General features: G+C 43.3%; 5 protein-coding genes across 8 annotated transcripts in view; 3 read left to right on the top strand and 2 right to left on the bottom strand.

The window, feature by feature from the left end:
* LOC139388314 (sodium/hydrogen exchanger 6-like) overlaps nucleotides 1-5845 on the bottom strand; it is a 10604-nt gene extending 4759 nt beyond the window's left edge. For 2 of the 3 annotated variants that reach the window (XM_071134917.1, XM_071134918.1), the window contains exons 1-6: nucleotides 5506-5845; nucleotides 5036-5235; nucleotides 4578-4655; nucleotides 4390-4466; nucleotides 3490-3602; nucleotides 2472-2577 (exon numbers count right to left, since the gene is read on the bottom strand). In XM_071134917.1, the coding sequence (XP_070991018.1) occupies nucleotides 2472-2577; nucleotides 3490-3602; nucleotides 4390-4466; nucleotides 4578-4655; nucleotides 5036-5235; nucleotides 5506-5776 (845 nt within the window). In that variant the 5' untranslated portion in view covers nucleotides 5777-5845. Of the gene's footprint in view, nucleotides 1-2220; nucleotides 2314-2471; nucleotides 2578-3489; nucleotides 3603-4389; nucleotides 4467-4577; nucleotides 4656-5035; nucleotides 5236-5505 lie in introns of all 3 variants that reach the window. The other variant, XM_071134916.1, reaches the window with a different exon arrangement.
* A 7379-nt stretch (nucleotides 5846-13224) lies between these two features.
* LOC139388402 (cytokine receptor common subunit gamma-like) lies at nucleotides 13225-19943 on the top strand. Its single transcript, XM_071135041.1, has 8 exons — nucleotides 13225-13334; nucleotides 16427-16520; nucleotides 16757-16923; nucleotides 17083-17219; nucleotides 17357-17528; nucleotides 17627-17726; nucleotides 17883-17967; nucleotides 18094-19943. Exons 1-8 carry the CDS (start codon nucleotides 13265-13267, stop codon nucleotides 18313-18315), a joined length of 1047 nt encoding a protein of 348 aa, XP_070991142.1. The 5' UTR covers nucleotides 13225-13264; the 3' UTR covers nucleotides 18316-19943.
* A 17605-nt stretch (nucleotides 19944-37548) lies between these two features.
* LOC139388706 (dipeptidyl-peptidase 3) lies at nucleotides 37549-52901 on the top strand. Its single transcript, XM_071135557.1, has 18 exons — nucleotides 37549-37635; nucleotides 42565-42895; nucleotides 43241-43330; nucleotides 43420-43557; nucleotides 43706-43780; nucleotides 44025-44118; nucleotides 44238-44368; nucleotides 47553-47683; nucleotides 47785-47843; nucleotides 47953-48147; nucleotides 48710-48822; nucleotides 49052-49144; nucleotides 49402-49464; nucleotides 50829-50953; nucleotides 51077-51197; nucleotides 51425-51604; nucleotides 51738-51900; nucleotides 52085-52901. The coding sequence occupies exons 2-18, from the start codon at nucleotides 42626-42628 to the stop codon at nucleotides 52225-52227; spliced, it is 2184 nt and encodes a 727-aa protein (XP_070991658.1). The 5' UTR covers nucleotides 37549-37635; nucleotides 42565-42625; the 3' UTR covers nucleotides 52228-52901.
* A 905-nt stretch (nucleotides 52902-53806) lies between these two features.
* Nucleotides 53807-60633, bottom strand: LOC139388705 (ras and Rab interactor 2-like). The gene is made up of 10 exons (XM_071135556.1): nucleotides 60539-60633; nucleotides 58843-59037; nucleotides 58496-58610; nucleotides 58310-58382; nucleotides 58128-58219; nucleotides 56747-57811; nucleotides 56321-56629; nucleotides 56063-56194; nucleotides 55801-55967; nucleotides 53807-54233 (listed from the first exon to the last, which is right to left on the bottom strand). The coding sequence occupies exons 1-10, from the start codon at nucleotides 60602-60604 to the stop codon at nucleotides 53928-53930; spliced, it is 2520 nt and encodes an 839-aa protein (XP_070991657.1). The 5' UTR covers nucleotides 60605-60633; the 3' UTR covers nucleotides 53807-53927.
* Nucleotides 60634-61666: 1033 nt separating this feature from the next.
* Nucleotides 61667-69787, top strand: LOC139388276 (RNA-binding protein 4-like). 2 transcript variants are annotated; one of them, XM_071134846.1, is made up of 4 exons: nucleotides 61667-61690; nucleotides 62329-62698; nucleotides 63460-64357; nucleotides 64443-69787. In XM_071134846.1, exons 2-4 carry the CDS (start codon nucleotides 62341-62343, stop codon nucleotides 64726-64728), a joined length of 1542 nt encoding a protein of 513 aa, XP_070990947.1. In that variant the 5' UTR covers nucleotides 61667-61690; nucleotides 62329-62340; the 3' UTR covers nucleotides 64729-69787. The 2 variants fall into 2 exon arrangements, with proteins under 2 accessions (XP_070990947.1, XP_070990948.1); XM_071134847.1 differs by lacking the exon at nucleotides 61667-61690 and adding an exon at nucleotides 61712-61721.
* The last annotated feature ends 770 nt before the right edge of the window (nucleotides 69788-70557 follow it).

Raw genomic sequence — 70557 nt, 5'->3', positions numbered from 1 at the left:
CTCTGCAACATCTGTACATGGGTCATTCCACAAAATAAGTCCCTTTTGTGTCCCTTTTATATTTTAAGTAGAAATTGTGCACCAATATTGAAGTCTGCATTTTATATTAAATGAAATGCCCTTTAATATATGGAATTTCCAATAAATCTGAATAAAGACTTGCTAAAGTGCCAAAATTCTGCATTTTGATATGTCTCTCTGTGCCTCCTCTGACTTCTAGGAAGATTTTAGACCACTTAACCCAAACATTCTCCAAGTTTCCACCATCATCGTAAAGCCCTAGTTATTTTGTTGCTTTAACAAAGTAATTTCATGAAATTATTTATTTAATGTGATAAACTGGTCTCTCTTCCTGTTCATGTAGAAGCGCAAAACAAGCGCAAGACACAAGCAGTGGAATCACTGTTCCTTCATGGGGAAAAACAGTGGTAGGCACAAAAAAGGGTTTAGGTTGAAGTAACCTTGGATAATCCCAGGGCAAGGTACAGGCACGAGTGGTGAAACTGACAGAGCGTGCGGCTCACTCACCCGCTTTGTGGATGTAATGACTAAGGAAATGTCCTCGCTTTACAGAGGCTCCCAACGGTGACTGTAAAAGTACCTAAAGTACAGCAGAAAGTTCCCAGGGTGGGACTAGCTGTTTGGGTACTGGGCGTAGGCGACGTGCGCCCTTCATACGGCAGGCAGAGATGGCAGCCAAATACACCTGTATAGTGGAAAAATATTTTCCCTTGTCCTGTAGAAGCAGAGAGCCTCTGGAACAGAGCAAAGAAAGGGAATGATCCCCCCAAAAAAGTAGCTGAATTCCTACGCTCGGCAGTGAATCCTCACGGGTTCGCCTATGAACAGTTTAGCAGGAAAGCAGTAGTCCAAAGTCGATGCTAAGGACAGTATAAAGAAGTATTACGACCTCATAAGGAAGAACTGAAGTGAGATGAGGGAGCGACACCGCCTTAAAGGTGCGGGGTCCCCCCTATTGGCTGTCGCTCCAGTCTGTCTATGACAGGCATTGTGTGATAGGAGTTCCTTAATGATCACGCCCAATGAAGGCGTTACCCATACTGAGTGACTCAGCGATTATTTGAAATAGAACTCTCGTTTTGATGTGGTGAAACATTGAAATAATAGTCAAATCATAGTGTAAAAGCAGGTGAGCTGGTTATAATCTTTTTGGACATTTTCTAGTGTTTTGTCGTGAAAAACTGAGTGAGTCGAGCATAACACGTCAACAGTGTTACCCATAGATACCGTAGTCAGTGTTACCCATAGATACCGTAGTCAGGTAAGACATTTTTTTAGCAATGTAATTGCTCTCTCCTGTAGCACACAAGCTTCCATTCCCCTGTAACAAGGGGATTTATGGACAATGGAAGATGAAATCATCAACCCTGTTACTTTATTTGGCACTTACTAAAATGTTTATTTTCTCTCAACCAAGTCACACTACCCAAAAGGGACTCATTTCGTGGAACGACCCACAACTTTTGTATTTACAGCACAAAAGTCTGGGGAGGTGCTTACCATGTCTACATAGCTAGCAGCTATGCCTACAACACAGTTATAAGAGCCTCTCCTTCCAAAACTGAGGGGGAAATTATCATTTGTCAAACAAATCCCAACCTATAGGAACCCAACTCCACTCCACACAGGTCTTTTGATCGATGAATGATTGATTAAAAGGTCTGACTTGGCATAGGCTAATTAAATTGCTAATCTAGATGCTAATTAAGAAAGATGCTGATTGTAAACCCTACAGGGACTGCAGTTGGGTTCCACACACTCTTAATGACCACAACAGCGAATAACCTGCACAGCAAACAAGAGCAATATAGAGAAACTTAACAGAGAATTACACACACTGAAAAAAGGTCATCAACCAACAAGTAGGCTATACCCGTTCTACCTGAACAGCAAATCACCAGCACATACTCCCTTTCAAGAGGAATTATGTTTTCCACAACGCCCACTTTTAAACCTGGTATTTACTATCAATATGTACACAAGGTACCAAAAACAATGCCATCTGCGGTGCGGTGCTGAGCTGAGCAGGTCTTCAGTAGGGGTCACAACATAAGAACAGTCCGTTGTTGTAACCACTTAGGCCTTACTCAAGGACCTGTTTTCATTAGCTGGTAATTTGCTGAGCCTACAGTAACCTAAAGTAGCAGGGGGGGTGTGGTATAGTAAAGCTGGGTGAGGCAGACTATAACCATAGCCCACCTAGGGGGGATCCCCTGTTCCTCTACCAATGCTGTGGTCTCTCCATGGCCATGCCGGGCCTGCCTGCTCTGCTTTTCGTAATGCAGAAGAACTCTGTATACAGGTGGCCAGTAAAATGTGAGGGGGTGCGGTTAGTGTCTGCACAAAGTCAACACATCTCCAAACACCAATGAAAGTGACAGGATTGGACAACATAGACAAGAAGATGAGGAGAGGTGCTCAATGTGATGTTGAAAAGGATGGAGACTTACGAAGATAGAACTATGGCCACAGCGTCGTTGAGTACACTCTCTCCAAACATCAGGGCGTACAGGTCCACATCCACCTTCAGCTCGTTGAATATGGCAAGTACTGTCACTGTGGGAGCAACAGCAGGAACGTCACATACATACTCATACTCCATATGATTGCAATGTAGGCTAATCCGAACGCTTAAAATCGCTAACACAAATGCTAAAGTAGTTAATAAGACTGTTCAATGGAGTTTACAGCTAAAGCATATTGTAGCACTGTGTACAGAATAGGCCCCTCAAACTCAACTCTAGACCTCGAAGCCAGTTCCACTGCTTTTTTTCCCATTGTTCCCCTCTAAAGGATTCAGCATGCTTCGATTTGGCAAGGCGAACATGTGCTCGCATACCACTTTAAAAAGACATTCGCTTGAAAAATTTGAAAAAGTGGCATTAGTACCGTTTGTCCTTCTTGAGATGCCGTAGTCAGTATACACTTCCTCAAGAGTCAGAATTAATCTAAAATAACTCAAGAAAGCTGTCATTAATTTTGACGTTTGTGCCGAGGAGATCGTAGTCGCGCAATTTTGCATATAACTGAGATGTCTGGTGCAGTAATTCTCAAGTGAAAAAATGTGCATGAAAATTAGTCTCTCATTAAATGACAACAAACACTTGAATAATTCCTACTGTTGACCAATCACAAACGAAGGGGCATAGACTTCGGCTACCAACTTCGGCTACAAACTTCGGCTTGCCTCAAGAAAAAATGTTGTGCGCACGAACAGCTGGAAAAACCCTTGTCGAAGACCAAAAACTTCACAAAATGTCATCACAATATACGCACAAACTGTTCCGAACTGATTTGGATGGGAAGCATGCGGATGTCTTTAAAACCAGGCACTGATTTAGACCTGGGACACCAGGTGGGCATAATTATTTATTCGGTAGAACAGAAAACCATCAGGCTCCAGACCTCGTAGGGTAAGAGTTGAATAGCCCTGGTATAGGCTATGCTAGTCAGGGTGAGGATGATTACCTGGGTCTGTGGCTGAGACAATGGCACCAAAAAAGAGGCAGTCAGTAAAGAAAAAGTCCCCTCCCAACTGCCCAACCGCCTTCATTAATGTCACACAGCCATACATAACCAGCCTGTAAGAGAAAAGAGAGTGATTAATCACGTAAACAGAACAAAACAAGACCACAATTAGGGGGAATTTCGCCAATTTGAAATGTGTATCTAAAAGCATAATTAAGAAATTAATTATTTATCAAAGTTTACCAGGCCTCCTTTAAGACTCCATAATGTTTCACCCAAGACCGTTATTAGTTCATCATTTCAACAGGTTTGAATCTTTTAGTTGATGGCAAATATTTTAGTTGATGGCAAATCACCCACAAATGTGTGTCTACTTTCGTCTGCTACAACAGAGGTTCCCAAAATGCACGAGAGGGTACTTCAGGGGAATTCTAGTCAGAGCAAAAGTCAGTAACCAAAAAAGGTTGGGAACCACTGTACTATAACACAAAGCTGAAACCACTCCAAAATAACCTGTGTTTCCCCTATATTTACTTAGCAGTGGCAACGGAGTTAGAAAGGACGCCTGTATCATTGTAGTGACTGGGTGTATTGATACACCATCCAAAGTGTAATTAATAACTACACCATGCTCATAGGAATATTCAATGTCTGCTTTTTTTCTTTTTTACCCATCTACCAATAGGTGCCCTTCTTTGCGCGGCATTGAAAACATCCCTGGTCTTTGTGGTTGAATCCGTGTTTGAAATTCACTGCTTAACTGAGGGAACTTACAGATAATTGTATGTGTGGGGTACAGAGATGAGGTAGTCATTCAAAAACCATGTTAAAACACTATTATTGCACACAGAGTGAGCACATGCTCACACCATTTTGATCGTTTTAAAGAAATGGGCTCACCCAATGACAAAAGATGATATGACTGTCCCCATGAAAGCATAGGCAAGGATGGACCCCAAATTCCTGAAGAAGTGTCGCTGAAACACAATGGAGGTGTAGGGGAGACAACAAAATAGTATTCCAGTTAAGTACACAGAAGACTTTTCTATGGTGCCGGCACACAGTCTTCAAGCCATGAATTATCTTACCCGCTTCAAACTGTAGCCAGCATGGAAGATGATTGGAGGCAGCAAAATGTTGAAAAATACTTCAGGGTCAAAGGTCACCTTGCAGAAAATAATGAAAAGTTAGAAAACTAATCAACCCATACTGTAACAATCTAAACACAATCTATGCCGAATCGCTCCTCTGCAGGCAGCTCAAAGCTTATCAGACAACATCCAGCCCGTGTTAATGATTGTAGACTTTGTCACACAACTATTAAATAGCTCCCTTTCCTACTCCACATTCATTACACCACTGATCTGGAAAAATGGAAATGGGAAAAAGCAATATGATGGCTATCAAGTATTTTCAGCCATCAGTGGTCATGATTGGGAGACAGTGAAAGGAGACCATTTCAGAGTAGACTACCATCTAGGTCTAGGACCATCCAGTCTGCTGGTAATGTGTGTGTAAATTGACAGTGAGTGAAAGAGTACTGTACCTTCCTGAGCATCTCATCATCCTGCACGTCATGCCCCTTGACGGTGCTGACTTCACCCTTCAGTGTGTACTCATAAAAGCGCCCGCTGACGTTGACCAGAAGAGTTGCTGGGCTGGCATTCACACTGCAGTTCATAGTCACATTGTTCATATTTCGTGGCACATGAACCCCAAAACGAAGGATCACCCCCACCAGCAGACCTGAGGAGTGGACAGCGATAGAGGCCAGTCAGATACAGGTCAGGCAGACATACATACATACAGATGAAAAGGGGTGTCAAATACATCTTATCAAGAAATAGCAAGTACAAGTTAATATGGGCATTATGCATGTAAGCCAAGGCATGCTATTTCATTGCCATCTTGCAACGATGTGGCATGAACTGTAGGATGTAGCTCACTCAGTGTTGTCATTCTGCATTATATAGCTAACGTTAGCTAGCTAGCTACAGAGTTCACGAAGGTCCTCACCATAGATCATTGCCAGTCCTGTTTCGTGTAGAAACCTGAAGCGACGGTGTTTAAACAGCCAAATGGTTAAAATAGTGAGAGTTAAGAGCATTATGAAAATAAGAAGGTTGGCACTGTCTTGTCTATGGCTTTCCTCAGCCCTCCTCTCAGTAGCAACATTGTCCATAGCAGTATTCTCGCCTTGACTACCCACTAAAAGAAATGTAAACAGAGAAGGTAAAACAAACAATGTCTTCGACGCCTTTAGAGCAGAATTTGGTTTTAGTCCCATGATTAGACAGTGATGACTATCAGACACCAGATAGCTGAGTTGGTAGCTAGCTGGCTGGACTAGTAGTCGGACAGCAGAAAAAAAAATATGACGTCACTGTCGTATGGTAATGATGAAACCTTCAAAATAAATGCCCACATTTCAAAACATTACAATGTGAACAACTCATTTAAAAGATATTCAATTTTAATCAAAGTCCATTTTTATGGTGCCTATAAGCATATGCAAAAAGGAATTTATGAAAATAATTAAAAATATATACAGTATCTTCCCAGCTCTGCAGATTCTGCTGTGAGGAGGCAGAGTCATTAGATCATTTATTTTGGTATTGTCCATATGTAGCTCGTTTTTGGTCACAGGTCCAGGAATGGCTGAAGAATTGCAACATTTGCCTAGAACTAACGCTGCAGACAGCAATACTGGGTGATTTGAAAAGCCATTGTCAATCAATCAATAATATAATAATTATTTTAGCAAAAAAAAAATTTTTTAATTTACAATCTGTAGAAGCTATGAGAATAGAAAGGCTCAAGTCGTTTTTGTGAAGCATCACAGCACAGTTAAAAAATATATGGCAAATAGAAATTCAAAATGGATGATGTTGTGAGATAGATGGGAGAGGTTGAATGGAGCTGAAGGGTCTAATGGCAAGATAAAACATGTAGAACATACGGGGTCTGTAAAATGTATATATGTTCAGAACTTTTGTGAAATAGCATAGTTACAAATAGAAATCAAACTGGATGGACATCAGAAATAGAGGAAGGACTAAAAACAAACAAAAAATAACTATTGTAAAATAGACTGTGAATGTAAAATGTGTATTAAGATGTATAATTGAAGGTAAAAGTCTAAATGTTTATTTGTTTACTCCAATTGGGGGATCTGTGGTAGGGTTTGCGGGAAATAATAATAAAGGTATATTCTTTAAAAAAGTATGTATGTCTATATAGGTATGTGTATGTATATATGTGTATATGTATGCATGTGTGTATGGATAAATATATTTACCCCAAAAATATATGGGGGATTGGAAATGATGCAGACAATTACATTGATGGAACATACTGTATCTTCTTTCCGCAATATTTAGCTGATCCACCCCTTTAAAAATAAAAAAATAAAAAATATACAGTACCAGTCAAATGTTTGGACACACCTACTCATTCAAGGGTTTTTATTTATTTTTACTATTTCCTACATTGTAGATTAATAGTGAAGAAATACATCAAAACTATGAAATAACACATGTGGAATCATGTAGTAACTAAAAAAGTGTTAAACAAATCAAAATATATTTTATAATTTAAATTCTTCAAAGTAGCCACCCTTTGCCTTGATGGCAGGGGCTCCTGAGTAGCGCAGCGGTCTACGGCACAACATCTCGGTGCTTGAGGTCTCACTACAGACACCCTGGTTTGAATCCAGGCTGTATCACAACTGACTGTGATTGGGAGTCCCATAGGGTGGCATGCAGTTGGCCCAGCGTCATATGGGTTTGGCCGGTGTAGGCCGTCATTGTAAATAAGAATTTGTTCTTAACTGACTTACCTAGTTAAATAAAGGTTACACATGGCAGCTTTGCACACTCTTGGCATTCTGTCAACCAGCTTCACCAGCAATGCTTTTCCAACAGTCTTGAAGGAGTTCCCACATATGCTGAGCACATGTTGGCTGATTTTCCTTCACTCTGCGGTCCAACTCATCCCAAACGATCTCAATTGTGTTGAGATCAGGTGATTGTAGAGGCCAGGTCATCTGATGCAGCACTCCATCACTCTCCTTCTTGGTCAAATAGCCCTTACACAGCCTGGAGGTGTGTTGGGTCATTGTCCTGTTGAAAAACAAATGATAGTCCCATTAACCGCAAACCAGATGGGATAGCGTATCGCTGCAGAATGCTGTAAGTGTGGGCCTCCCGGGTGGCGCAGTGGTTAAGGGCGCTGTACTGCTGTACTTATTCTACAATGTAGAAAATAGTGAAACATTAAGAAAAACATTGGAATGAGTAGGTGTGTCCAAACCTTTGACTAGTACCATATATACCTGTAGAATCTATTTATGGTATTGTTTCATGGGGGACTGAGGTCTAAATACTGAGCAGCAGGATATTATGTTGGCAGCACAATCTAGGATTTGTATTCTTCACAGTAAGTGTGCCCCTACAAAGACGCTAAGCTTGGGAATATCGATTGTTTAACACTCTAGTGCAGTAAAACTGTTTTTCACAGCATTGCAAACACCTAATTTGACGTATATACAGTGGGGCAAAAAAGTATTTAGTCAGCCACCAATTGTGCAAGTTCTCCCACTTAAAAAGATGAGAGAGGTCTGTCATTTTCATCATAGGTACACTTAAACTATGACAGACAAAATGAGGAAAAAAAATCCAGAAAATCACATTGTAGGATTTTTTATGAATTTATTTGCAAATTATGGTGGAAAATAAGTATTTGGTCAATAACAAAAGTTTATCTCAACACTTTGTTATATACCCTTTGTTGGCAATGACAGAGGTCAAACGTTTTCACACACTGTTGCTGGTATTTTGGCCCATTCCTCCATGCAGATCTCCTCTAGAGCAGTGATGTTTTGGGGCTGTTGCTGGGCAACATGGACTTTCAACTCCCTCCAAAGATGTTATATGGGGTTGAGATCTGGAGACTGGCTAGGCCACTCCAGGACCTTGAAATGCTTCTTACGAAGCCACTCCTTCATTGCCCGGGCGGTGTGTTTGGGATCATTGTCATGCTGAAAGACCCAGCCACGTTTCATCTTCAATGCCCTTGCTGATGGAAGGAGGTTTTCACTCAAAATCTCACGATACATGGCCCCATTCATTCTTTCCTTTACACAGATCAGTCATCCTGGTCCCTTTGCAGAAAAACAGCCCCAAAGCATGATGTTTCCACCCCCATGCTTCACAGTAGGTATGGTGTTCTTTGGATGCAACTCAGCATTCTTTGTCCTCCAAACATGACGAGTTGAGTTTTTAACAAAAAGTTATATTTTGGTTTCATCTGACCATATGACATTCTCCCAATCTTCTTCTGGATCATCCAAATGCTCTCTAGCAAACTTCAGACGGGCCTGGACATGTACTGGCTTAAGCAGGGGGACACGTCTGGCACTGCAGGATTTGAGTCCCTGGTGGCGTAGTGTGTTACTAATGGTAGGCTTTGTTACTTTGGACCCAGCTCTCTGCAAGTCATTCACTAGGTCCCCCCGTGTGGTTCTGGGATTTTTGCTCACCGTTCTTGTGATCATTTTGACCCCACGGGGTGAGATCTTGCGTGGAGCCCCAGATCGAGGGAGATTATCAGTGGTCTTGTATGTCTTCCATTTCCTAATAATTGCTCCCACAGTTGATTTCTTCAAACCAAGCTGCTTACCTATTGCAGATTCAGTCTTCCCAGCCTGGTGCAGGTCTACAATTTTGTTTCTGGTGTCCTTTGACAGCTCTTTAGTCTTGGCCATAGTGGAGTTTGGAGTGTGACTGTTTGAGGTTGTGGACAGGTGTCTTTTATACTGATAACAAGTTCAAACAGGTGCCATTAATACAGGTAACGAGTGGAGGACAGAGGAGCCTCTTAAAGAAGAAGTTACAGGTCTGTGAGAGCCAGAAATCTTGCTTGTTTGTAGGTGACCAAATACTTATTTTCCACCATAATTTGCAAATAAATTCATTAAAAATCCTACAATGTGATTTTCAGGATTTTTTTTCTCATTTTGTCTGTCATGGTTGAAGTGTACCTATGATGAAAATTACAGGCCTCTCTCATCTTTTTAAGTGGGAGAACTTGCACAATTGGTGGCTGACTAAATTATTTTTTGCCCCACTGTAATAGCCAGCAGCACATTCTACTCCACCCATTCCATTGGTCCCAATGCATTACACAGTAGGCCTATAGAATTATTGGGGTAGAAATTGCTGCTGGATATTAAGACAGTCTAAATACAGACCCTACTGAGTAATCCCAACCACACTTTTAACCTTGGCACAAAATAGTTTTTTCTCTATTAGCCAATATGTGATTTATGGGCCTCCAGTGTATGCCATTTGGACCAATGGAATGGGTGGAATATGAAGTGCTACTGGGTTTTATACACATCACATAAAGTGGTTGCAATGCTGTGAAAAACAGTTGTACTGCACTAGAGTGCTAGAACAAATCGAGATTCCCAAAATGTAGCATGTCTTTGCAGGGTGACTTTTATTTTGAAGAATATAAATTCTCAATCGTGCTGCCAGCATAATATCCTTCTACTAAAAGACCAGTAATCTTGTCCCCAGGCTTAGTATCACTGGCTTCTCGGCTATTGCGCATTTGGGCGGAAGTGTAATGCCGTAGAGCTTGTTCGACATTGGAGCTGACAGTGCAAGCCACAGCCGGACTGATCTTCAAATCAAACCTTGCATCACAAATAACTAGTACTAGTAAATCAGTCACTATTTACTCACAATGCATCATGTATTTGATGCTCTTGAACGTTCGTATTATACATGAGTGTTTCGAACATGGCCACAGTGGTTTCACTGCCCTTTTCTCAGTAATTTGGATAAAATCGAGAAGTCCGTTCTCCGTGACCAGATACGTGGTCGAAGAGAGTGTCAATTTGTTAGTAGGTAAACCGGAGAGTCCTCCCCTCCTCAATAGTCACCTTTCATCGAGGATAGTTATGTTTATCCTTCTGCCTGAGTCCTTCGCAGAATAGTTTTTTATATTTATATACTGTCCACAACCTCGAACAGTCACACTCCATATATATATATATATATATATATATATATATATATATATATATATATATATATATATATATATATGCCACACCCCCTTTGAAGTGGTTGTTGTTTTATCGACGGGGAAATGCAAGCAAACATTTAAAATTATATACTAATTATCATTTTATCTATAAAAGGTCTTGCACAAGCTAAATGTGTTTTGTCACTTTACAAATGTATTTTGTGATTCCACTGTAAACTTTATTTGCCTGATAATGCGGGAGAGGAGAGAGGAGCCTCATTTCATAAAAGCGCATTTTCGTCCACATTCCTTCTCCTCACAACTTATTCTTGAAACCTTTGACATTTTTTCAAAAGGAGGCGAGAGAGGATGCAGGAGTTGAGCAAAGTTAATTGAGAAAAGGCAACTGTCTTTTGTAACGCTAGTTGGCTATTAGCTTGCAAGTTCGTGTCTTTCTGCCAGTAAAACAAACTTGATAACAGAATCTTTGAATTCTTCTAAATAAAAGTTCCATGATGTGCCCATCTAATTATTGAACGCAAAAATATGTTTTGCTCGTCATAAATACAATTTAAAAAATAAAAAATTACTTAAAGGACTATGAAAATAGCCTAGCATGCTTCCAGATCTCTCTCTCTCCCAATGGCTTTTTATTGGCATGGGAAACATGTGTTAGGTAGATAATAAACAAAAGTGAAATAAACTATAAAAATTGCACTCACAGAAGTTCCAAAATAATAAATACATTTCAAATGTCATATTATGTATATATCCAGTATACAGTGTTGTAACGATGTGCAAATGGTTAAAGTACAAAAGGGAAATGAAATAAACATAAATATGGGTTGTAGTTACAATGGTGTTTGTTCTTCACTGGTTGCCCCTTTCTTGTGGCAACAGGTCACAAATCTTGCTGCTGTGATGGCACACTGGTATTTCACCCAGTAGATAAGGGAGTTTGGTTTTGAATTATTTGTGGATATGTGTAATCCCTTGGGAAATATGTGTCTCTAATATGGTCATACATTTGGCAGGAGGTTAGGAAGTGCAGCTCAATTTCCACCTCATTTTGTGGGCAGTGTGCACATACAGTGGGGCAAAAAAGTATTTAGTCAGCCACCAATTGTGCAAGTTCTCCCACTTAAAAAGATGAGACAGGCCTGTAATTTTCATCATAGGTACACTTCAACTACGACAGACAAAATGAGAAAAAAAAATCCAGAAAATCACATTGTAGGATTTTTAATGAATTTATTTGCAAATTATGGTGGAAAATAAGTATTTGTTCACCTACAAACAAGCAAGATTTCTGTCTCTCACAGACCTGTAACTTCTTCTTTAAGAGGCTCCTCTGTCCTCCACTTGTTACCTGTATTAATGGCACCTGTTTGAATTTGTTATCAGTATAAAAGACACCTGTCCACAACCTCAAACAGTCACACTCCAAACTCCACTATGGCCAAGACCAAAGAGCTGTCAAAGGACATCAGAAACAAAATTGTAGACCTGCACCAGGCTGGGAAGACTGAATCTGCAATAGGTAAGCAGCTTGGTTTGAAGAAATCAACTGTGGGAGCAATTATTAGGAAATGGAAGACATACAAGACCACTGATAATCTCCCTCAATCTGGGGCTCCACGCAAGATCTCACCCCGTGGGGTCGAAATGATCACAAGAACGGTGAGCAAAAATCCCAGAACCACACGGGGGGACCTAGTGAATGACCTGCAGAGAGCTGGGACCAAAGCAACAAAGCCTACCATCAGCTCAGTACATAGTTTTCACTGCGGAAATGTTCAAATCTGCTGTTAATGATGCAGTGGATTTTCCCAAGGTTGCTCTTGACGCATATCCCATTGTAGTTATTGTGGTCAAATTTGTCTCCACTTTTGCAGATTGGAGTGATCAGTCCTTTGTTTCAAATATTGGGGAAGATGCCAGAGCTAAGGATGATATTACATAGTTTAAGTATAGTCAATTGAAATGTGTTATCTGTATATTTTATCATTTCATTGAGGATACCTTCAACACCACAGGCCTTTTTGGGTTGGAGGGTTTTTATTTTGTCCTGTAGCTCATTCAAGGTAATTGGAGAATCCAGTGGGTTCTGGAAGTCTTTAATAGTTGATTCTAAGATTTGCATTTGATCATGTATATGTTTTTGCTGTTTGTTCTTTGTTATAGAGCCAAAAAGATTGGAGAAGTGATTTAACCATACATCTCCATTTTGGATAGATAACTCTTCGTGTCGTTGTTTGTTTAGGTTTTTGAATTCTTCATCAAACCATTTGTAATTGTTGTTAATTTTATTTGGTTTTCTGGGGGTTTTTTTTGATCGGGAAGCTAAAAGTGAAATACTCTCTCTCTTTCTTTCTCTCTCTCAATATTCACAATGGATGTCATAAATTGCTTTATGGAATAATGCATACCCCATCCAGAATGCAAGGTGTTCCACTCATTCTTTAAAACTATCTGAAACAATTATGGGTAACCCTTTAAAGCACTTTAATTGAAGGATCAGATTATATATGTTTATATATCAGTTTGTAGATAGTTAATATATGTGTTATAACATTGTTTGCTTGTTATTTAGCTGCTTTGATTGTCAGACATTTCCTGTATTTTTTATAGAGTAGATGATGTGGCCACTGCCACAGGAAATGTAGCACACATGTAGGCCTACCGTAGCTGTATAAAAGAGAGGAAGTGAAGGGGAGTGAAGAGGAAGACACATTTTGACATGAAGATGGTTGGAAGCTGGTTGTTTCTCCTCATCTCTCTCCAAGGATATGAGGCTCCCTCCACCCCCAGTAAGATTGTCCTGTTGGATGCTACACCTGTGATATTAAATATTTATGAATAATGTTAGTTTATTAAACATGTTTAAGACCTGGTGCAATGAAAACACATCTGGCCAATGTGCCCTCAACTTTTGATACTGTTTTTGACCTTGTCATGGGAGGATTTATTATAATTTATTGTGTTAATCAGGGAATGAGTTTTAGTTTGTCCCTTGATTTGGTGTAGGCCTACTCTCATTGTGAGTTGGTGGTTTCATGCTCTCAGTTGACAATTATTTGTTGTTATTGTATTTGTAATTTTTTGTCATGTTTTTGGTTCAACTTTATATGTTTTTAGTTTATTACTATTTACCTACTATTAACTTCTTAATTACATAGTAAAATTGCAACATATATAAGTTATAGTAATTATAGGCCTACTCTTTTATAGGCCAATGCCATTTCATACCAGGTACTCTATTAACTAATGTGATCAAACTATTACATAACCTATATATGGAAACATACGTTTTTTTCCAATGATGGCCTCTTCTTGGAAACACAAAATACTAAGAAACGGGAACTAAAGAATGTTTCATGTGCCATTTCTATTGCTGCTGTGACACCAAAAGTCCCCTGCTAGTCTGAGATTGACGTCAACTACTTTGTGGTTTCCCTAACCCTAACCCTAACCCAGGGTTGACATGGCCATCCATCTCGTCTCATACATTCACATACTGATAAAATGATTCATTTAACTCAATGTGATGGTGGAAAAGTACTCTGCAATCTTAGAAGCTCCCCTTTAAAGGATTCAATAGGTTTTCAATAGGCAGGTTTCCATTGACCCAGGTTTATTTGACTAAAGCAATGTAATGAAAATGGCAGATATCGGAGAAACTATCTAAAGATGAACATTTTTATCTGTTCAACAGTGGTGGATTTTGAGACATAGGATATACCTGAGACATGAAACAGATATGTGGGAGGGCACATAGGCTTTCACCAGTTTAATAATGCACAATTTAACTAAATGGGTCATGGAAACACTTCAACCACTTCAATTTTATTAGAAACGAGCTATGTTCCCATCCAATTTGCAACAGATCTTCATGTGAATATTCAAAAAAATCTTCATTAAAAAAATGTGTATTTTCCCACCAGAGATGTGTTTCCATCAAACTGAATTTTTGCAGATTAAAGTCTGTGCGTATGACCTAATGCATATAAAAATGAAGTTTGCCTTTAAATGCACATGTACCGAATGAAAAATACAAGTTAAATGAGTTTCCATCACATTGTCAACTCTACTGATGGTTTTGTCACAAAAATGGTTGCATTACATAGCAAATGTGCCCACTCTGGTCTTGGCACATGCGGTTTAGCCAACAGCTGGTAGATACATGAGTTCATTATGGATAAGAACGATATTTGTATTTGTCAAACGGCAGCCAAGCATCGATCATCATGTCACCAGAATAATACCCTATATATTTAAAGGAAAGGAGTATCAAGCTCATCACCTTGCACATTCACCACCTTGTGAAGTTTATCATAATTTAATTCATCTGTATCCTTATAAATTACATGCTTTCCCGAGCCGCAGTGGGAGGATCACAGAACATATAATCTCGTGACTCCCAATTTTACTTCGATATGATGGTTATTATATCAAAATTTGCGCATAAACGCGTCTCCACAGCCGTTTCTCACATAATTCATTTTCCAGACTCACAAAGATTCTACCATGTGTATCTGACAAATTGTCTGTCTGCATTTTAAAATTGTACTGGTATTTCATGTTTCCATCAGCCCCTTCGTGGCTTTTTATGCGTCAGGTAATTAATCCGCATGAAATGGTTAGAACGAAACGTGGTTACTGAAGCGTGGTTTTTGCAAGAGAATAAAAAACGTTTAGTATGTGACCTTTTTACGCCCAACTGTGGCATGTAATTCGAGGCGTTCATACATGTGAGCATTCCTGCAGGTGCAGGAACCCCTCTTTATTCATCTATTGGTCCATTTTTAAGTTAGGACAGGCGGGAGGTGGGGGCGCTCCAGTACAGTAGGTGGCGTTAATGCACAGTAATGTTGGATACCAGCCGCCGATAAACCCCACAGAAGGGGCAAGGGCGACAACTGTAGCTAGCTAGCCGTACAACGGTCGACAGTGTCCTTCACCCCTCCCTGCCTGTCGGGCACTGTTTTCCCGCAGTTCTGTTAACGACGCTGAGGGCAGGTGGGCACGAAGGATGTTCTCTACCCGTGTCGCTCCAGCTAGCTAGCAAGGAGGACTCCAGTAGGCAGGGGCGAAAAAAACTCAGATAATAATTATTTGGGGCCTTACTGCTATTAGCCCATACAAACACATTGAATAACAGATTCCCTACATGGAACAACAGTCCCTTAACAACAACAAAATCTAAAGGAAATTTGTTCTGAAGTGTCTGTCCTATATCTGAGAGATATACATGTATTTAACCCCACCGGCCAAACCGTTCGGACCCTACAGACGATTTTATGATAAGATCGATTTTGGGGATGTCTCCAGGTCTGACAAACACCACTCTAGCTCTGTCATCTTTCACCTCAGATGGGATGTCTCCAGGTCTGACAAACACCACTCTAGCTCTGTCACCTTTCACCTCAGATGGGATGTCTCCAGGTCTGACAAACATCACTCTAGCTCTGTCACCTTTCACCGAAGATGAGATGTCTCCAGGTCTGACAAACACCACTCTAGCTCTGTCACCTTTCACCTCAGATGGGATGTCTCCAGGTCTGACAAACACCACTCTAGCTCTGTCACCTTTCACCTCAGATGGGATGTCTCCAGGTCTGACAAACACCACTCTAGCTCTGTCACCTTTCACCTCAGATGGGATGTCTCCAGGTCTGACAAACACCACTCTAGCTCTGTCACCTTTCACCGAAGATGCGGAAGTGTTACATAGGCGGATGCGGTGGATTTTAATGCATCCAATGAAAAGAAAACAGATATCTCTAGCTTAAATTGAGAGATATTTATATTGAGGATGTTTGTATTACGCTAATTAGATGTCCACGCGGGTGCAGAAATCGACCTTAGGAGGTTTTAATGGACATTTCTGATGCTTTTGCAGATGTAAACTGCCTGATCATTAACCTGGATTATGTCAACTGCACCTGGAGTGAACAGGGGAGTCCAGAGGTCAACTACACCTTCTTCCACAAAAGGTTAGTGGAATGGCAGTACCCTGTCTTACTTTCAACATATGTGTTGGGCGATGGGTGTTGAGCTCTTTGGTACAAAATGCTTGCCGTGCATCAATGTGATGGATGCACATTGGTTGAGGTTTAAGTGAGTGAGTTTCCTCCTTGAAAGGGATTTCAAGACCTAGAGAGATGTGATAGTGACTGTCAAATCTTTGGTACTAATTCTCATCCATCATTTTCACATGGTATGTGTTTAGGTCCATCAAAAGGAATATGGAGGAGTGCACAACATATCTCCAGGAGAAGAGTTATGCTGTGGGATGTAGACTGTCCTATGACGAGTCTGACAGGTTTAGAACACTGACAACCAAGCTGGTCCATCAGAACAACAGTTATGTGCAGGACCATAACCTGAAAAGCATGGGTAGGTTCTTTTTCTCAATCAAATCAGAACCTTACATACAGAACAGCATGTAACATGAAGAGCAATAGTCATCTTTAGGCTTTTTAACTTGTGTTTTTCCTATTTCAGTCTTCATTTGATGTGTCGTTAACATTTGACCCTCCTTAACGCTTTTTCTAGTGAAGCTTTACCCTCCTGTCAACCTGTCAGTTGAGATGAACAAAGACCCAGAGCTGAATCTGTACTGGAACAACAGCAAGAACCCCTTCTGTATTGAGAGTGAAGTTCGCTACAGAATAAACAGCGACAAGTGGAAGGTGGGCATGGATCAGGACTCAGGAGTTGGACCACTGTTTGGACACTAGCCTACTGGTCATTTTTCAACAAAATGCTGGACAAATCTTTGAAAGAACTCTCTCTCTCTCTCCTCCACTCTCTTTGTTCCTTTCTTCAGACATCTACTCCAAGCAAGGAACAGAAGTATGCTGTGGCTTTCCCGTTAAAGAGCAGTCGGTATGAGTTTCAAGTGAGAGCACGAGTAAACGACATGTGTGGCGAGTCCGAGTTCTGGAGTGAATGGAGTCAGCCAATTCAATGGGATTTCATGAAGGGAAATAACATCACAGGTAAATACATACAAAATCTCTGCTTTGCTTTATGGTTATAAAGTAGTGCTCAGACTTCTGTCAGGACTTTGTTATGTCAACCTTTCTCTTTGGCCTAGACATATCTGGCAGCTCAATGTCTGTGTGGAAGCCAGTGCTGTCATTAGTGGGTACCATGACACTCTTCATATTGGCCTGCATGCTGGTCTACAGGGAAAGGTGAGTTTGCCAACAGAAGTTAACGCCACACTTAGGCCCCAAATAAAGACTAAAATCAAGGGGTATAGTTTACATTATAAAAAAATCAAAGTCTCCTCCATTCTTCCTCTGAAAAAAGTGATACTCTGATTCTGAACTGACCTTATCTCTTTGTAGAGAACGACTGAGATTAATCCTCATTCCCATTGTGCCTAATCCAGTCAAGAACCTGAAGGACCTTCTTGACAAGGACACTGTAGAGGTACTATTTATCACTGATTGCTCTTTACCATTCACTGCACTTCATTATAATCATTGTATCTTACAAGTGGTACTGTTATCTACAGTGTAAATCAAATATCTTATTACATAACCTCTACCTTTGAAGGCCTGGCTTCACATCTCCGAAGGTGTTTGCTTCCAGTCTAACTTCACTGAGCTTGCCTGTCCTGTTCGTGAGTACAGTCTGGTTCCCCAAACTGGCAGCGTCAGTGAATCTGAGAGCAACCTCTCCATCCCAACAGACCAGTCAGATCTCCTGTCCACGTGTTCCTCCTCAGCTTCCACTTTTCCTGCCACAAGTGAAAATGAACAAGCTGGTATTGAATGATAGTTCCAAAGGTCTAATAATGCTTTATAATTTGTTTTACAATACAAAACATCCACATATAAACTACAACATACAGACACACACAAATATCCACAACATCACCCCTGCCCAGACAACACCTCCAGCATCACTCTCTGCCACATGGCCTCAAACTGCACCATTTTGTTTCTCTCTATCACCCACACACTTTCAACATTCAGTTAAAGAATTAGACCTTCCCATTGTGTAAACGATGGAGGATTAGTTCATTTCCAGTTTTTAGGTAAACGTTTTTTGAAGATGATTGACAAGAAAAGTATTGTCCAACCCATCTGGTATCTCATTGCACTCTCATACGCCATGTCTGGAAATATGCAGAGGGATTAAAAGTACATTTACATTGTAACACTTCTGACAGCCAACATTCTAACTCCGCACATCATTTTTGGACTTTTACCTTTATGCTGCAGATTCTATACATTAGTTTATACTGGATTAAGCATACATTTATCTTAACAGTAATTCCATTAGTTTGTTCCAACATTCCCTCCATCTTGTGCCAGTGTCAGTTATTTTTAAGTCTTGGTTCCAATAGTTTCTATTTTTTTTTTTGTAGCTCTATAGCGCATGTCAAAGTCATTCAACGGAGGGCTGAGTGTCTGTGGGTTTTTGCTCCTCCCTTGGACTTGATTGATGATATAAGGTCACTGATTAGTAAGGAACTCCCCTCCCCTGGTTGTCTAGGTCTTAATTGAAAACAAAATGGAAAAAAACTAGCCATCACAAGGCCCTCAGTGGAATGAGTTTGACACCCCTGCTCTACAGCCTATACATTATTATCTACATTATTTTAGCTGCTTTAGTGATGGGCACTGGGTGAAAATGACAATCTTTTGTAATGTTTAAATTATAGGCTGTTGTATCTTGTGGAATTGAGTGGAACAGCTGACTCTTTGAATATTATCATGCTTGTAATAGTATCTTGTTGCATTTTTGTTTACAAGCAAGTGGCTACTGCTATAGGCCAGGGTTTCCCAACCTCGGGCCTGGGGCCCCACCTGGGTGCATGTTTTGTTTTTTGGCCCTAGCACTACACAGCTGATTCAAACAGCCAACTCATCATCAAGCTTTGATTATTTAAACCAGCTGTATAGTTCAAGGACAAAAAACAACACATGCAGCCAGGGGGGGGGGGGGGGGATGCCACAGGTACTGCAGGATTTTTTTCCAACTAGGCACCACGCCTGACCAACTGAGCTAATTGATTAGTTCAATGATTGCCCAAATTCAACACACCTGATCTTCCAACTCAGTTAAATCAAAGACATGATCCAGGACCAGGGTTGCCTACCCCTGGGATACTGAATAAATTGTTAAGCCAGACAAAATTGATTCACTGTTTAATGGATTTTCCCCCCAGAAAAGTGAGGCGAGTGAGCAAAAAAGAACAAACTGGTGGATAAGAAATAACAGCACTTTATCACATTGTCCTAGGTGCTTGTGCAGGTTCTAGGCCTAATGTGGCTTCAAGAGTCATTACATGCGAAAAGAATGCAGATGTTACAATGTTGTTATAACCATGAGAAATGAAACAATGGGAAGAGAAGCTTGTGACAGTTTCTTTATTCCTGGAAAATAAAAGTGCAATCCAATCTCGTAATTTAATGTGATGCATCGGGTAATGTCAATCAAGAATGCTTGACAATTGTAATGAAATTAAACATGTTTTTGTATAATTAATTAATTACCTGAATGCATCTCTATAGCCTATAGGCGTTAACAAAATATTCATACTGATATGATTAGGCCTCTCAGACTATTATTATTATGCCTAGTAGAAAGAAGGTCAATCTTTCAGGTCAGCCAAAAAAAAAAAAAAACATAAATCCAGCCATAGAGTATAGCTTATCAACATCAACATAAAAATGTTAACATGCACAATTAGAACTCAAACACAATTAGAGCAAGCTTAACTAATTTCGAGCCCAGTAACTTTGCTCACCGCATCCTCCTTTGATTGTCTCGTCTGGCTGCCACGAAAAACTCCCACCTTGGAGACAGTCGATAACATCATTGTGGAGCTGCTGATCTGCACGAAGTGTGTGCGTGCAACTGGCGATGTACTTTGCTGGACATGCTAGCTGTTCTCCGCAGCTCATCATTACTTCAAACGCATTCCGTCTTGGGGTTATCGGTTTGCCTACTACTACTGGTAGTACCGGTAAAATGTAAGTTACGAATCGCAAATCACCATACAGCTGACACACTTCGATTTCATCAATCATTTTGACTTCACTTTGGTTGTTACAAATACGATCAGCTTACACTGCGTCTTTGCTGATGAATGTCCAGATCTCTGTCAATTGGTTCAATGACATTGTTGTTTCGTCTGACAATCGCTTCTAAATTATCTGAAAATTATGCATTAACCGACTGTTTGTTTATAATGAGGGACGTTGCACGTTTAACCTGGACACAAATAGTATTTATTTGTTCAGCCATGATGGCATGTGCAAGTGGGTTTGACTGTCCAATCTGAGGCTCGAACATGATCTGAGCGCGTGATGTTGCTGTTTGGTGTCTTGTATGGAGGGCCAAGATGACCCAAATCAAAAATAAATGAAAACATAAATAAATCTATTTCGGCCATCTTGGTCCTCCATAGTCTAGGTCTTTAATCGAAAGGAAAAAACAAAAACCTGCAGACACTAGGCCCTCTGTGGAATGAGTTTGACACACATGCTTAGCTATACACCTCAGATCCAAAGTGAATGCATACATTTTCATACTGTTATAAGTTTCATTGGGCTTAATTTGTTTGGTTATTTTACTCCTACATTTCAATACATTTCTCTGTGAATTGTGTTTGAGTTCAAACTGTGTCCTTTATATTATATTTAGTTAGTTTTATTTCATTTTTCCCTGCTCTCTTGAGGCTCCCCAGGGGTGAGAATGTCAGACAAGACTGGGCTCTGACAAAGACAAAAATATCAGTAGACCACAGTAGAAACATTTTCATCTGATGTTTGAGGTGTTTGAATCCAGAATGGGCATACCCAGACCCAGAGCAATATAGACTCTGGGCATACATATCACCAGAGTCATTAAAATAGAATGATGAGACGCTTGTGTTTCCACTCTAACTGTTGTCCACAGAGCAGAACGGCGGACTGTCAAGCTCTTGCGGTCGGTCCCCTGTCTTCCTCTTTTTTTGGATTGATGGATATATCTCATTCTTTGAATACTTTTTAAAATATTAGATGAGGGGCGTTGACGTCAACCGCCTGTATATACAATGAAGAGTGAGACTCTATGGTAGCCTCATGAATATGCATAGATCCTCCCTCTGCAATTGGATCCTGGACTTCCTGATGGGCCGCCCCCAGGTGGTGAGGGTAGGCAAAAACACATCCTCCATGGTTACCCTCAACATGGGGGCCCCTCAGGGGTGAGTGCTTAGTCCTCTCCTGTACTCCCTGTTCACCCTTGACTGCATGGCTGTGAACGAATCCAACACCATAATTAAGTTTGCCGACGACACAACGATGAGACAGCCTATTGGGAGGGCGTCAGAGACCTGGCAGTGTGGTGCTACGACAACAACAGCTCCCTCAACGTCAGGAAAATAAAGGAGCTGAGCATGCACCCATTTACACCGACAGGGCTGTAGTGGAGGGGATCGACAGCTTCAAGTTCCTCTGTGTCCACATCACTAAGGACCTATCATGGTCCCAATACACCAACACAGTCGTTAAGAGGACATGTCTTCCCTCTCAGGAGACTCTAAAAAGGTTTGGCATGGGCCTCAGATCCTCAAAGTTATACAACTGCACCAACGAGAGCATCTTGACTAGCTGCATCACCACTTAGTATGGCTACTGCTTGGCATCTGAACGTAAGACACTACAGAGCGTATTGCGTACGGCCAGTACATCACTGGTGCAGAGCTCCCTGCCATCCAGGACCTCTATACCAGGCGGTGTCAGAGGAAGGCCCAGCCATCCAAGTCATAGACTATTCTCTCTGTTACCTCACGGCAAGCGGTACCGGAGCGCCAAGTCTGGGACAAAAAGGCTCCTGCACAGCTTCTACCCCCAAGCCATAAGACCGCTTAACAGTTAATCAAGTGGCTACCCAGACTATTTGCATTGACCACTTTAATTTTGGACTATCTTACACTGGCTTTATGCTCACTCACTAGACTCTACCCACACATTCACACACACACACTCACATATTGATGCCACACACACTCACTCACACATAGACAGACTTTCACACTCTTCACATACGCTGCTGTAAGCGGTGCGCAACTGGCTGCAGGGAAGTCAGGTGCGGGAGAGTAGAAATGGGTAACAACTGGTTATAACAATCGTTATAAGGAGTGGACCAAGATGCAGCGTGGTATGTTTACATCCTTTTTATTTGGAAGAGAAACTCAAAGAAAAAAAACGAAACGTGAAGCTCAAAGTAGTGCTCGCAGGCAACTATACCTAGACAAGATCCCACAATGGGGAAATGGCTGCCTAAATATGATCCCCAATCAGAGACAACGATAAACAGCTGCCTCTGATTGGCAACCATACCAGGCCAACATAGATAATTAATCACCTAGATAACCCACCCTAGTCACTGTCACAGTTCTCTATGGTCAGGGCGTGACAACTGGAGCACTTTAATAATGCAAAAAGAAACAAGCTGCACCCAGAACAACAAAATACGGGTGATAATAATCCGTTGCAAAACTAGTCAGAAGTGCACAAACACTTTACAACAAACAATTCCACACACAGACATGGGGGGAACAGAGGGTTATATACACGTCAAATAATGAGGGAATGTAAACCAGGTGTGTGGGAAAACAAGACAAAACAAATGGAAAATGAAAGGTGGATCGGCGATGGCTAGAAGACCGGTGACGTCGACCACCAAACGCTGCCCGAACAAGGAGAGGAACCGACTTCGGCGGAAGTCGTGACAGCTGCTGCTACTCTGTTTATTATATATCATGATTACCTAATCACTTTTACCCCTAACCTACATGTACATATTACCTCAATTACTTCAAATACCTCGTACCAACTAACTCTGCATTGTTGGGAAAGGGCTCGTAAGTCCGCATTTCACAGTAAGGTCTACTATACCTGTTGTAGTCGGCACATTGTGACAAATAACATGCGATTTGATTTAGACCCTCTTGAATATCAACAGGGACAACTCCAGGTATAACATTTTTTTTCTCAAAGTTGCCAGGATGTCACGTGCATCACACTTGTGAAGTATTTATGCTGCAGTAGTTTATGTGTCGGGGGGCTAGGGTCAGTTTGTTATATCTGGAGTACTTCTCCTGTCCTATTCGGTGTCCTGTGTGAATCTAAGTGTGCGTTCTCTAATTCTCTCCTTCTCTCTTTCTCTCTCTCGGAGGACCTGAGCCCTAGGACCATGCCCCAGGACTACCTGACATGATGACTCCTTGCTGTCCCCAGTCCACCTGGCCGTGCTGCTGCTCCAGTTTCAACTGTTCTGCCTTATTATTATTCGACCATGCTGGTCATTTATGAACATTTGAACATCTTGGCCATGTTCTGTTATAATCTCCACCCGGCACAGCCAGAAGAGGACTGGCCATCCCACATATGCTCTCTCTAATTCTCTCTTTCTTTCTCTCTCTCGGAGGACCTGAGCCCTAGGACCATGCCCCAGGAATACCTGACATGATGACTCCTTGCTGTCCCCAGTCCACCTGACTGTGCTGCTGCTCCAGTTTCAACTGTTCTGCCTTATTATTATTCGACCATGCTGGTCATTTATGAACATTTGAACATCTTGACCATGTTCTGTTATAATCTCCACCCGGCACAGCCAGAAGAGGACTGGCCACCCCACATAGCCTGGTTCCTCTCTAGGTTTCTTCCTAGGTTTTGGCCTTTCTAGGGAGTTTTTCCTAGCCACCGTGCTTCTACACCTGCATTGCTTGCTGTTTGGGGTTTTAGGCTGGGTTTCTGTACAGCACTTTGAGATATCAGCTGATGTACGAAGGGCTATATAAATAAATTTGATTTGATTTGATTTGACTTAGATCAGTACACTCGTAACAACCTAAGCATTACAAAACTTCTATTATATAAAATAAACCTCACATATCAAAATAGCAGTGCATGGAGGTGAGGAACTGTCATTCTGAAGTTTAGGGGCGATGAGTCCGATAAGGTTGACGGCTGTGATAAGAGTTGATGGGGAAGTTGTCAATGCTAAAGTGTTAAGAGATGGGAGCTTGTTGGTGTTCATGTTGGCACAGAGGGAAAAAGCTCAGAGTTAAGCAAATAGGGACGTGTAAAGTGGTGTGGAGCAGCTGGACTTTTCAAGCAGGGAAGCAGTGGATTAAAGGGGTGATAACAGGAGAGGTATGGAGCAGCTGGACTGATCAAACAGGGAAGCAGTGGATTAAAGGGATGATAACAGGAGAGGTGTGGAGCAGCTGGACTGATCAAACAGGGAAGCAGTGGATTAAAGGGGTGATAACAGGAGAGGTGTGGAGCAGCTGGACTGATCAAACAGGGAAGCAGTGGATTAAAGGGATGATAACAGGAGAGGTGTGGAGCAGCTGGACTGATCAAACAGTGGATTAAAGGGATGATAACAGGAGAGGTGTGGAACAGCTGGACTGATCAAGCAGTGGATTAAAGGGATGATAACAGGAGAGGTGTGGAGCAGCTGGACTGATCAAACAGGGAAGCAGTGGATTAAATGGGTGATAACAGGAGAGGTGTGGAGCAGCTGGACTGATCAAACAGTGGATTAAAGGGGTGATAACAGGAGAGGTGTGGAGCAGCTGGACTGATCAAGCAGTGGATTAAAGGGGTGATAACAGGAGAGGTGCGGAGCAGCTGGACTGATCAAACAGGGAAGCAGTGGATTAAATGGGTGATAACAGGAGAGGTATGGAGCAGCTGGACTGATCAAACAGGGAAGCAGTGGATTAAAGGGATGATAACAGGAGAGGTGTGGAGCAGCTGGACTGATCAAACAGGGAAGCAGTGGATTAAAGGGGTGATAACAGGAGAGGTGTGGAGCAGCTGGACTGATCAAACAGGGAAGCAGTGGATTAAAGGGATGATAACAGGAGAGGTGTGGAGCAGCTGGACTGATCAAACAGGGAAGCAGTGGATTAAAGGGATGATAACAGGAGAGGTGTGGAGCAGCTGGACTGATCAAACAGGGAAGCAGTGGATTAAAGGATGATAACAGGAGAGGTGTGGAGCAGCTGGACTGATCAAGCAGGGAAGCAGTGGATTAAAGGGGTGATAACAGGAGAGGTGTGGAGCAGCTGGACTGATCAAGCAGTGGATTAAAGGGGTGATAACAGGAGAGGTGTGGAGCAGCTGGACTGATCAAGCAGTGGATTAAAGGGGTGATAACAGGAGAGGTGCGGAGCAGCTGGACTGATCAAACAGGGAAGCAGTGGATTAAATGGGTGATAACAGGAGAGGTATGGAGCAGCTGGACTGATCAAACAGGGAAGCAGTGGATTAAAGGGATGATAACAGGAGAGGTGTGGAGCAGCTGGACTGATCAAACAGGGAAGCAGTGGATTAAAGGGGTGATAACAGGAGAGGTGTGGAGCAGCTGGACTGATCAAACAGGGAAGCAGTGGATTAAAGGGATGATAACAGGAGAGGTGTGGAGCAGCTGGACTGATCAAACAGGGAAGCAGTGGATTAAAGGGATGATAACAGGAGAGGTGTGGAGCAGCTGGACTGATCAAACAGGGAAGCAGTGGATTAAAGGGATGATAACAGGAGAGGTGTGGAGCAGCTGGACTGATCAAGCAGGGAAGCAGTGGATTAAAGGGGTGATACCAGGAGAGGTGTGGAGCAGCTGGACTGATCAAGCAGTGGATTAAAGGGGTGATAACAGGAGAGGTGTGGAGCAGCTGGACTGATCAAGCAGTGGATTAAAGGGGTGATAACAGGAGAGGTGTGGAGCAGCTGGACTGATCAAGCAGGGAAGCAGTGGATTAAATGGGTGATAACAGGAGAGGTGTGGAGCAGCTGGACTGATCAAACAGGGAAGCAGTGGATTAAAGGGATGATAACAGGAGAGGTGTGGAGCAGCTGGACTGATCAAGCAGTGGATTAAAGGGGTGATAACAGGAGAGGTGTGGAGCAGCTGGACTGATCAAACAGTGGATTAAAGGGGTGATAACAGGAGAGGTGTGGAGCAGCTGGACTGATCAAGCAGTGGATTAAAGGGGTGATAACAGGAGAGGTGTGGAGCAGCTGGACTGATCAAGCAGGGAAGCAGTGGATTAAAGGGATGATAACAGGAGAGGTGTGGAGCAGCTGGACTGATCAAACAGGGAAGCAGTGGATTAAAGGGATGATAACAGGAGAGGTGTGGAGCAGCTGGACTGATCAAGCAGGGAAGCAGTGGATTAAAGGGGTGATAACAGGAGAGGTGTGGAGCAGCTGGACTGATCAAGCAGTGGATTAAAGGGGTGATAACAGGAGAGGTGTGGAGCAGCTGGACTGATCAAGCAGTGGATTAAAGGGGTGATAACAGGAGAGGTGTGGAGCAGCTGGACTGATCAAGCAGGGAAGCAGTGGATTAAATGGGTGATAACAGGAGAGGTGTGGAGCAGCTGGACTGATCAAACAGGGAAGCAGTGGATTAAAGGGATGATAACAGGAGAGGTGTGGAGCAGCTGGACTGATCAAACAGGGAAGCAGTGGATTAAAGGGGTGATAACAGGAGAGGTGTGGAGCAGCTGGACTGATCAAGCAGTGGATTAAAGGGGTGATAACAGGAGAGGTGTGGAGCAGCTGGACTGATCAAACAGGGAAGCAGTGAATTAAAGGGATGATAACAGGAGGGCCTGTCGGTGTTGGCACTGAAAAGGAGAGCAACAACTTGAGAGGAGGAGTTCTAGTGAATGTTCAAAGATTTACAGCAACTAGAGGTGGAGTTAGGGTTGGAGTTAGGGTAGATAACCTGTCTATTCTGTTACACTTCAAGGACAGGGTACTGCCAAATAAAGAAACCCTTAGGATATATGAGACATTATGTGAGGGTGTGTGTCCCGAAGCCTTTAAGATGTTAAAACTGACAGAGGGCATGTGGCAACAGCCTGTAAAGAGAAAAAGAGGTGTGCCAGGTATGGAGGGGAGCATGAGTATGGGAAGTGTGGGGATGGGGGGGGGGGGTGTAACAGATGAATGAAAATGGCAAAGTGATGGAAAATCAGATAGAAATGAAATCTCTGGTAAGCCTGAATGACAGCCAAGGGAACAGGAATGATGTAGCCACAGGGAAAGAGTCTGCCTTGAACCTCGCTCTGGTATCTAGTGCAATGGCAGGAATCTGAGTGGTAGTTAAGGGAGGAGTCGACAGCAGGGAGTGATTATTACCCCATAGTATGCACAGAAGGCCAGAGGGAGGATGAGGTGCCAGTGGATGGAGTAGGCAGGTGGTTGTTTTTTAGGGCAAAGTGGGATGAGTTTCAGCAGCTCAGTGAGCAGGTGATGGGTGGATGTGAGAGGGGCTGTGGATAGTATGAATAACGGTGAGAACAGCGTTAGTGGGGGCAGCTACTGAGGCTATACCTAAGAGTTCAGGGAGGAGGAGGAGGAAAACAGTCCCATGGTGGACGGAGGAGTGAGGGGAAATGGTGAGGAGTAGGAACAGGGCATTTAGAGTACTGAAAAGGACACATAACTTCCAACATCTGATTCAGTATAAGCGGCCCAGGCCCTTGTGAGGAGAACTATCCGTCAGGCAATGAGGTCATGTTGGTGTCAGGTTATGTGACACCATTGGAAGGGCAACATTTATGGGGGATTATTAAGAGGATGAGTGGGGTCACAAGGGTTGTGGGATTATCCAGTGTTGATGAGTGGGAAGGATGTGGCAGTAACAGATGAGGAGAAGGCAGAGATGATGGTCAAAGCCTTTGTCCAAATGCATAGCTCTGAAAAATGGTCAAAGGAGGGGCAGAGCGGGAGAGAGCGAACGAGAGAGGAGCACCCTGGAGTGCTGGATAGGAGAGAGGATGTAAATGATGTGTTGAATGCACCATTTGCCATGGAAGAGATGAAAAGGGCAATAGGTAAGGCTGGGTTAACTTCACGTGGGATAGATGAGGTGTGCTATGTTATGCTGACCCATCTTAGTGATGAGGTACTGGATAAGGTATTGGTGTTGTACAACAGAGTGTGGGAGGAGGAGAAACTACCAGACAGCTGGAAGGAGGCAGTAGTGGTACCAATCTGGAAGCCAGGGAAGGACCCAACTAGGCCAACAAGCTATCGGCCAGTAACTTTAACATCATATGTATGTAAGATTATGGAACGTACAGTATGATTACTTCCTGGAGAGCAGGGGGCTAGTATCATTAGAGTGGGTTTAGGAAGGGGAGTGTAACTATGAACCCAGTGCTCTGCTTAGAAGCAAAGGTCAGGAAGGCTCAGGTGAACAAGGAGACTGTTGTAGCTGTCTTTGATGTGAAGAAGACATATGATATGTTAATCAAGCTTGAAATTATGGGGGTAGGAGGAAGAACGTACAACTGGATAAAGGATTTCCTGTTTGGAAGGTCTATCCAGGTGAGGGTGGATAACGGTACACCACAGGGGATCGTGATTAGTCCTCTGTTGTTCTCAATCATGATCAATGATGTTTACTCTCAGGTACAGATGGATATTGTGGAGGTTGTTATTTGCAGATGATGGGACCTTATGGGAGAGGGGAAGAAATGTGCCATACATAGTCAGGAAGGGACAGGAAGCAATTGATGAGGTAGAACGGTGGGGATTCAGGTTCTCTGTAGAGAAAACACAGTGTTTTTTTCCAGGAGGAAGGTGGGAAATGAGGTATGCTTGAGGTTATATGGGAGAAACTTGGAGAGGATGGGGAAATTCAGGTTCCTTGGGATATACTTTGACACTAGACTGACTTGGGCAGAACACATTGAGAGAGTGGTGGGAAAGTGTAAGAAGGTGCTAAATGTGATGCTCTGTCTGACAGGGAAGGAGTGGGGGGCTGGGTGTTCCTCATTGAGGACCATGTATGTTGCATTGATCCGATCTGTAATAGACTATGGCAGTATACAGTATGGTTTAGCAGCCCAGACCTCATTGTCATACAGAATATATAAGGGCACAAGGCGAGACTCAAATGCAGACACAGGAGGCAGAGCTCCGATATTTATTATAACAAAGGGAGTAGGTCAGGGACAGGCGAGAGTTAATAAACCAGGTCAGAGTCCAAACAGTACCAGACGATAGGTTGTTTCGAGGTCAGGCAAGGCAGGGGTCAGAAACCAAATCTGAGTCCAAAAACAGTACAAGGGGATAGGCAGGCTGATAGTCAGAACAGGCAGGTGGGTTCGGAGTCACGACAGGCAAGGGTCGAAACCAGGAGGACTAGAAACAAATAGAGACTGGTAAAAATAGGAACTAGGAAAACCGCTGGTTGACTTGGCAAAACAAGACGAACTGGCACAGAGAGACAGGAAACACAGGGATACAGTGCCTTGCGAAAGTATTCGGCCCCCTTGAACTTTGCGACCTTTTGCCACATTTCAGGCTTCAAACATAAAGATATAAAACTGTATTTTTTTGTGAAGAATCAACAACAAGTGGGACACAATCATGAAGTGGAACGACATTTATTGGATATTTCAAACTTTTTTAACAAATCAAAAACTGAAAAATTGGGCGTGCAAAATTATTCAGCCCCTTTACTTTCAGTGCAGCAAACTCTCTCCGGAAGTTCAGTGAGGATCTCTGAATGATCCAATGTTGACCTAAATGACTAATGATGATAAATACAATCCACCTGTGTGTAATCAAGTCTCCGTATAAATGCACCTGCACTGTGATAGTCTCAGAGGTCCGTTAAAAGCGCAGAGAGCATCATGAAACCTAGATCGCATAGCAGTTCAGACGTCTTTTGTCCTCGTCTTGTCGTGTCCTGTATATATATATATTTACAACTTTTTTCACATACATTTTATTTTTATTTTCCATCAACTCATCTTCAAAACACTCTTCTGCAACCCGCCTCACCAATTTATATTTATAAAAAAGTATTATTTACCTCAGATCTGTAATCCTCCAAGAAGCTAGCCAGAAACTCCAAGAAGCTAGCCAGAAACTAGCCAGAAGCTAGCCCAGAAGCTAATCAGAAGCTAGTTAGCTTCTTTACTGGCAAATCGTTAGTATTCAGCTAACCACGGTTTGTGGTCATCAGCTATCCTTTAGCTCGAAAATCTATCGAAAATCTATCGCCAGTTTTGTACGGCGCAGCGCGGCTCGGAACGGAAAATACCGGACCAATTTTTCTCTCCATGTCCCTGTATTTCAACTGCTCTCTGGACATTCATACCCGGATCTCACAGCTAGCTAGCTGCTATCCGTGTGACAATCGGCTTTCGTCGATTCCGGAGCAAACATCAATTATTCCGGTGCTAGCCAGCTCCGTCAATCACTCCTGAGTTCCATCATTCACTCCTGGGCTGCAGTCACCTATCCGGACCCGTTTTACTGCCTACGCGGAGCCCCACCGGGCCTTCACAACTGGACTGCCGACGTTATCTACCTGAAGGAGATCCGGCTGGCTCCTCCGTCGCGACGTTACCTGAACGCCCATCTGCGGCCCGCTAACCGTTAGCTGTCTTACCGGCTGCTATCTGAATAGACAATCAGACAATTTATTTATTTTTATTATTATTATGTTTTCTTCTTGGGCCTCTATAACTATATCTATTGTTCTTATTTTTGTTGTTGTGTGATTTGGATTAATCCCCTCTACCACACGGAACCCCACTAATCTACTGACCGAACGCAAGAGGTGGCTAACAACAGACCTCCATCCTATGCTAGCTTGCTACCGATGGCCTGGCTAGTTGTCTAAATCGCCGTGACCCTCAACCAACCTCTCCACTCACTGGACCCTTTTGATCACTCGACTAAGCATGCCTCTCCTTAATGTCAATATGTCTTGTCCATTGCTGTTCTGGTTAGTGTTTATTGGCTTATTTCACTGTAGAACCTCTAGTCCTGCTCACTATACCTTATCCAACCTATTAGTTCCACCACCCACACATGCAATGACATCTCCTGGTTTCAATTATGTTTCTAGAGACAATATCTCTCTCTTCATCACTCAATACCTAGGTTTACCTCCACTGTATTCACATCCTACCTTACCTTTGTCTGTACATTATACCTTGATGCTATTTTATCGCCCCCAGAAACCTCCTTTTACTCTCTGTTCCAGACGTTCTAGACGACCAATTCTTATTGCTTTTAGCCGCACCCTTATTCTACTCCTCCTATGTTCCTCTGGCGATGTAGAGGTGAATCCAGGCCCTGCAGTGCCTAGCTCCACTCCTATTCCCCAGGCACTCTCTTTTGACGACTTCTGTAACCGTAATAGCCTTGGTTTCATGCATGTTAACATTAGAAGCCTCCTCCCTAAGTTTGTTCTATTCACTGCTTTAGCACACTCTGCCAACCCGGATGTTCTAGTTGTGTCTGAATCCTGGCTTAGGAAGACCACCAAAAATTCAGACATTTTAATTCCAAACTACAACATTTTCAGACAAGATAGAACTGCCAAAGGGGGCGGTGTTGCAATCTACTGCAAAGATAGCCTGCAGAGTTCTGTCCTACTATCCAGGTCTGTACCCAAACAATTTGAACTTCTACTTTTAAAAATCCACCTCTCTAAAAACAAGTCTCTCACCGTTGCCGCCTGCTATAGACCACCCTCTGCCCCCAGCTGTGCTCTGGACACCACATGTGAACTAATTGCCCCCCATCTATCTTCAGAGCTCGTGCTGCTAGGCGACCTAAACTGGAACATGCTTAACACCCCAGCCATCCTACAATCTAAACTTGATGCCCTCAATCTCACACAAATTATCAATGAACCTACCAGGTACCTCCCCAAAGCCTTAAACACGGGCACCCTCATAGATATCATCCTAACCAACTTCCCCTCTAAATACACCTCTGCTGTCTTCAACCAAGATCTCAGCGATCACTGCCTCATTGCCTGCATCCGTAATGGGTCAGCGGTCAAACGACCTCCTCTCATCACTGTAAAACGCTCGCTGAAACACTTCAGCGAGCAGGCCTTTCTAATCGACCTGGCCGGGGTATCCTGGAAGGATATTGACCTCATCCCGTCAGTAGAGGATGCCTGGATATTTTTAAAAAATGCCTTCCTAACCATCTTAAATAAACATGCCCCATTCAAGAAATTTAGAACCAGGAACAGATATAGCCCTTGGTTCTCCCCAGACCTGACTGCCCTTAACCAACACAAAAACATCCTATGGCGTTCTGCATTAGCATCGAACAGCCCCCGTGATATGCAGCTGTTCAGGGAAGCTAGAAACCATTATACACAGGCAGTTAGAAAAGCCAAGGCTAGCTTTTTCAAGCAGAAATTTGCTTCTTGCAACACTAACCCAAAAAAAGTTCTGGGACACTGTAAAGTCCATGGAGAATAAGAACACCTCCTCCCAGCTGCCCACTGCACTGAAGATAGGAAACACTGTCACCACTGATAAATCCACCATAATTGAACATTTCAATAAGCATTTTTCTACTGCTGGCAATGCTTTCCACCTGGCTACTCCTACCCCTGTCAACAGCACTGCACCCCCAACAGCAACTCGCCCAAGCCTTCCCCATTTCTCCTTCTCCCAAATCCATTCAGCTGATGTTCTGAAAGAGCTGCAAAATCTGGACCCCTACAAATCAGCCGGGCTAGACAATCTGGACCCTTTCTTTCTAAAATTATCTGCCGAAATTGTTGCCACCCCTATTACTAGCCTGTTCAACCTCTCTTTCGTGTCGTCTGAGATTCCCAAAGATTGGAAAGCAGCTGCGGTCATCCCCCTCTTCAAAGGGGGGGACACTCTTGACCCAAACTGCTACAGACCTATATCTATCCTACCATGCCTTTCTAAGGTCTTCGAAAGCCAAGTCAACAAACAGATTACCGACCATTTCGAATCTCACCATACCTTCTCTGCTATGCAATCTGGTTTCAGAGCTGGTCATGGGTGCACCTCAGCCACGCTCAAGGTCCTAAACGATATCTTAACCGCCATCGATAAGAAACATTACTGTGCAGCCGTATTCATTGATCTGGCCAAGGCTTTCGACTCTGTCAATCACCACATCCTCATCGACAGACTCAACAGCCTTGGTTTCTCAAATGATTGCCTCGCCTGGTTCACCAACTACTTCTCTGATAGAGTTCAGTGTGTCAAATCGGAGGGTCTGTTGTCCGGACCTCTGGCAGTCTCTATGGGGGTGCCACAGGGTTCAATTCTTGGACCGACTCTCTTCTCTGTATACATCAATGAGGTCGCTCTTGCTGCTGGTGAGTCTCTGATCCACCTCTACGCAGACGACACCATTCTGTATACTTCCGGCCCTTCTTTGGACACTGTGTTAACAACCCTCCAGGCAAGCTTCAATGCCATACAACTCTCCTTCCGTGGCCTCCAATTGCTCTTAAATACAAGTAAAACTAAATGCATGCTCTTCAACCGATCGCTACCTGCACCTACCCGCCTGTCCAACATCACTACTCTGGACGGCTCTGACTTAGAATACGTGGACAACTACAAATACTTAGGTGTCTGGTTAGACTGTAAACTCTCCTTCCAGACCCATATCAAACATCTCCAATCCAAAGTTAAATCTAGAATTGGCTTCCTATTTCGCAACAAAGCATCCTTCACTCATGCTGCCAAACATACCCTTGTAAAACTGACCATCCTACCAATCCTCGACTTTGGCGATGTCATTTACAAAATAGCCTCCAATACTCTACTCAACAAATTGGATGCAGACTATCACAGTGCAATCCGTTTTGTCACCAAAGCCCCATATACTACCCACCATTGTGACCTGTACGCTCTCGTTGTCTGGCCCTCGCTTCATACTCGTCGCCAAACCCACTGGCTCCATGTCATCTACAAGACCCTGCTAGGTAAAGTCCCCCCTTATCTCAGCTCGCTGGTCACCATAGCATCTCCCACCTGTAGCACACGCTCCAGCAGCATCTCTCTAGTCACCACCAAAACCAATTATTTCTTTGGCCGCCTCTCTTTCCAGTTCTCTGCTGCCAATGACTGGAACGAACTACAAAAATCTCTGAAACTGGAAACACTTATCTCCCTCACTAGCTTTAAGCACCAACTGTCAGAGCAGCTCACAGATTACTGCACCTGTACATAGCCCACCTATAATTTAGCCCAAACAACTACCTCTTTCCCAACTGTATTTAATTTATTTATTTATTTTGCTCCTTTGCACCCCATTATTTTTATTTCTACTTTGCACATTCTTCCATTGCAAAACTACCATTCCAGTGTTTTACTTGCTATATTGTATTTACCTTGCCACCATGGCCTTTTTTGCCTTTACCTCCCTTCTCACCTCATTTGCTCACATTGTATATAGACTTGTTTATACTGTATTATTGACTGTATGTTTGTTTTACTCCATGTGTAACTCTGTGTCGTTGTATCTGTCGAACTGCTTTGCTTTATCTTGGCCAGGTCGCAATTGTAAATGAGAACTTGTTCTCAACTTGCCTACCTGGTTAAATAAAGGTAAAATAAATAAAATAAAATGAAGAACAAGGAACACACCAGGCAGGTCCGAGATACTGTTGTGAAGAAGTTTAAAGCCGGATTTGGATACAAAAAGATTTCCCAAGCTTTAAACATCCCAAGGAGCACTGTGCAAGCGATAATATTGAAATGGAAGGAGTATCAGACCACTGCAAATCTACCAAGACCTGGCCGTCCCTCTAAACTTTCAGCTCATACAAGGAGAAGACTGATCAGAGATGCAGCCAAGCGGCCCATGATCACTCTGGATGAACTGCAGAGATCTACAGCTGAGGTGGGAGACTCTGTCCATAGGACAACAATCAATCGTATATTGCACAAATCTGGCCTTTATGGAAGAGTGGCAAGAAGAAAGCCATTTCTTAAAGATATCCATAAAAAGTGTTGTTTAAAGTTTGCCACAAGCCACCTGGGAGACACACCAAACATGTGGAAGAAGGTGCTCTGGTCAGATGAAACCAAAATGGAACTTTTTGGCAACAATGAAAAACGTTTTGTTTGGCGTAAAAGCAACACAGCTCATCACCATGAACACACCATCCCCACTGTCAAACATGGTGGTGGCAGCATCATGGGTTGGGCCTGCTTTTCTTCAGCAGGGACAGGGAAGATGGTTAAAATTGATGGGAAGATGGATGGAGCCAAATACAGGACCATTCTGGAAGAAAACCTGATGGAGTCTGCAAAAGACCTGAGACTGGGACGGAGATTTGTCTTCCAACAAGACAATGATCCAAAACATAAAGCAAAATCTACAATGGAATGGTTCAAAAATAAACATATCCAGGTGTTAGAATGGCCAAGTCAAAGTCCAGACCTGAATCCAATCGAGAATCTGTGGAAAGAACTGAAAACTGCTGTTCACAAATGCTCTCCATCCAACCTCACTGAGCTCGAGCTGTTTTGCAAGGAGGAATGGGGAAAAATTTCAGTCTCTCGATGTGCAAAACTGATAGAGACATACCCCAAGCGACTTACAGCTGTAATCGCAGCAAAAGGTGGCGCTACAAAGTATTAACTTAAGGGGGCTGAATAATTTTGCACGCCCATTTTTTCAGTTTTTGATTTGTTAAAAAAGTTTGAAATATCCAAGAAATGTCGTTCCACTTCATGATTGTGTCCCACTTGTTGTTGATTCTTCACAAAAAAATACAGTTTTATATCTTTATGTTTGAAGCCTGAAATGTGGCAAAAGGTCGCAAAGTTCAAGGGGGCCGAATACTTTCGCAAGGCACTGTATATACACCGGAGATAATAAGCGACACCTGGAGGTGGTGGAGACAGTCACGAGGACAGGTTATCCAAATCAGGGTGTGACAAAATATGTAGTGGGGCGTTTCGAACGTCCCCAGTGGCTGCACTACAGGTGGAGATGGGGGATATGCCTTTGCAGATTAGGAGACAACAGCTGGCAATGAATTATTGGGTATACCTACAGGGACATCGGGTGTCTCATCCTGCCGAAAGTGATTTTACAGGCATGCTGGGATGATGAGTAAGGACAGGACGTACTGGGTCATTATTTGTAGTGCAGGAATGTGTGGTGGCAGTCAGGAAACGTATTACAGATCACCTGGCTGTATATGCGGCGGAGCTGATGGCCATACTGTTGGCCTTGTAGTGGGTGGAGGAAGTCAAGACAGACAGAGTAGTTATTTGCTCTGATTCATGTGCAGTGTTGATGAGTCTGCAGTCCTTTAGCTCACGTAGCAGACAAGACCTGCTTTGTGATGTACTACAAACCCATGGCAGGATTAGACAGATGGGTAAACAGATAAAGGGGAACGTGGGTTAGAGAGGAACGAGGCAGTTGATGTACTTTTTAAACAAGCACTTAGTAGTGGGGATGTTGTTGTAGTTTCAATGAGAAAGGCAGAGGCAATACGCCTGATTTGGACAGTGATGGTGCAGAGATGGCAGGAGCAGTGGAATAGAGATACTGAGAGCAGGCATTTATTTCAAGTACAGAGGAAAGTTGGGGAGGGCGGCAAGAAGGGACAAAAGAGAGGGGGCTATTTTTACAAGAAGGTGGGACAAGCTGGTTGAATAAGACTTTAAATGTGGTAGGAAAGCATCCAACAGGAAATTGTGGTTAATGTCAGGAAATAGAGACTGTGGAGCATGTATTGCTACAGTGTGGGCAGTATCAGAGGGGAAAAGATAGGCTGAGATCTAGTATGAGGGAGAAGAGGATACAATAAATTTGTTCAGAGTATATTGAATAGATATAGTCTCAAAAATGTTGTTTTTCTTTTTTAAGAGCAACTGGGCTGGCAGGTAGGATTTGGTTTGGGGGACTGAGTGGGCAGTGGTTTAAGACACTGTATCACAGTGCTAGAGGTGTCACTACTGACCTGGGTTCAATCCCGGGCTGTATCACAACCGGCCATGATCGGGAGTCCCGATCTGTGCACAATTGGCCCAGTGTTGACTGGCCAGGGCAGAATGTCATTGTAAATAAGAATTTGTTCTTAACTGATTTGCCTAGTTAAATAAAAAAGTGTTGATCAATGTCCTTAGTCCGACACTCCAGTACAGCAGGTGGCGGTAATGCACCATAACTTTGGATAAATCCCCCCACCGAAGAAGAAGACAGGCGGGCTTGGCATTGAAGGAACATAGGAAGTGCATTTGAGAGTGAGATTGCAATTTGACGTTCAGACGTGTCCACAAATAATCAGGTAGTGTAGCCTAATACAAACTTGATTTAACGGCAACAAAAATACACCATAATCACTGCTGGATGTTTCTTTGTAACCTGATTAAAGGCTTGCGTATTGTGAATAGTAGCAAGCGACAGAGGATTTACTCACTCAACGTTAGCTAGCCGGCTGACTAGCTAGCTAAGGTTAGCTGTTAGCCAGGGGTGTATTCATTACGGAAACCGTTTACTGTTTAAGAACCAAACCGAGAAAATGGAACGAAACATAGAGGGACCTAAACTCTCGTTTGCATTCACAAAACGTTTTGTTAATAGACGAAACTTTTGCAACAGAATCGGCGTAATGATTACACCCCAATACATAGCGGTAACTGGATAACTAGCTACCGGCTGCTACCATGTTCCACTATTACTATAACGTTATATAAGTTAAAAAAAGTGTATGCTTTCGAATGAACACCGGCGTTACGAATTTTCTTTTCGCGGCAATCTATATGGCAAAATCTGGAGTTTATCCTAGCTAGCTAGTACCTTAATGTTTTATTGAACCAACCCATTCGCTCCCACTGGCTAACCTAGCTAGATGGCTAGTAGCCAGCAGATCCGACCCGCTTTATTACAGTTGCACTAGGGTCAGAGAGACTTTATATTTAGGTTGAAGGCCACAGCATGCTCCCCATCCGAAACAGTTTGTGCATACATTATGCTTACATTTTGTGACTCGTGGACCTTTTGTAGGCCAAAATAAAAAAGTATTTATACACTGAACAAAAAAATATAAATGTAACAGGCAACAATTGCAAAGATTTTACTGAGTTACAGTTCATAAAGAAATAATTCAATTTAAATACATTTATTAGGCCCTAATCTATGGATTTCAAATAACTGGAAATACAGATATGCATATTTTGGTCACAGATACCTTTAAATTTAAAAAAAAAAAAAACAGTATCTGGTGTATCTGTATCTGGACCACCATTTATTTGCCTGATGCAGCGCGATACATCTCCTTCGCATAGAGTTGATCAGGCTGTTGATTGTGGCCCACACAAAGCCATACATGTGGTCTGCGGTTGTGAGGCCAGTTGGAAATACTGCCAAATTCTCAAAAATGATGTTGGAGGTGGCTTATGGTAGAGAAATGAACATTCAATTCTCTAGCAACAGCTCTGGTGGACATTCCTGCAGTCAGCATGCCAATTGCACGCTCCCTCAACTTTAGTAATCTGTGGCATTGTGTTGTTTTAGTGTTTTATTGTCCCCAGCACAAGGTGCACCTGTGTAATGATCATGCTGTTTAATCAGCTTCTTGATATGCCACAACTATCAGGTGGATGGATTATCTTGGCAAAAGAGAAATGCTCACTAACAGGGATGTGCACAACATTTGAGAGAAATAAGCTTTTTGTTTGTATTGACCATTTCTGGGATATTTTATTTCAGCTCATGAAACATGGGACCAACACTTTAATGTTTATATTTTTGTTCAGTGTATATAAACTCGGGAAGAAAAAGAAATGTCCTCTCACTGTCAACTGCTTTTTTTTCCAGCAAACTTAACGTGTAAATATTTGTATGAACATGACAAGATACAACAACTGAGCAAGTGCCACAGACATGTGACTAACAGAAATTGAATAATATGTCCCTGAACAAAGGGGGGGGCAAAATCAAAAGTAACAGTCAGTATCTGGTGTGGCCACCAGCTGCATTAAAGTACTGCAGTGCATCTCCTCATGGAATGCACCAGATTTGCCAGTTCTTGCTGTAAGATGTTACACCACTCTTCCACCAAGGCACCTGCAAGTTCCTGGACATTTCTGTGAGGAATGGCCCTAGACCTCACCCTCCGATCCAACAGGTCCCAGGCGTGCTCAATGGGATTGAGATCCGGGTTCTTCGCTGGCCATGGCAGAACACTGACATTCCAGTCTGGCAGGAAATCACGCGTAGAACGAGCAGTATGCCTGGTGGCATTGTCATGCTGGAGGGTCATGTCAGGATGAGCCTGCAGGAAGGGTACCACATGAGGGAGGAGGATGTCTTCCCTGTAACGCACAGCGTTGAGATTGCCTGCAATGTCAACAAGCTCAGTCCGATGATGCTGTGACACACCGCCCTAGACCATGACAAACCCTCCACCTCGATCCCGCTCCAGAGTACAGGCCTCGGTGTAACGCTCATTCCTTCGATGATAATCGCGAATTCGACAAAACCACAACTCGTCAGTGAAGAGCACTTTTTGCCAGTCCTGTCTGGTCAGGCGACGGTGGGTTTGTACCCATAGGTGACGTTTGTTGCAGGTGATGTCTGGTGAGGACCTGCCTTTACAACAGGCCTACAAGTCCTCAGTCCAGCCTCTCTCAGCCTATTGCAGACAGTCTGAGCACTGATGGAGGGATTGTGCGTTCCTGGTGTAACTAGGGCAGTTGTTGTTGCCATCCTGTACATGTCCCGCAGATGTGATGTTCGGGTGTACCGATCCTGTGCAGGTGTTGTTACACGTGGTCTGCCACTGCGAGGACATTCAGCTGTCCGTCCTGTCTCCCTGTAGTGCGGTCTTAGGCGTCTCACAGTACGGACATTGCAATTTATTGCCCTGGCCACATCTGCAGTCCTCATGCTTCCTTGCAGCATGCCTAAGGCACATTCATGCAGATGAGCAGGGACCCTGGGCATCTTTCTTTTGGTGTTTTTCAGAGTCAGTAGAAAGGCCTCTTTAGTGTCCTACGTTTTTATAACTGTGACCATAATTGCCTACAGCTTACACTGTTAGTGTCTTTAATGACCATTCCACAGGTGCATGTTCATAAATTGTTTGGTTCATTGAACAAGCATGGGAAACGGGATCTAAACCCTTTACAATGAAGATCTGTGAAGTTATTTGGATTTTTACAAATTATCTTTGAAAGACAGGGTCCTGAAAAAGGGACGTTTCTTTTTTTACTGTGTGTGTGTGTGTATATAATATATATATATATATATATATATATATATGTTATTATTATTTTTGGGAACTCAGTCTGGGTCTCAATTTTTGAGAGTTAAAATAATAGAATACACAGGGTGCAATTTAGAAATGTGGTTGTGCATCAGCAGTTACCCAATACCATTGTCAGCAAAAAAAATGGATTGCTAAGTTAGTCTAGGGGCCAGCTATCTAAACTTGTAGTAAGCATGGTTGAATTATAGACCTGAGTGGGGCCCATTGATAATCCGTTATATTTAAAACGGCGAACATTTTCGTCAACCCTTTTGCAAAATGTGTAGAATTGCCGGAAATTAGCTGAAAAACTGCACATTTTTCTCTACCCCCCGTGGAAAAATGAGTAGAATTGCATGAAATCCGTTAGAAAAATTCTAAATCTTCTCTCCGCCCCATTGCAAAATGTGTACAATTGCAGGAAATTAACTTTAAAACATTTTTTAAAATCTTTGCTGTCACGAGGGGAGCTTTCAAAATGTTTTTCTCGGAAGGTGGGGGTTCCATTTGTTTGTGGCGCCCACCTCCATCAAAGTTACTCATCCCCGATCCAAACCGCTGTGAAATATATTTTCCATAACCAAAAATATTGTATTTTCAGCTGTGTGAAGCTTGTGTACAAAACTGAAAGTAAAAGCTAAACTTAAAAACAGGAAGCATAGAAATAGCCCCCATAGAACAGATCTACCACTTTTTAGACTTGCTTTCAATGAGAATGACAGATTTATAACTCACTTTTGAATTTGGTCAGGTCACCCAAAAAGTTACATATTGCAGATTTATGGGTGTGTCTACACTTGACACTTACATATGACTTCCACAATTAGAATCGAAGATCGGGTCTAGACGCATTGTGGTTGGATCAGAGTGGCAGGTAGCCTAGTGGTTAGAGCGTTGGGCCAGAAACCGAAATGTTGCTGGATCGAATCCCCGAGCTGACAAGGTAAAAATCTATCGTTCTGCCCCTGAACAAGGCAAGAATTTGTTCTTAACTGACTTGCCTAGTTAAATGTAAAAAGAAATATAACATTTTTACAAAATTGTTCAGATCTGGTTGACAACTTCAGGTAGTGGTCAGGGACATATTGTGTCCAGCTTTCTCCTCAATCTGGACGCAATCAGGCTATCAAAAGCACATACAGTGGGCGACGTCAGCAGTGCTCTGCACACAAGTCTCCATAAAACGTGGTTTTGGGAGCAAGAGGCACCTTTTTTCATTAAATGTTGGATGAAATACGTTCCTAGTGTGTGAGGAACGTGTTTTCTGGCTTCATAAAAGAAATTATATCAAAAATATATATTTTTGTTTGGCTAGTGTTATGCTAACCTGTTAGCTGGATAAAGTAGTTGCCATCAAGTTGTGTTATCAGATTTAGCATGTTCCACCATTTGCAGAATGCATACAGGCATTGGAATAGGTATCAGGTCACAATGTGGACATGGTGCACATTTAAATGTAGCTGACGCATGATGTTCGGAATTTCATGATCACAACTCACATGATTAGAATCAAAAGCTGCATGATCTGTCAAGTGTAGACATGGCCTGAGTTAACGCGGAGCCGGTGGGAGATATGGTTCGGAAAATGTACCTCAGTCCAGGGATGAGAAATGCATTGTACTCCTAATTGTCCCATTTTTCCCAACTGTTACACCGAGAATATTTAAAGATCGCTAGTCTTTCCGTAAAACTGTCCTTTTCGTCCTCCTGCTAAGTAGCAGAAGCCACAGCAGCCATGGAATGGCAATGTCAGCCAATCTGCTCCTTCGTTGTTAAACGTGATGTAGCTGTCTAGCTAGTATTGATTGCTTTATCATGCAATGTATTTAGTTAAAGTTACAGCTAGGAAGGATTCTCAGAACTTCTCACCTGATGACTTGAGACATAATGTTAGTGTGGAAATGTAACCATACATGTAGAAACATTTCTTGCAGCTAATAATATGCATTTCGTTTACATCTACAGATTCTCAACAGTGAGTGTTGTGTTAAAGAGGCAGCTGCAAGCGTCCAGATTGTTGTTCACCATGGTGGACTCTCAGTACTTCCTCCCCAATGACATTGGGATCTCTGCGCTGGACTGTACTGAAGCCTTTCGCCTGCTGTCCCCTAGAGAAAAGCTCTATGCGCACTACCTCTCCCGGTCTGCCTGGTACGGAGGACTGGCTGTGCTGCTGCAGACCTCGCCTGAGTCTGCCTCCATCTTCGTTCTCTTACAGAGGCTGTTCCGCAAGCAGCCAGCAGCACAGCTGGAGAGCATGGCCACTGCAGCTGGACTTAGTCCTGAAGAGTACCAGGTCAAGTAATGCACCTGCCTATAGAGCCTTGAGAGAAAAACTGAGTCAAACAATGTTTTCACCATAGAATTCGAATTTGTGTATACACACACACACACACACACACACACACACACACACACACACACACACACACACACACACACACACACACAGTGATGGTAGAGGCTTAGAGTTCCATTAGAATATAGGCTTTAGAGTACAAACTACACCGTGTGTTGAATATGTCACACATCCACTCCACCTGCTCATACTCCCAGCCACTCAGCCTGTTGTAATAAACATGTCTTCTGTAACTCCGCCTGACTAGACAATAATAGCTCTATTTTTCTTCCGTATTTACAGGCCTTTCTTGTTTATGCTGCTGGTCTCTATGCCAACATGGGAAACTACAAGTCATTTGGAGACACCAAGTTCATTCCCAACCTCCCCAAGGTAGATCATCCTCGCTTTTATAACTGAATGTATTATAAAAAAGCCTTGACATAATCAGTGGCCTTTAATAACCACTAATTGCGGAATAGGAGAAGCTGAAGGCCCTTGTGTGGCAGAGCCAGGCTTTCCAGGACAGCCCCAGTGAGATGGAGGCCCTGTGGGACAGCTGCTCCACCCTCCTCTTCTCCCTGGAGGACCAACAGAAACAGCTGGGCTTGGGGGACAAAGTGAGAGACTTCATGATGCCAAGCTCTTATCTCACTCATGCCTTATGTGGTGATGGGTTCTCTTATTGGCAGCTTTAGTTGTTTGAATAAATCCTGTATACTGTAGCCTAGGTGTTGATAATGATGTTACTTAATTTCTTGTTCTCAGGGAGTCACCACATACTTCTCAGGGAACTGTTGCTTGGAGGATGCAGAGTTGGCCCAGAAATTCCTGGATTCAAAGGTATGTATTCATGTCTGTGTTATTAGTATTTTAGGATTAAGGCGGCAGGTAGCCTAGCGGTTAAGAACGTTGGGCGTAACAGAAAGGTTGCTGGTTCGAATCCCCAAGCCAAATTGGTGAATAATAATCTGTTGATGTGCCCTTGAGCAAGGCACTTCACCCTAATTGCTCCTGTAAGTCACTCTGGATGAGAGCGTCTGCTAAATGACTAAAATGTACATTTATATAAGTGTCTCCCTTACAGAACCTGAGTGCCTACAACACACGACTGTTCAAGAACAAATCAGAAGAAGGGAAAGCCAGCTATGAGGTGCGCCTGGCGTCAGCTGTGCAGAAGGGTGAGAGTGCCATGTCCTTTTTAAAAAGCTATGCTAATTGAGGAAACACTAGTTATTTTTCTGTCAATGTCAGTAATGTATTCTCTTTATTACATCCCCTGTATCTGTCTTTGCTGTAGACTGTGCAGTGGATGGGGAGGGAGAAAGCAGGTGTGGCAGATATGACTTTGAGGACTGCGTCTTCATGGTGTCCAGGGGAGACTATGCTTACCTTATGAAGAAAGTGAGTGAAAATCTGGAGAAAGCAAAGGTGAGTTCAAAGGCAATATTCTAATTCAAATGTACAGTGCATTCGGAAACTATTCAGACCCCTTGAATTTTTCAACATTTTGTTACGTTACAGCCTTATTCAACATTGGATCAAATTGTTTTTTCCCCCTCAATCTACACACTACCCAATAATGACAAAGCAAAAACAGGTTTTTAGACATTCTTGCAAATAAAATAAATGTATACAAGTATTCAGACCCTTTACTCAGTACTTTGTGAAGCACCTTTGGCAGCGATTTACAGCCTCAAGTCTTCTTGGGTATGACGCTACAAGCATGGCACACCTGTATTTGGGGAGTTTCTCCCATTCTTCTCTGCAGATCCTCTCAAGCTCTGTCAGGTTGGATGTGGAGCGTCGCGGTTTCATCAGACCAGAGCTTCTTGTTTCTCATGGTCTGAGTGTCCTTTAGGTGCCTTTTGGCAAACTCCAAGCAGACTATCATGTGCCTTTTACTGAGGAGTGGCTTCTGTCTGGCCACTCTATCATAAAGGCCTGATTAGTGCAGTGCTGCAGAGATGCTTGTCCTTCTGGAATGTTCCCCCATCTCCACAGATGAACTCTATAGCTCTGTCGAAGTGACCATCAGGTTCTTGGTCACCTCCCCTCCCTGGCCGGGCGGCCAGCTCAAGGAGAAGTCTTGGTGGTTCCAAACTTCTTCCATTTTTAAGAATGATAGAGGCCGCTATTCTTGGGTACCTTCAATTAGAGGTCGACCGATTATGATTTTTCAACGCTGATACCGATTATTGGAGGACAAAAAAAAGCCGATACCGATTATTGGAGGACAAAATAAAAAGCAGATACCGATTAATCGGCCGATTTAAATGTAAAAAAAATGTTTGTAATAATGACAATTGCAACAATACTGAATGAACAATGAACACTTTTATTTTAACTTAATATAATACATATTATGAGCTTTTGAATGGGTGTTCTTAAGGTTGGTGGTATTTTTTGATTTAGCCGTTGCTGACCCCATGCTTACATCTTTATCACAAATAAGACTCCTTGCTTTCCCTGGTGCCAATTCCATGTAATAGTCCCACACTGGTTCTCTGCTTTTCTCTGCCATCTGTAAAACACACACAGCTCTGAAATGATACTGAAGAGTCTGCTTATGAGACAAATATTCTCAACTGTTTGAATAAAAATAGAGTTTAAGTTACATGTGATGAATGTTGAAAACAAAAACTGTCATTTCTATATGCAGGAAATCCTATTTTAACAATGGGCATGGTGAGAATTGACTACCAAAGTGCGAGTCATAATTCCCATGACACCTTCTAGCAAAACCAGAAAAGCGGTTCCTTCATTCATTTATTCCATAGGATATTTTTAGATTCACTTAAAATAAGGTCTGTGTTTCGTGTAGGCTTACACCACCTTGCCAATTTTATAACTGTGTAAATATCCATAGGAAAAGGTAACTGATCAATATTGGCTAAATATAAGCGAAGATAATTTTTTTTGTAGAGTGGATTTATGAAAATATTTTGACAAACGTCACCTTATCCCAGTGAGATTTACACGGGTCTCAGAATGCCGAGGTGATTTAAGCACAAAACACAGACCTTATCTGAAGTAGATCAAGACATTCTCTATGGAAGACATGAACGGTAAAATAACGAAGGAAGCCCTTTCAAGTTCAGCCGCAAGTTATTACAGGATTTATAACGCTCTATCTCTCTCTAAACCATATACCTTTGACTATTATGAGCCTGCTGCTGCCTACCACCCCTCAGTCAGACTGCTCTATCAAATATCAAATCATAGACTTCACTATAATAAACACACAGAAATACGAGCCTTAGGTCGAATCCGGAAACCATCACCTCGAAAACAAAACGTTTATTCCGTTCTGTATTTTATCTAACGGGTGGCATCCATGAGTCTAAATATTCCTGTTACATTGCACAACCTTCAATGTTATGTCATAATTACGGAAAATTCTAGCAAATTAGTTTGCAAAGAGCCAGGCGGCCCAAAATGTTGCATATACCCTGACTCTGCGTGCAATGAACGCAAGAGAAGTGACACAATTTCACCTGGTTAATATTGCCTGCTAACCTGGATTTCTTTTAGCTAAATATGCAGGTTTAAAAATATATACTTGTGTATTGATTTTAAGAAAGGCATTGATGTTTATGGTTAAGTACACATTGGAGCAACGACAGTCGTTGATTGTTTTTTTATAAGATAAGTTTAATGCTAGTTTACAACTTACCTTGGCTTACTGCATTCGCGTAACAGGCAGGCTCCTCGTGAGGCAGGTGGTTAGAGCGTTGGACTAGTTAACTGTAAGGTTGCAAGATTGGATCCCCCGAGCTGACAAGGTAAAAATCTGTCGTTCTGCCCCTGAACGAGGCAGTTAACCCATTGTTCCTAGGCCGTCATTGAAAATAAGAATGTGTTCTTAACTGACTTGCCTAGTTAAATAAAGATTAAATAAAGGTGTAAAAAATAAATAAAATCGGAGCCCAAAAATACAGATTTACGATTGTTATGAAAACTTGAAATCGGCCCCAATTAATCGGCCATTGCGATTAATCGGTCGACCTCTACCTTCAATGCTGCAGACATTTTTTTGTTACCCTTCTTCAGATCTGTGCCTCGACACAGTCCTGTCTCAGAGCTCTACGGACAATTCCTTTGAACTCATGGCTTGGTTTTTGCTCTGACATGCACTGTTAACTGTGGGACCTTTTTTATGTAGACAGGTGTGTGCCTTTCCAAATCATGTCCAATCAATAACATTTACCACAGGTAGACTCCAATCAAGTTGTAGAAACATCTCAAGGATGATCAATGGAAACAGGATGCACCTGAGTTCAATTTCGAGTCTCATAACAAGGGGTCTGAATACTTATGTAAATAAGGTAATTCTGTTTTTAATACATTTGCAAAAGTTTCTAAAAACCTATTCTCGCTTTGTTATTATGGGTATTGTGTGTAGATTGATGGAAAAAAATATCAAGAAAAAAATATCTATTTTAGAATAAGGTTGTAATGTAACAAAAATGTAGACAAAGTCAAAGGGTCTGAATACTTTCTGAATGCACTGTTTTTTTTTGTCCCTTTATCAATTAAAAAGTGTTTCAAAACTACTAGTGCATCTTAGAAATGTGTGTTTGGTCTCGTGTCAACGTCTTGTCCTTGATGACAGGACCATGCTGCCAATGAGAACCAGAAGCGAATGCTGGAGGAATATGCACAGAGTTTCACCTTTGGGTCCATAGAGGCGCACAAGGAGGGCTCTCGTTTCTGGATCAAAGACAAGGGACCCATCGTTGAGAGGTGAGAGAGCACTGCCCTCCACGTTTGGCCTTCCACTCAGGATGAAATAGAAGTAGCAATTCCTTAATTTTCTGTTCTTCTTTTTCCCCTTTCTCTCCTAGTTATATTGGCTTTATCGAGAGCTACAGGGATCCCTTTGGTTCCAGGGGAGAGTTTGAAGGTACAAATGAAGAGGCAAAGCATGTGTTATCAATATCACCCCTTTTATCACAACATGTTTTGGAAGACTCCTTGGTGATCTTATTGGAGTTTGTCTTTGCTTCCCTCAGGCTTTGTGGCTGTGGTGAACAAGGCCATGAGTGAACGCTTTGCTAAGCTGGTGAGCTCAGCCGAGGTGCTGCTGCCAGAGCTGCCATGGCCAAAAGACTTTGAGAAGGACCGCTTCCTCCTGCCTGACTTCACCTCCCTGGACGTACTGACGTTCGCTGGCAGTGGCATTCCAGCTGGCATTAACATTCCCAACTGTGAGTGCCACTTCCAACGGACTCTTTATCTCTTTAATATTGACATGACTGATCCACAGTTTCTTATGGTCTTGGAAGGATCTCTTACTCATCAAATCAAATTTATTTATATAGCCCTTCTTACATCAGCTGATATCTCAAAGTGCTGTACAGAAACCCAGCCTAAAACCCCAAACAGCAAGCAATGCAGGTGTAGAAGCACGGTGGCTAGGAAAAACTCCCTAGAAAGACCAAAACCTAGGAAGAAACCTAGAGAGGAACCAGGCTATGAGGGGTGGCCAGTCCTCTTCTGGCTGTGCTGGGTGGAGATTATAACAGAACATGGCCAAGATGTTCAAATGTTCATAAATGACCATCATGGTCAAATAATAATAATCACAGTAGTTGTCGAGGGTGCAGTAAGTCAGCACCCCAGGAGTAAATGTCAGTTGGCTTTTCATAGCCAATCATTAAGAGTATCTCTACCGCTCCTGCTGTCTCTAGAGAGTTGAAAACGGCAGGTCTGGGACAGGTAGCACGACTTCAGCTAAACGTTAACTCTGTGTGTCTGATCTGTGTCCAGATGATGACATCAGACAGTCGGAGGGCTTTAAGAATGTCTCCTTGGGCAATGTGCTTGCTGTGGCCTACGCTACCCAGAAGGACAAGCTCACATTCCTGGATGAGAAAGACAAGGTAAATGACAAGCTCACTATGACCAAAACTGAAAGCAATTGTCTTGGAATGGTTCTGGACTATCTGACATGAAAAAAAGCTAGATACATTTATGGAAAAACATTAAATAAATGTTAAAATCCAGGTCATGTGGCATTATTGCACAAAACACAGGGCCCTATCAAAGATACAATTTATGTCTCAGTCTGATCTTTTTCAGTTCCTTCAATGGTCGCTCTCTGTCTTTCAGGATATGTACATTAAGTGGAAGGGGCCCTCCTTCGAGGTGCAGGTTGGCCTCCATGAGCTGCTGGGCCATGGCAGTGGGAAGCTCTTTGTCCAGGTGAGCGAGAGCGAGTCCTCTCCATCCATGCTCATGTCATGCATGGTCAGTCTTTGCATCCATAGCCTAGTCTATGCATTTGAGTGCTTGCATTTCTCCAGCTCACCCCCCCCAAGCTGTTTACCATAACAGTGGCCAGATGACCGCTTTGCTATTGATTGAACTGCACATTGCTCCTTTAATATGTAAATGTATCGTTTTCAGTTACAGCCATTGTGAATGATTAAGTGTATCATTATGTGCTGTCACGTGTACAGGATGAGAAGGGGACTTTCAACTTCGAACAGGATAATGTTCGAAATCCTGAGACTGGAGAACAGGTGAGTTTATACATCGGTCGTTTGGTATCATAAGTTTTCTTAATTCTTTGCTTTGGACTGATTCTGAGACAGCATCATTTATTGTCGGGGTAAAGCACATGACCAGAAAAATGTGGACACCTGCTCGTCAAACATCTCATTCCAGTATCATGGGCATTAATATGGAGTTGCCCCCCCCCATGTGAGCCATGACCAGCCCCCCCTTGCTACTATAACAGCCTCCACTCTTCTGGGAAGGTTTCCACTAGATGTTGGAACATTGCTACGGGGACTTGCTCCCATTCAGCCACAAGAGCTTTAGTGAGGTCGGGCACTCATGTTGGACGATTAGGCCTGGCTCGCATTCGGCGTTCCAATTCATCCCGAAGGTGTTCGATGGGGTTGAGGTCAGGGCTCTGTGCAGGCCAGTCAAGGTCTTCCACATCGATCGCGACTAACCATTTCTGTATGGACCTCACTTTGTGCACAGGGGCATTGTCTTGCTGAAACAGGAAAGGGCCTTCCCTCAACTGTTGCCACAAAGTTGGAAGCACAGAATCGTCTAGAATATAATTGAATGCTGTAGCATTGATTTTCCTTCACTGGATCTAAGGGGCCTAGCCCAAACCATAAAAAACAGCCCCAGACCATTATCCCTCCTCCACCAAACTTTACAGTTGGCACTATGCATTTGGGCAGGTAGCATTCTCCTGGCCTCCGCCAAACCCAGATTCATCCATCAGACTGCCAGATGGTGAAGCATGGTTCATCACTCCAGAGAATGCGTTTCCACTGCTCCAGAGTCCAATTCCGGCGAGCTTTACACCATTCCACCCAACGCTTGGCATTGCGCATAGTGATCTTAGGCTTGTGTGCAGCTGCTTGGCCATGGAAACCCATTTCATGAAGCTCCCCATGCTTCTTCCAGGGGCAGTTTGGAACTCGGTACTGAGTGTTGCAACTGAGGACAGACGCTTTTATGCGCTTCAGCACTCGGCGGTCCCATTATGTGAGCTTGTGTCGCCTACCACTTCGTGGCTGAGCCGTTATTGCTCGTAGACGTTTCCACTTCACAATAACAGCACTTACGGTTGACCGGGCAGCTCTAGCAGGGCAGAAATTTAACAAACGTACTTGTTGGAAGGGTGGCATCCTATCACGGTGCTACGTTGAGTTCTTCCGTAAGGCAATTCTACTACCAATGTTTGTCTATGGAGATTGCATGGCTGTCTGCTCGATTTTATACACCTGTCAGCAAATAGCCGAATCCACTCATTTGAAGGGACGTCCACATACTTTTGTATATATAGTGTATCTATGATCTTGATTTAAGTCTTGAAATTTCTGGTTTAAGTATTGTCTAAAGTATGGTTTATGTGCTTCAGATCACCACCTGGTACAAAGGCAATGAAACATGGGACAGCAAATTTTCCACTATTTCTTGCTCCTATGAAGAGTGCAGGGCCGAGTGTGTGGGGCTTTACCTCTGCCTCAACAAACACGTGCTCAGGTATCTTTACGCAAGTGCACACACACATACTCTGTTACTCACTAAAGCTACATAAATATATAAACAGTGATCTTATATGGGTCAGGATGCTCTAACGTGGATGATGTCCCTGTGGGTTTGCAGTATCTTTGGCCATGAGGACGAGGATGCAAAGGAGGTGGTGTACATCAACTGGCTCAACATGGTGCGAGCTGGCCTACTGGGCCTGGAGTTCTTTACCCCTGAGAGCAAGAGCTGGAGACAGGTCAGCGGAGTTCAGTCCTTTGTATAGTACAGCCTATCATGCTGTCTTTCTTACTCTAAAGCTCTTTTGAATTGCTTTCCCACTGACTGAGCGCTAGTCCCGTGAGCCAGCATGATCTCACGTGCTTACATGAATGGTTCGCTGCAGTGTTAATCAGTCTGGTAGTATGAGGCTATATGTGACCCCTTGTATCTGTTTGACTGAACCTCCTGTTGTCTCTGTCTCAGGCCCACATGCAGGCTCGCTTTGTGATCCTACGGGTGCTCCTGGAGGCTGGCGAGGGGCTGGTGACCCTGAAGGAGAGCACAGGAAAGGATGGGTGCCCAGATGCCCTCATAACGCTGGACCGCAGCAAGGTCCACACTGTGGGCAAAGCTGCCATCGAGAGGTTCCTATGCAAACTACAGGTACAGTCGTAGAAGCCTAGAAAATGTCTTGGTCATGGCTGGGATTACAGGGGTAAATTACCCAGCATCAATATTCAATTTAAAAATCTAATCAAGTCTCCTATTTGACCAATTATAATCCATGTCCCTGTAGGTTATCAAGTCCACAGCTGATGTGGAGGGAGGCAGAGCTCTGTATGAGGGCTACTCAGCTGTGTCAGACACTGGTTCTCACAACTTCCTGCGCCTGCGGGAGACTGTTCTCCTGCGCAAAGAGGCTCGCAAGATGTTTGTTCAGGCCAACACAAGGGTCAAAGGTCAGTCTTTTTCCCCCTGTCCTAAAGCCAAGACACACGTCTACATTTTAAATGGCCCATCATATCATATCCTACTAAGTGGTCTACTTTCTTGATAATAAGACTTTTTTATCACCCAGCCTAAACCATTCTACTGGCACATACGCCATTGTTGTTCTAAGACTTGATGTATTGTGTGATGCAGGTGAAAGTGTGGAGCTGGTGGAATACGAGGGTAGTGCAGCCGGACTGATCCGCTCCTTCACAGAACGGTTTGCAGATGACACCGAGGAGGTGGAGGCCCACCTGCTAGAGCTGAACAAGAGGGATGCCCCCTGCTGGTGCTGAGTGAACAGTGCAGATACAGTCAAAGCACTGCTAAGACCCAGACATGCTACTGCCCTGCCCATGCCTGCTTCTGACTGAAACATCCCTGGTCTGTGTGGACTTGTCATAAAAAATGATATTTCACTGTCAAATGCCTAAATCAGTCAAGGGTAGAATGCACATGTGGTTATGGCTGTAATTGGGAGACATTCAACCCCGAGGCACAGTTTCAAACTACGTTAAGTCCCTATCATTATACAGTTATTTCCCCCTTCCAATATCAGGAAGGATAGGAACAGTGTAAACAATCTGGTGTTGAAAGGACCTAGTGGTAGGAGCTTGAAGTCAGTTTGAAACAAGGCCAGAGTATTAAAAAAAGCTAAGTGACTCAAGGGGACTATACACGGTTCACCATCAACTGTGTCAATCAAATCCCAACCACAGTCTTATTAAGCTTTTTTTGACACATTTCAAATGCTCTTTGTCTTGACAATGTTCTTTTTATAGAACTCCTTCCAAATAATATTAATCATATGATAAGCTTTTTGTCCCTTGTGTCCAGGGCACTTGAAGCCACCACTGTGACATGGTCAAAGGCAAAGCATTGTCAAAGGGTCCACAGTACTATAAATCTCTCTCTTGGTTAGGTTGTTGAGAAACAACCTATACAAAAATACATTTGATTAAAACAATAAGACCGATGTCTGTTTTTTGTTATGAAAAATATCTCAGATAACTTGTGTAATCAGCTGCATACTAAACTGGTACACATTGGAATATAATTTACACAGACCTTTGTATTTATTTTTCATTGCAAGGTAATCTCAGACCTGCCAACATGCACGCATTTTGCGTACCAACTACGCCATTTTCTGTCCATGTACGAGGTCCGAATTGAAAGTACGTAGAAATGAATAGGGCCTGATTTTTGTTACATTTTAATAACAAATAAATCCACTGAGTAAATCTAACATCCCGATTCTCGAGCTGCAACACAGACATATACGGAGTTTGTGTCAACGGACAAGGAGATGAATACATCATTATTCGACGTAGCTATCCCGTGTCTGCCCTTTCTGTTTGTTGAAATGCTGAGTTTGCCGACTGTCAGTTTTACTTCAACATGGACAAATCCCTTTTCGACTCCGTGTGTTGTGGAAAGGTAAACACAAATTGTTTCAAGCTAACGTTGGCGGACATTCAGTGGGCTCTAACGTGCCAGCAGTTCACTCGCATTTGTTAGTGAATAGAAATGCAAATAGGAAAAATAACTGGTCGCATTTGTTCGAGTGTGATATACATTTAATTCTGCATCCCATTTTCCACGTAACATTACGAGGTTCACGCAACCTGAGACTAACTAATTATGATCTACGTCACAAAAAGCATTACAAAAGTATAATCACAAATAAAAATAAACATCTTGGCATTAAATGGAGTCGGGAGTTTAGAAGACTGCGCGATGAAGAATGAATGCGTGTCCGGTATTAGCTATAGGGGCAATGTTTCTAAAATGCCTTCGCACTAGATTTGCGAGATGAATCTCCAATGGGCCGCGCGCTTCTGGTAATCTGGAAAGTTGGACTGGGTTGGCAGGTCTGCCATCTCCATTCAGAAAATGTTTCATTTAAATAGTTTAATAAAGTACAAAGCAATTATTTATAGCAGTTGAGTGGTTTAAGAACATCGGTCAATAATGTGTAGATACCAAAGTGGACCTCTCAAGGTAATCCCATAAGGTCCACCGTCTCCTGTTTGCGAGTCTTGAGTTGATCCTGGTTGGCTTGCTGGTATATGAGGGGTGTCCCACTGCTGCCTTGGCCCTGTAGGTCCTGGATCTGGGCCTGTGTTGGGAGGTCTTTGATCTCCCCCTCACTCCGCCAGTACAGTTTGTACAGTTCTGGGTTGTCCACCCCAAATTTAGCAGCACAGAGCTGGGTCAGGGCCCCCCCACTAACTCCTGCCCTCCACTGCAGGGTTTTCATCCAGCTGTTCTCTCCGTCTTGAAACAGAACCCTGACACACCTCTGCAACACAGAATGAAAAGGGATGTACCCAGGAGAACAGTATCAAGCATTCCTTATGGTTGCTTTGGGGTACAGAGATATTCTACTGTGGCATATTATTCCACATCTGTTATGATGAGTGTGTGTTAATTTCTATTTGGTATTACTGCTAGATGTGGGATTCTTTACAGTGGGGTTCGGAAACAGGCAGAAATTAGCCTGCAAGGGGGGAAAGGGGTTATTTCAGTTTTTTGGTTTAAAAAAAGGACAGTAAAGTCAAAAGGAATTAAGCTAAAAATGAGTTTGTATTTGAAAATATCCAAAATGAATCTCTTTTTGGGCTTAGTTGTGGTAAATTTGCAGTATTCAAATTACAACTGTTCCGCTGACTAAAATCATCCCGTGGCTGAATCTACACTGAAACAAATATAAACGCACCATGTAAAGTGTTGGTTTCATGAGCTGAATTAAAAGATCCCAGAAATGTTCCATACGCACAAAAAGCTTATTTCTCTCAAATATTGTGCACAAATTTGTTTACATCCCTTTTAGTGAGCATTTCTCCTTTGCCAATATAATGCTCTACCTGACAGGTGTGGAATATCAAGAAGCTGATTAAACAGAATGATCATTACGCAGGTGCACCTTGGGTTGGGACAATAAAAGGCCACTCTAAAATGTGCAATTTTGTTGCCAGGGATGACTCAAGTTGAGGGAGCGTGCAATTGGAATGCTGACTACAGGAATGTCCCATAAACTGCCTCCAACATTGTTTTAGAAAATGTTGCAGTGCGTAGACCCAACCTCACAACTGCAGACCATGTGTATAGCATCGTGTGGGCGAGCAGTTTTTCTGATGTCAACGTTGTGGACAGAATGCCCCATGGTGGTGGTGGGGTTATGGTATGGGCAGGCATAAACTACGGACAATGAACATAATTGCATTTTATCAATGAAAATTTGAATGCACAGAGATACCGTGACGAGATCCTAAGGCCCAGTGTCGTGCCATTCATCTGCTGTCATCACCTCATGTTTCAGCACGGCCCCTTGTCGCAAGGATCTGTACACAGTTCCTGCAAGCTGAAAATGTCCCAGTTCTTCCATGGCCTGCATACTTACCAGACATGTTACCCATTCAGCATGTTTGGGATGCTATGCTACGGTATGACAGCGTGTTCCAGTTCCTGCCAACATCCAGCAACTTTGCACAGCCATTGAAGAGGAGTGGGACAAAATTCCACAGGCCACAATCAACAGCCTGATCAACTCTATGCAAAGGAGATGTGATGCGTTGCGCTGCATGAAGCAAATGGTGATCACACCAGATACTGACTGGTTTTCTGATCCACGCCTCTACCTTTTAAGGTATCTGTGATCAACAGATGCATATCTGTATTCCCAGGCATGTGAAATCCATAGATTAGGGCCTAATAAATGTTATTAAATTGACTGATTTCTTTATATGAACTGTAACTCAGTAAAATCTTTGAATTTGTTGCATGTTGCGTTTATATTTTTGTTCAGTATAGTTTCCTACCTCTGCTATACAGTATTGGTGCTAATAAATCAATGAATTGAGCCGTACCAGTTGCTGTCGTAAGTTTTTCTGGCTTTGCGCCTGGAGGCTCCGGCGCCGGCTCCAGTCTTTCAAAGAGTCTCTGGCCTCGCGGGTCAGCCCACTGGAGGGTACTACTTCAGGCTTGCTCTGGATCAGGCACAGGCTGGCATACACACTGGTCAGGTAGTACCCACCTGGTACAAGCATTACAAAATGGCTATTTGGCATCGCATACTATTCAAAATATTTTCACATTTAAAGTATAAATACTTCACATTTAAAACCTTACCCTCCCCTTTGAGCCATGATGACTCCAGCAGTTCCATCATGTACTCCACCTCCACAGACAGCTCAGGCATGTTACACTGTACAAGGACATAGGACAAGGCTGGCAGGAAGTCATCTGCACCGAACTCCTGGCCTGCTCATGAAGACAAAGCAACCATGTTGACACAAGACATGACAAGACCAACGATGGTAGGGATAGCAGCTGTTGGTTCTGTAATGTTTATTTCTCTATCACATTCACTCAAAGAAAAGCCCTCACCTGAATTGTCCTTCATGGCTTTATAGATGAGCTTGCAGACCTGCAGAAGCAGCACAACCTTGTCAATGGGAGAGTATGCCCGCCTCATGACAGCTAACTTCTGCAGCACCTTCTCCACATCGGCAGCATCCGGCATTCCCACCCGCACTCCAAAACACTCCAACGGGGTCTTTCCCCTGGCCTTAGCCAGGCTCTCTGCCATGCTTTGGGTGGAGCGGTCTCGCTCATGCAAAGTTTGCAGTGTCCCATCTATCTGTCCTTTCAAAGGTTTCAGCACACAGCGGAACATGGCTTTCTCCAGCACCAGGTCTGCACACAAACAAGCACATTCATAAAATGTCACATGTCATCATCACTCCACATGCTGGTTGTATTTAAAGTGACTGAGCAGATTTTGACAGTTCATTTGACTAATGTCTGCTGTACCTTTCTCATCATCATGCACCATGGTCTCAATGGGGGGCTGTAGGTCTCCACAGTCCAGCAGGAAGGTCTTGGCCTGGGAGAGGAAGAGACGGATGCCCTGCAGTAGCTCTATGCCAGATCTCTGGCACTGAGGCTTGATCACCTCGCGCTGCTGCCTGAGGAAGTCCTGCACCAGGACACCAAACGCAGTCCTCTTGTCACGGGACAGGTCCTCCACCAGCCTCGCCACACGCTTCTCAGGCACAAAGAAGGACACAAAAGCTGCACTAAGCTTGCGCAAGGCTGAGACGGGCTGACGAGCGGGAGAGGTGCATGGGGGTGAGGGGTTACTTGTTCCCCTGGTGAGGGGAGGTCGCTCTGAGTTCTCCTCTGTCTCCTCCAAGCTGCTGAGGGAACTGCTGCTGTCCAGCTCACTCAGGGAGGGAGCATATCTCTGCTCCAGCAAGAGATCCACCTCCTCACTCACCTCCTCCCCCTCACCTCCTTTCTCCTGGCCCAGTCCCTGCAGGAGACCTATGGGCACATGGTAGTCCTCCTCCTCTGCAGTGGGAGACAGTGTGGGTGTGACCCTGGTCTTTTTCGGAAGAACTGGAAGAACCAAGCATGGCTGCAAGTAGTCTGAGTCCTCCTGAACGGGTGCTGTCCCTCCCTCACCCTCCACTCTGGCCTCCACTGCTCTACTGGCCTGATGGACCTTCTTGCTCTTTTTCTTGGCCAGCAGAGGTGGGGGAGGGGGAGGAGCAAATGGTGGGGACAAGGGGCTAGAGTTCTCAGTGGAGACACGCACCTTGAGGCTGCGTTTGAACTGGTGGCGGCGTCTGTGCAGTGCAGTCTGGAACTGCAGGAAGAGTGGGTTGATGAAACAGAGAGCCCCTTGGCCTGCTGCCCCACAGTTCAGCTCCCGGGGGCTGCGTGTTTGGATGGAGCAGAACTCTTGAAACAGGGTGGGGCTCTCCGCGGGTGTGGCACAATCCTCAGGGGTGGGGCTAGGGGGCAGCGGTGCCTCCTCCACTGGTGGGGACCCATTGCGTGGACCTCTGAAGTTCAGCGGCGAGCTCCAGAACTCTGAATGAAAAAGAAGCAAAACTATGTCAGCATTATTCTTCAAGGCTATCCTTGATCCTTGATCAATGAATCGAATGTCCCTTTTCCATCAGCAGTTGTCACAGATAGATACCCAACCTAAAACCTCAAAGAGCAAGGAACGCAGAGGCAGAAGCACAGTGGCTATGAAAAACTCCATAGAAGGCAGAAACCAAGGAAGAAACCTAGAGATGAGTTGTTGAGAAGTTGTGTACAGCACACAATGGAAGCTAGCATTTCAACAATTGCCAAGACCTTGGTGGATCATCAGACCTCTGAGCCACTCTGTGGTACCTACCCACTCCCATGTGGGAGATGGATTCCAGCTGTTTGTGGGATGAAGCCTTGACTATGGCCTCAGGGAGCTCCAGGGGGAAGGGCAACACATCCCTGAAATATACAGCACATACAGTAGGTTTTATAGACAGGTCTGATTGGTCTAAAGGTCCTGAACCTATTCTACTGTGATGTAGAACATACCGGCTAACACAGTAGAAGGCGATGAGCCGGCAGAGGTCAGGGAAACTGATAGCAGCTCTCTCCAAGGAGAAAGCTGTGAATGGAAGGGAAATGGGGATGCAAGGATAAGATCATTAGTAAGACCCTCATCGTTCACTGCAACGGGCTGTAGAAGGAACATCTCTGGCTTTCTCTTTCAACACTCACTGGAGTCCAATTCCTGGATGACAAATTGTTTGAAAAAGGAGGGGAGGCAGTCATCTGCAAGCCTGACACACAGCACTTTCTTCTGCGAGGTGTTGGACCTGCGCACTAGAAAGGTCTGCAGAGAGACAGATATATGCAAACTTAGGTTGTGGTTTGTGTGCGGTTTTGTGTCTCACCCACAGGAGGTTGGTGGCACCTTAATTGGGGAGGACAGGCTCGTGGTAATGGCTGGAGTGGAATAGGTGGAATGGTATCAAATACATCAAACAAAATTATGCCATTCCATATGCTCCATTCTAGCCATTACTATGAGCCATCCTCCCCTCAGCAGCCTCTACTGGTCTCACCCCAGGCGGCTCCCTCTGTAGGATGTGCAGAGCGGTAGCAGAGTTGATGGACAGCTGCAGCCAGACGGAGTGTGTGAGAAGCAGACGGTCCAGCACACTGATGCTCTTCAGGGAGCTACGCTGAAGACAAGCCCGCCTCTCTCCTATCGGCTTCCCTACCGGCTCAGGGAAATCATACACCGGGTCCTCCTGCATCTGGGGAACAGAGACATACAGTATATAGCACGGGTACTATATGGTATCTGTACACCATGTGGTTATGCTTTATGTTGCCACAATGATGCTTCCCATCGAAGGTAAAACACCAGCAAGAGAATACACATTCTTTGAGGTTCTGCTCTTCCGCAGACTAATGCTTCATAATCAGTACCCTTCCTGTTCCGTTCTGGTAACACCAGCATGCATCATGTCTTGTGTTCTGTGTTCCGTGCTGACCACTACTTCTCTGTCCTTTTGGGACACTCCCAAACCGTATTCCTTCCTCTGAGTAATCTGGAGGGTGTATGTCATCAACTGAGTACGACTCACCACACGTGACGGTGTTTAGTGTGTGTGGCTCTAGTGTGTGCACATATCCTAAGGATCCGACCCTCAACAGTGAACTTGCTGGGACTGAAGTATAATTTTGCCTTAGCTTTTTAAACCCTTTGAATATGAGAAGGTGTGGCTAGATTTTGATAGAGGTAGTTATGTGCACAGGCTGTTATCACCTCCAACTTCCTTCCAGGGATTGGCTGCTGCTGTATATATGCCCCTGAGCCTAAAACACCATTCTAGAGAAGAGGTGGATGTAGGGCTGGCTGCCCAAGTCTCCGTAGAAGCCTGGCAAGTTTAGACTTGGTGAAAACACTCTCCAAACCTACAGAGAAGTGTGTGAAAATGCTAATCTAACCAAGCAAACAATTGAGAGGTACAGATCTCAAATTTAAACCAGTAGCTTAAATGAGTATTCATATGTTTAATGCAATAAAACATGTCCAGAATGAATAGCCTATTCTGAAGCCTGCTATTGAACCTCATAAGACTGACCCAATGAGACAATTGTATAACTGACAAAAAAACAACTGTGACCTGCCAGGATCTGAATATACAGTATCACTAGAATAACATGAAGGTGTAATGAATGACCTGCCAGGATCTGAAAATACAGTATCACTAGAATAACATGAAGGTGTAATGACCTGCCAGGATCTGAATATACAGTATCACTAGAATAACATGAAGGTGTAATGAATGACCTGCCAGGACCTAAATATACAGTATCACTAGAATAACATGAAGGTGTAATGAATTACCTGCCAGGACCTGAATATACAGTATCACTAGAATAACATGAAGGTGTACTGAATGACCTGCCAGGACCTGAATATACAGTATCAATAGAATAACATGAAGGTGTAATGAATGACCTGCCAGGACCTGAATATACAGTATCACTAGAATAACATGAAGGTGTAGTGCCAAACGAGTAGTTTAAAATGAGGTCATTAATGGCGTTATACAGCTCTTATGTTGTGGAACCAGTGATGATTTTTTCTTCTTCCATAAATAACAGTTTACTATATTGTAATAACTGACCATGATATCAAAGGGTACTTCATTCAGTAAATTGAAAAAATGTATTTTGTATTTTATTTGTATAAATAATAACATTACAGCATCCTATTTGTGGACATGGTATGGGCTTCCAACATACCTTGCGTGCTGCTCGATCTGTACCACTCTGTGCGCGGCACTTCCTTGATCTGCGGTCTTCTTGCATACCTTCGGTTTAACGAGTGCCAGGTTTCGTGATTTCACTAATCATACAAATATTCGCAACTGTTCCTTGTTTTACACTTTAAAATAAATGACATGACATAATTTACCTTCATCTCCCGATCCCCTGCCGTCCTTAAAATGTGACAGAGATTATTCTAAATAGCCTACTGTAAATCCCATCTGATCCCTGAATTTCCAAATGCCATTGAAACTTCAAAAGTATAGAGAATGTAATAGTCCTAGATCTCTGGATATGTCATGATGTCTGTCTGGGACTCTCCAGTCTCTGTGAAACTGTAGTTCAGAAGTTCCTGGCACTCCTCTGCTGTCTTCCGTATATTTTTCATTCACACTTGGGAGAGAAACAAACCTGAACCAAGGTTAAATACGCCTGCGCCCGTCACCACGTTGCGGGAATTCAATTGAAACAGTATTTTCAAAGGGAAATTCGCCTCTTAAACACAATTACAATGCAGTCCCTGAATACAGTATTTTTAATGGGAAATTCGCCTCTAAAAAACAATTACAATCTATCTGTATCCTGTACTTTGTGATGGAGGGCTAGACAATTCTTCTGCATCAATTATTTTTAAACTTCCGAGTGGTCACCACCAATTGCAACCAAATTAGGTTGCAATTATTAACATATTTTACAGACATACACAGCCTATTTATTGAAATGTAAATGTCTGTTTAATTTGATACTTTAGAGAAAGGGATTGACATCATTTACCAGGCAAATGCAACAACAAGAAGTAATGGTTGAAAGCATAACATTAGGAATTCGAACACAAGGATCACTATGGTTGTAACACTCATAATGTCTGGGGCTTTGGGAGCAAAACCCAGGCGCTTTGCTGCAACAACATTACACGTCTGCTGGAGTGATAAGCAAAACTCACTTCACTCAAACAACATGGTCATTTACATCGTAGAAAAAGATTGTAGCCGACATTGTGTAATACGCCTGCCATGAACGTTTACATGTAACCAGACTTCTGCTCTAGTGATTTGTTGAAAATATCATACGTCACTCTCTCAAAGATCGGAACCGGAGGTGGTCATTGGAAATATTGCACCACGTTAGGTAAGATGGATGCACAGTGTGCTTATTTTTTGTATGTGTAAACTTGAGTAATATTTGTTTAGCTTGGCAACTTTTATGAATGCACAATGTGATATAAAAATGTACATAATGCTCTGAATAGTTGCAAATAGATGTAATTAGTTAAACTGCTTCTGAACATTATTTTTCAACACCGCAAAATGGCTAGTTTAGCTAGCCAGTAAGCTAACTCTAATCCGCGCCGAATTGATCATTTAGCTAGCCAGCTAGCGAGCCAGGATAAATCTGATCACACCTCGACCAACTAATGTGTGTATAGTACAGCAATTTCATGTAACGATATGAGCATCTCGTGTTTCCCGATCGGGTGTTGCCAAGCATCACCGAATTGATGCCACCTCAACTCGAGAAGGGAGGGGGAAACTAACGTTAGCTTGCTAGCTAGGTTTTCTAATGTTGACTATGGACTAGTTTTAGCTTTATGCGTTGAACTATTGTTAGTTACTTGTCACGTTTTATTAAACTACTATATTCATGATTTGCCTATAGTGGTTGCATGCGGTTTTTCTTAAGACGCCCCTTAATAACAGTTATGTCATCAGCCAAAATGTAAACTTAAATTAGCTAGCTAGGTCACTGACACCCTGCTCCTTCCCCAGGTGTACCCAACCATGGAGTCAACGGATAAGAACGAAGCTATAAAGCTCTTTGTGGGGAACCTGGCTTTGGACACCTCTCAGGAGGACCTGACACAGCTCTTTGGGCCATATGGACAGGTGGTCACCTGCAGTGTACTCCGGCAGTTTGCCTTCATCCATCTCCAGGGAGATGGTGCTGCTGATCTAGCCATAAGGGAACTGAATGGACGGGAGTTCCGTGGCCGCAACCTGGTGGTTGAAGAGTCCCGCGGAAGGCCCATGCATTCCACCAAGGTCTTTGTGGGGAATCTCAGTGCCATGTGTTCTGCTGAAGACCTGCAAGAGCTCTTTCAGACCTTTGGGAAAGTTCTGGAGTGTGATAAGGTCAAAGGTGAGTCTCTACCCTCCCATCCATTTGTCAAAAGATTTTTAAGCAAATACTGGTATTCAAATTATACTGATCGAGGTATTTTCATCAAATTGTTCTGTTGAGGATACAAAACTGTGTGTAATGACGTCATGCACTTTGTTCTGTATCTTAACTCTTGTCAATGGTTTTGTCACAAAGTCTTGGGATAAACAGTACATTTGTCCATGGTGGTCTTGGAACGTGCACTCTAGCCTATAGCTCGCAGATACAACACACAGGGTACATGAGATTATGGCTAAGAGGAAGATCATTTTTATTGGTCAATTAAATGTAATCGACAGCCAATCACTGATAACTTTGTCACCAGCATCCAAATTAAGACCTTTGAAATGTATTGGAAATAGCATCAAGCTCATCAGGTTCATCATAACTTATTTTATCTGTTAATAAACTGCATTTTTTTCACCTCGTAGTAGGAGGACCGCACAACATAGCATGAGTGCAAATTTACTTCCATATGATGGTTATTCTAGCAACAACTATGCAAAAAAAAAGCATATCCACCACAGTTTATCGCATTATATTTCACCATAAAATTGTTTTTATACAATCCTGTCGAACGTGTTTTGTCAACATTTAGGAAAGTTAAGACAATTTTAGTTTCCATCAGGCCTATGGTGAGTTTTATCAAACCTGTACTTTACTCATCAGAATGGATGGTAAACATGGTTAGTGGTTACTTTCATTAGCTGACTGTCTTATCACCCTGTGCTTGGTTACAGCGAGGCTCTCCTCCTCTGCGGGGTATGCCTTTGTACACATGGAGCGGAAGGAGGATGCAGTGCAGGCTATTGAGGCTCTCCATGGGACCACCTTCAAAGGCCGACCGCTCTCTGTGGAGCTCTCCAATGTGCAGCCCAGTAATCCCACCACGACTACAGCAAAGGCCCCCATCATGAGTCACTATGCCACTGAAAGCCCCTCCATCAACCCTCATATGGAGCACCACCAGAGTCAGGCTGCTGTACTGGCTGCTGCCGTTGCTGCAGCTGCAGGTCTGCCTCTTCAGGTGCAGCAGAGCTTGCACAACTCTGTCTACAACACAACGAGCTTTGATCCCACATACGCTGCGCTAAAGGGCATGACGGCAGCCAGCGCCACAGATGGTACTCCAGTGAGCCCTGCGGTCTACGGTGCCCTCGCCAGCCAGGTGTACGGCTCTGTAGCGGATCAGGTATACGACTCTATAGCCAACCAGGCCGCCAGCTATCAGAATTCAGCCACATCGGACGCAGAAGGCTACAGTAACCAGTACGACCCCACAGCTGGAGAGGCACCATCAGCCCAGGCTGCTGTCAACCCGGCCTATGGTGGAGCCTCGGCCCTCTACAACGCCAGCTCAGCCTATGGCTCCATGGGGGGTGCAGAACCCACTGCCCAGGCCATCTTTGAGGCAGCACGGGCCCGCTTCTTCCAGCAGGGCCAGCAGGTTCTAGCGGAGCAGCAGATGGGGACGAAGTCAGGGGACAGGGACCGCAGCCCAGTACGCCGCTCCACCCCACTGCTGCCTGACCCTGTGCCCCAGCCCTTCCCCCAGCCACGCCCCAAACGCCGCGCCCTCCTCCCAACGCCACCCGGCCGACCAGAGGACCCTGCTGCTGATAGAGACCCCATTGCCAGGTACATGATGCACGTTTGGGGCAGTTTTAGTTATTTTGAAGCAGATCAAACGTGTTCAACAGGCTTTCTCTTTTCTTAACTTCAGATGCTATGCAGAGTACTATCAGCAGGTCCAGCAGTACCAACAGTACCAGCAGTACCAACAACAGTACCAGCAGTACCAATATGGCTACCCTCCTCCAGCCCCGACCCAGATGCCCCCCACAATGCCCAACTACCAGATGCCCATGCAGGCCCCGCCCCCGACGGAGGCCCACAACCTGGAAGCGCCTGCTACCTACGCCCCAGCTAGAGCGTATGATCCGCCTCCATCACACAAGGAGCCCCTCCTCCGCCGCCCTGACTACTCCCACATGCCAGAGCACCGATAACCCTTTACATTGCAGTGTGAATGTGTGTGTGTGTGAATGTGTGGGTTTTGAGTGATGTAGTTGTGTGGTCCAAATGTGCATCACTGCAAGTTTGCCCATTTATAATTCCCCTGTTTTGCATCTTCTATTTTCTAAACACAATTCTGACTAGTTTATTTTTCACTTTATAGTATGCCTGGTTTTGCTTTGATAGTAACGCTGCCCCATAATGCAGTAATCTATGTTGTGAAGTCGTTATGGTTTTAAGGAAGTGTATGGTTGTGATGCGTACTGGGGGCTCTGTAATGACTGCTCTTCCTTACACATCCCCGTCCCATAATCTGTCAAATATGCGAGAATATTAATCCATACCAGAGGAGTGCCTTGTTAAAAGCCTAGTTGAAATATATTGTGTAAAATAAATGTGTATATTTTTGAGCGATGAAGGAAGCACCCAAATCGATCCATGCATTTTTAAAATCAGAGCCTTGCCTCTGTCCTCAAGGTGACTTTAGCTCATCCAAATTAGCCATTAGTTCACATACACTACATGTCCAAAAGTATATGGACAGCCCTTCAAATTAGTGGAGTCAGCTATTTTAGCCACACTCGTTGTGGACAGGTGTATAAAATAGCTCACACAGTGGCTCAGTCGCGAAGTGGTAGTCAACCCAAGCTCACAGAATAGGACCGCCGAGTGCTGAAGCGCGTAAAAATCATCTGTCCTCGGTTGCTACACCCACTACCGAGTTCCAAACTGCCTCAGGAAGCAACGTCAGCACAATAACTGTTTCTTCAGGAGCTTCATGAAATGGGTTTCCATGGCCGAACAGCCGCACGCAAGCATAAGATCACCATGCGCAATTCCAAGCGTTGGCTTGAAATTAATGCTCACCGCCATTGGACTCTGGAGCAGTGGAAACACGTCTGGAGTGATGAATCAGGCTTCACCATCTGGCAGTCTGACGGACAAATCTGGGTTTGGCGGATGCCAGGGGAACGCTACCTGCTCAAATGGCGGAGGAGGAATAATAGTCTGGGGCTGTTTTTCATGGTTCCGGCTAGGTTCCTTATTTCCAGTGACATCTTAAAGCTACAGCATACAATAACATTCTAGATTATTCTGTGCTTCCAACTTTGTGGCAAAAGTTTGGGGAAGGCCTTTTCTTGTTTCAGAATGACAAAGCTCCCTGTGCACAAAGAGAGTTCCATACATTAATGGTCTGTCAAGATCGGTGTGGAAGAACTTGGCCTGCCCAGAGCCCTGACCTTAACCCATCCCTTTGGGATGTTGGCCTAATCGCCGAACATCAGTGCCCGACCTCACTAATGTCTTGTGGCTGAATAGAAGCAACATCTACTGGAAATTCTTCCCAGAAGAGTGGAGGCTGTTATAGCAGCAAAGGGGGGACCAACTCCATATTAATACCCATGATTTTGGAATAAGATGTTTGACGAGCAGGTGTCCACATACTTTTGGCCATGTAGTGTATATAGTTTAGAGCTTAATTTTTCCATTGGCCAGATTTAGTTTTCTTAATTTATATTGCCTTCATCGAAGACCTTGATATGAAAAGTCACTGTTCCAATATGTTCCAGCGTATGTAGATCTTTGGTTAATAAAATGGTTAAAGGTTTTAGAGCTTGTGTTTAGAAAAAAAAAGAAGAAAAAAATGGAAAGCAAGGGGCAAAGTATCTTTACATATAGGCTAATTTGGACATGAGGACCAGTGTGACTGTATGTGTGGACACTTGTGAACATTCTAGGGGATCAATTTAAGCATGATGCCTTCACTTTTTATAACAATCACAGGAATACACATTCACACCTCAGTCATCAAACTTTCTCTCCATAATGTCTGGGGCTTTGGGAGCGAGACCCAGGCGCTTTGCTGCAACAACAGTACACATCTGCTGGAGTGAAATGCAAAACTCCCTTTTCTCTGGCCTCTGGGAATGTAGTCCTTCCCCACGTCTCACATGACCTCCCGTTGGAACTGATCAAATGTATCAGATAGAAATCCAACCAAGCAAACCACTTTAAGATTAGACAGGCTAGCTTTAAACTCGCATTTTCTGGGGGACTCGTTTTTTTATTTGCAGACAGTGATGCATGAATGCTTTCTATTGTTATACCATGAATACTAGCCTAGTGACTTAACTGGTTTCACCTCTGTTTGGTTTAAATGGAAAATGGAAATGTGGAAAGCCCTGCTGGTGGCAAGTGCATGCAGAGGGCTTCCTTTAAGCATGCCTTTCAGGATCTGAGGGTAATCAACTGCCATTTTGGGCCTCCCCTTTTCTCCAAAGGACAAAAACTAGTGGGCTTTTCACACACAGTGCTTTGTGTGGTTTGACCTTGTACAGGACAAACATGTTCATTTTCTTTGTTTTCTTTTGGTTTAAGTGAACTTCCTGTGCGATCCTGATCATAATATTCTGTGAGAGTATTTACTTCAATTGGACCATCAGATTAATGAATTGTCTTAAATGGAGCCATTAGGCTGTCCAGGTTTGATGGAAACTCATTGGTTTCTATTATTCAGTATGTAACCTATTGAAACCTTAAGCCTCAAGCTTAAGTAATAAAAGTAGGAGTGATTTGGTTTGGGAATAAAACAACATGCGGCTGTATTTTTTTATAATTTAAACTAGGAAATGTTTTCCCTATCGGGTTAATTATTAGACATGCGATTAAACATGATATTAAATCGTTTCCATGTTTTTTTTCCCCAAAGGATTGACTAATTATTTCAACCTTTCACGTCTGAAGGGAAACACCTTAAACAAAGATTATCCCATTCCTGTGAACTATGACAAGATCATTTCAAACAGTTCTCAATTGGGCTCTACCACTTGGTCTCAGCCTAGCTCTTCATTACACCTACCTCAGAACATGTGACAAACCTCATGGCAATGTTTGTTAGTTTGTCGCCGTGGGTGTCAGAAGAACAGTTGAAGGCAATCATATCATTAGAATGACAAATGTTTGTTGCCTTGCTGCGTCACACTATTTGGATGTAGAAGTGAGCTGTAGACTACAGTTGGTTATGGATTGGTTTTAATTTCTGATAGGAAAAATTTAAATCGTTATCTCATTCTTTCTGGTTACCATGACAACATGCACCTGCTTATTGCACGTATATTCGTTGATATGGCTTTCTGTGATGTTTTAAAACTGTAGTGCATGACATTGTTACTGTTATTGCTCTTCCAGCTACATTTTCCCTTCTCGCTAATTATTACAGCTAAAATGGCTCCTGGGTCCCTGGACGCCATGTTGTGTGTGACGGGGGAAGAAAATTAGTCGCGCAATGCCGTGGACGCAGTCCCCACAAAGGTAAAGCCCTCTGCCCCCGACCACGCCTGCACTTCGACCATACACTTCCCTCATTGACCCCACTCCTCCTTCACAACGAGGCACGCCATTTTATTATTTATTTAAGGTCTGTGATGCTGGAAGCCCAACAAACTATCACAAGACAACTAGTTTACAAGAACCTAGGGCCTGAATGTCAGGGCTTGTCCAATGGGTTAGTGAGGCCACACTCCCCTCATTGTAGTTGTAGTACTGCTACTAGTATGGTTGATAAGGGTAATCCCCACAAGGCACATACACTATTGAGCCTTTTGCAGACCCAACTGATCTGGGTTGACGCTAGATGTGCCTGTAAAATAGTCCAGTCATGGCTCTATCTGAGGCCATCTTTCTTTCCGAAATTAGACGACCCCCATCAACAGTAGTCATGGATTTTTCTTATTTTATTTGATTCTATTGATGTTTTTAAAGGAATAATTGTGCCAAATTGAAATGAATCACACTGTATATTGTCATTAAATGAATCTTCAATTAATCACAGAAATGGGTTTTAAACCTGTACTCAAAACAGATTTAAGAAACTTAAGTTATTGTAATTACGGGTGGTCAGATTGGGGAATGCTGGAGTTGTTGCGTATGCTTGTGTTGTGGCATATTTTTCTGAGGTATTTCCAGTGAGACAAGATGTGCATTCACGCTCAAAACTGAGGCGTTCCAGCTGTGCTTTGAACGGCTAAGGACGCAGTGGTACGCAAAAGGCCAGATGAACGGAGGGAGGGAGGTAGGGCTATCGACCTCTGTCCCACGCATGCTGGGTGAGTAACCAATGCACCACTGCCCCGCTCAAATTCACCTACCTACCCCCCTCCCCCCCTTCAATCTGCAGCACAACGCCCAAACCCTCTCACTCTGATCCCATAACCAGTATATCTACAGGCCTACAACACCGTCCCCTCGAGAACATTCCACAGCTGCGTTAGCTTAGAAGACATGGATGTCAAGAGGACAACATTCAGTATTCTACGTTCCCTGTCTAGTTTTAAGTAAATTGTACATATCCTAATCAACCTGTTAAATTGTCTGATTACAATTTTCAAACATTGATTGGGAACCTTAATGTAATCATGTGGTTGATGTAAGATATGTTAGGCTGTTTTTACACAGGCAGCCCAATTTGGATCTTTTGCCAATACTTGGGCAGAAGATCAGAATTGGGCTGCCCGTGTAAATGCAGCCAAACACAAAAATTCCACCATATTGTTTTTGTTAAGTTTGTATTGCTTTGTTTATTGAGGACTTCAGTGGTCTCCCTCAATGAATGAGAGCTGGACTATATCGGCCTACGATACACCGAGCACGGTTTCAATCAAAGTCCCCTTACCTATCTGTCACGTTATAGTTTCGAATTGGCACTAATCATATCACTACTAAACAGTTTTTCTTCCAGTTTCCCAATCTTTCATCCATTGGAATTCCTGACATTTTTACAGAGACTTGTTTGAACGCATGTGGATTAGGACTGAAAACTATATGTAAGATCAAGCTTTATGAGAAATCAGGGAAAATACTGTACATCTGTAGATTACTGTTATTTGTCCATTACAGAAAATGAAAGACAGGTTGCTGATTGCAGAACCATTTATTGAAAGATATAGAAATGAATCACCTGATGCTTAATTGAGAATTTGTTTTAATTTGTAGCTGTCAAATTCATTTCAATGAAGACACGTTGTTCTTTGTAAGTCTCAATAAATGACATTGAAACAACTCATTTGTTTTGAAGAGGCTACTTAATGGGCATGAAGGGACATGTTTACTGAACTAAGAAGTATGACACAATGCTCTGCATTATGTGAATGTGGAATAAAGCCTTTCACATTGATTTTGATCATTTCTCACATATCCTGAACCTGCGACCTCTGGTTAGTGGCAGTGCCCACCAAGACCTGTCACAAATGGCTGGCTACATATCAAGGACTTGATTGGAATGAATATCTTACACATGTTTGTTTGTGACCCTTATTGATTTGTAGATGAGAACTCTTGTAGTCTAGATCGATGCATCTGCAAGAGGCATACATGCATATCCACTAGTTCTGCCTAGTCTTTTTAGTGTCACTTATAGCCCCAGGTCAAGCCAGTCATATGTAACGAGATGCTGTTACATGTGTCTGCTTTGACCAGGGGTTTGAGTGCAGTCTACTTCGTGCGGCGGGTGCACCAGTGTTCCTACAATTTTGCGGGCTTAAGAGTTGACTGCTCAGTGCGTGTATGTTTAATTGAAAAGTGCAAATTAAATTGAGTACGTCGAGGGAATAAGCATCTCCCAAAGGAGACATCGAAATGACAGCAATTGAAACGCAGGTGCAATATGGTTCCTACATGATGACTTCGGACTCGGAGCACGTCTACATGAACCAAGAGGATGATTGGGACAGGGACCTTCTATTGGACCCCCATGGGAGAAACAGCAGCGCAAGGGGATTTGGCCCACAAATTTTGCATGGCGTTACTATTTACAAAATGAATGA

This window comes from Oncorhynchus clarkii, chromosome 29, assembly GCF_045791955.1.
Source record: "Oncorhynchus clarkii lewisi isolate Uvic-CL-2024 chromosome 29, UVic_Ocla_1.0, whole genome shotgun sequence".
NCBI classification, from domain to species: Eukaryota; Metazoa; Chordata; class Actinopteri; order Salmoniformes; family Salmonidae; genus Oncorhynchus; species Oncorhynchus clarkii.
This window is presented reverse-complemented; position numbering and strand designations above follow the sequence as displayed.

Bases quoted from the DNA above. Each gene is read 5' to 3' on its own strand.
- LOC139388402 (XM_071135041.1), top strand. From the start codon at position 13,265: ATGAAGATGGTTGGAAGCTGGTTGTTTCTCCTCATCTCTCTCCAAGGA. The intron at 16,521-16,756 runs GTTAGTGGAATG...GTATGTGTTTAG, and splicing joins TACACCTTCTTCCACAAAAG to GTCCATCAAAAGGAATATGG. The intron at 17,220-17,356 runs GTGGGCATGGAT...TCCTTTCTTCAG, and splicing joins TAAACAGCGACAAGTGGAAG to ACATCTACTCCAAGCAAGGA.
- LOC139388706 (XM_071135557.1), top strand. From the start codon at position 42,626: ATGGTGGACTCTCAGTACTTCCTCCCCAATGACATTGGGATCTCTGCG. The intron at 48,823-49,051 runs GTAAATGACAAG...TCTGTCTTTCAG, and splicing joins TCCTGGATGAGAAAGACAAG to GATATGTACATTAAGTGGAA. The intron at 49,465-50,828 runs GTGAGTTTATAC...TATGTGCTTCAG, and splicing joins ATCCTGAGACTGGAGAACAG to ATCACCACCTGGTACAAAGG.
- LOC139388705 (XM_071135556.1), bottom strand. From the start codon at position 60,604: ATGCAAGAAGACCGCAGATCAAGGAAGTGCCGCGCACAGAGTGGTACA. The intron at 57,812-58,127 runs GTAGGTACCACA...TTTTTCATTCAG, and splicing joins CATCTCCCACATGGGAGTGG to AGTTCTGGAGCTCGCCGCTG. The intron at 54,234-55,800 runs GTACGGCTCAAT...TCTGTGTTGCAG, and splicing joins AAAACTTACGACAGCAACTG to AGGTGTGTCAGGGTTCTGTT.
- LOC139388276 (XM_071134846.1), top strand. From the start codon at position 62,341: ATGGAGTCAACGGATAAGAACGAAGCTATAAAGCTCTTTGTGGGGAAC. The intron at 62,699-63,459 runs GTGAGTCTCTAC...GCTTGGTTACAG, and splicing joins GGAGTGTGATAAGGTCAAAG to CGAGGCTCTCCTCCTCTGCG. The intron at 64,358-64,442 runs GTACATGATGCA...TCTTAACTTCAG, and splicing joins GATAGAGACCCCATTGCCAG to ATGCTATGCAGAGTACTATC.